The following is a 72,089-nucleotide window of genomic DNA, read 5'->3' as shown; positions in this document are numbered from 1 at the left end:
CCATATGCTTAGCATTCTCCATCCCAAATCTGTGAATCAATTCCTTGCAATACTTTAATTGATTGACAAAAAGTCCATTCTTGGTTTGCTTGATTTGCAACCCAAGAAAGAAATTTAGTTCTCTCATCATTGACATTTCAAACTCACTTTGCATGTCTTGAGAAAATTCTTTGCATAAAGAATCATTAGTAGATCCAAAGATAATATCATCAATGTAGATTTGAACTAATAAAATATCATTTAATTTCTTCTTAATGAAAAGAGTAGTATTCACTTTACCTCTAGAGAAATCCTTTTCTAAAAAGAACTTACTTAGATGCCCATACCAAGCCCTAGGAGCTTGCTTTAAGCCATATAAAGCTTTTTTTAATTTAAAAACGTGATTAGGCTTATCTGAATTTTCAAAACCAGGGGGTTGATCTACATATACTTCCTCTTGGATAAAGCCATTTAAAAAAGCACTCTTCACATCCATCTGATAAAGTTTAAAATCCATTATGGATGCATAGGCTAATAACATTCTTATGACTTCTAATCTAGCAACTGGAGCATATGTTTCCTCATAGTCTATCCCATCTTCCTAATTGTATCCTTTGGCTACTAACCTAGCCTTGTTTCTAATAACTATGCCATTTTCATCTAACTTATTTCTGAATACCCATTTTATTCATATAACAAGGTAATTTTTTGGTTTCTCAACTAGTTCCCAAACATTATTTCTTTTAAATTGGTTTAGTTCTTCCTGCATAGCTATTATCCAATGTTCATCAATTATGGATTCTTTCAAATTTTTAGGTTCAATCATAGAAACAAAAGCCATATTATTGCATATATCTTTGAGAGAATGTCTAGTGGTTACCTCTTTTGATATATCACTAATGATGTTATTAAGAGGATGATATCTAGAAGCTCTCCATTCACTTGGAAGATCAGCATTTGCTTTAATTTCACCAATGTGAAAATATTCATTATTTTCATCTTCTTTACCTTTGTGATCTTCTCCATGAATATGCATTTCTTCTAATGATTCTGAAATATCATCTAATACATCTTTTCTTGGAAAAATAGCATTAGATTCATCAAAAGAAACATGAATGGATTCTTCAATAATCATAGTTCTTTTGTTATATATTCTAAATTCTTTACTTTGTAATGAATAGCCAAGAAAAATTCCCTCATCAGATTTAACATCAAATTTTCCTAAATTGTCTTTACCATTGTTTAGCACAAAACATTTACATCCAAATACATGAAGATGTGAAATGTTAGGTTTTCTTCCATTAAATAACTCATGGAGTTTTCTTCAAGATTGGTCTTATTAAAGCTCTATTCATGATATAACATGCAATATTTACGGCTTCAGCCCATAAATATTTTGGAAGAAAAGTATCATTTAATAATGTTCTAGCAATTTCTTCTAAGGATCTATTTTTCCTCTCAACAACTCCATTTTGTTGAGGAGTTCTGGGTGCTGAAAAATTATGCTCAATGCCATGTTCATCACAAAATTATTCAAAATCTTTGTTTTCAAATTCTCCTCCATGATCACTCTTGATAGATGCAATTTTAAGATTTTTCTTATTTTGAATAACTTTAGCAAGTTTCTTGAATGCATGAAATGCATCACTTTTATGAGTAAGAAATAATGTCCATGTATATCTAGAGTAATCATCAACAATAACAAGAGCATAATAGTTTCCTCCAAAACTCATAGTTCTAGAAGGACCAAAAAGATTCATATGTAATAGTTGTAAGGGTTGAGTTGTTGACACAATATTCTTAGATTTAAAAGAAACTCTTACTTGTTTTCCTTTCTGACATGCATCACATAATCTATCTTTTTCAAATTTGAGTTTTGGTAAACCTATAACTAAATCTTTTGAAATTAGTTTATTTAGATGTTCCATATTTATATGGGCAATCCTTCTATGCCATAACCATGGATCATCATCTTTACTAAGAAAACATTGATCTTGGTTTTGTTTTTGATTTAAATCTATCATGTAAACATTATTTGTTCTATAACCTATATGCTTTATATTCCTATCATGCTCATTTTCAATAACACATTTATGAGAATCAAATTATACTAGATAGCCTTTATCACATAATTGACTGACACTTAGCAAACTGTGCTTAAGACCTTCAACAACTAGAACATTTTCAATGGAGGTAGATGAATTCGTACCTATTTTTCCAACTCCAAGAATTCTACCTTTATTGTTGTCGCCATAAGTCACATGTCCGCTTTTCTTGGGAAAATATGAGTGAATTTTGATGTATCTCTCGTCATGTGTTTATAGCATCCGTTATCTATGTACCAACTCTTCTTCAAGAAAACCTATATGAGCAAGTTTATGACTTAGGTACCCAAATTTCCTTGGGTCCTTGTGTGTTAGTTTCAATATAAGATCCTTTTGGGACCCATATCATTTTAATATTATTGCTATTTTTCTTAAAATAACATGTAGAAGTGCCATGTCCTTTCTCTATTCTTTTCTTGAACATTGGACAATCAACCCTCAGATGTCCAGGTTGATTGCATTCATAACATCTTGGAGTAGAGGATGAATCTTTTTCCCTTTTCTTTGATCTAAAATTTGATATTCTTTGATTTCCTCTTACTCTCAAAAATTTGTTGAATCTTTTTACAAATAGACTAAGATCATAATCTTCGTCTAGTTCAATTGAATCCTCCTTATCACTTCCTTCTTGTGTTTATGATAAAGCTTTAAGAGCATTTCCTTTCTTTTTCTTATCATTCTCCTCATGTTGATTTAATCTTATCAATTCCATTTCATGTTCCTGTAACTTTCCAAACAAAGTAGCAAAAGACATGTTAGATAGATCTCGTGATTCAGTAATGGCTATTACCTTGGGTTATCATTCCCTGCTTAAGCATCTCAAAACTTTATTGATAAGATCTTCATTTGGAAATATTTTTCCTAAAGATGCAAGATGATTAATTATGTGTGTGAACCTCTTTTGCATATCCTGTATGCTTTCATTTGGATTCATTCTAAATAATTCATATTCATGAGTCAATGTATTTATCCTAGATCTTTTTACATCTATTGTACCTTCATGTGTTACCTGTAGGGTATCCTACATATCTTTTGCACTTTTACAATTTGATACCCTAAAGTACTCATCCATTCCTAACGCAGATGTAATTATATGTTTGGCTTTTAAATTGTATTGAACTAATCTCTTTTCCTCCTCACTCCATTCTTCCCTAGGTTTCTCTATGGTTGTATTTCCTGCCACCATAGTGGGAATGTAAGGCTCGATCTCTATGGCTTCCCAGATATTCAGATCTATAACCTCTATAAATATTTGCATGTAGGTTTTCCAATAATGGTAACCCACGCCATTAAAAATGGGAGGCCTATTTATAGAATTCCCTTCGGGAAATAAATAGTTTGATGAGGCCATTATTCTTGAAGCTTCTAAACTTTATACAAGAATAAAGCTCTGATACCACTTGTTAGACAAGTGGCCTCAGTATCTTAAGAAAGGAGGGTTGAATTAAGATACCAAACTATCCCCAATTAAAATTTAACTCTCTTTTTAATTAATAATGAAACCCTAATTATGAATTATTTCAAGAACAATTCAAAATAAATTTCTTTAAAGTAAAATATAAACTGCAATAAATAAAAGAAGTTTAAGGAAAGAGAGAATGCAAACTCAGTTTTTATACTGGTTTGATCACGCTCTGTGCCTATGTCCAGTCCCCAAGCAATCCGTTTGAGATTTCCACTATCTTGTAAAAAGCCTTTTACAAAGTTTGAACCACACATGGACAACCCTTTCCTTGTGTTCAGATAACCTTACAACTTAAGAGTCTCTTAATTAGATTTCTTCGAATAATAATAAGAAGAATTTTCTCTCTTTAAGATAAGGATGTTACAGTGAAAGATCACTCAAGATTCCTTATTGAATGTGCAAGTGTTTTGGCCAAGGAATATTTTGAGAGTTATAAGACAATTTTGTTTTGAGAGGATAAAACAATGTTGTTCAGAAAAACTCTAAGGAATTTCATGTCCCAAGTCACCTATTTATAGGCCATTGATGACCATTCAAAAACTTCTTGAATAGTTGTGACTCTTGGGAGTTATTTTCGAAAATTCCTTACTGGTAATCGATTACATAATTGTTGTAATCGATTACACAATTAGTTTCTAAAGAGTTGTGACTCTTCAGACTTGAAATTTGAATTTTCATGTCTGGTAATTGATTTATAGGCCATTGATGACCATTCAAAAAAAATTTGAACAGTTGTGACTCTTGGGAGTTATTTTCGAAAATTCCTTATTGGTAATCGATTACATAACTGTTGTAATCGATTACACAGTTAATTTCTGAAGAGTTGTGACTCTTCAGACTTGAAATTTGAATTCTCATGTTGGTAATCAATTACACACAAGTTGTAATCAATTACAGGCTTTAAAATTTAAATTCAAATTTCTAAAGGTTGTTATAAAACGTTTAAAACTTCTAGTAATCGATTACAAGCTTTGTGTAATCAATTACAAGCTTTAAATTTTAAATTCAAAATTTGCAAATTTGTTTCAGAAATGAATTTGACCACTAGTAATAGATTACGTCCTCTGGTAATCGATTACCAGAGAGAAAATACCATATATTTGAAATCACAAAATGCTTTTGTAAGATATCCTTTGGCCAAACTTGTGCATCATCAATTGAGGAATGCATTCTAAGTTCTAGGGACTAAGTTCATCATTTTTCTTGAATTTCTGAGTTCTTGACTTGGATTAAACTTGAGAAGCGCTTATCTTTGGCATCATCAAAACTTCATAGCATATATGCTTCTACACTTAGGATGCTCCATGTATGGGCCAATGTGGTGAGGTCCTTCCGTAGAAGATTCCACGGAGCCCCATTGGTTATAGAATGAATTGTTCGCCCGATATGGAGAGCTTGGCAATCTATATTTGGATTTGTAGAAGATTCCATGTTATGGTTGGTAAGGAATTAATGGTGCTCGAATAATTATGATTTTAATAGATAATGGTATTCTGTATTTGGATCTCACTCTAGTGGTATAATTACTTGAGGTGATGGTACTACCTGCCTATTTCCTATGAGTAATTAATGTTTATTGCTTGGTACAAGTTCAATTCAAGAAGGGATTTGAGTTATCTATATGATTGATGAAGAAGTGTGATAAGCATATTGTCATAGTTAGTAGTATAATACTTGCATTTTGAATCATGTGGTATGTGAGGGAATTGCTATTTGAGGCGAATAACATATTGTCACCCCCCCTACTTTTTGTTTCTTGATTGTGGCCTTGTTTGATTGCAAGCAATGGATAGATAAGTAGCGTGCCAAGAAGACCACTCCTAGATGTAGAAGACAAAAGGCTCGAGGTGACTAGGAAGATGAGATATCACATGTGAAGACATTTCGTGTCAAGATACCCTTGGTTACGAGTACCTGGATAGAAGAAGAAGAAGAAGAAGAATCCTAGGATAGACACCTCAGTTATTATATTTGTGCTACTTTTGATAGGTGACTGGGATGGGTGAAGTTTATTATCAGTAATGGTTTGTTGGGTTGGAACTAGTTAGTTAATTGGAGGAATGTATTATATCTAATGATTATCAAAGAATTTGGTCACGTAATTAAACATGTCATATTTATACTCCCTAGAGTTTTAACATGCATGGAACTTTTCCTTCAATACATGTGACTCTTATTTATTCCCTATCCTAATGCCCTTAGAAAATGTGTAGCAAGTATTGATAGACAATGACATTTCAAGTTTTATCTCAAAATTAAATTGATTCTTTATGAAATTCGTACTCGTCTGCATGTCCATGTTGATTTATGACTTTAATATTTGTTTTGAGAGTTTAAAGGTTATTATATAAATTTTCGATTAATTACTTGCTTACGAGGTCATTTCATGTGGCCAACCTATATGTTTCTTCACTACTTGAACACATGTTTGCCAATCATTTTTGTTTTACAAGTTTCATACTTTATGAATTGAAATATAAGTTTGCGATTGTCAGAAAAAAATATATATTTGTAATTTTATCTAACTTTGAGTAAACAAATTTTTATTTTCTAAATTTCAAATTTAAACTAGCTAAGTTCCAATCCTGACAAGTTAAGTCATTTCAATACCCATTAAACTATATGTTTATAACTCATAATAAATTTTAGTACATATTTTTCTGTCATCTTGGTCGAATCATCATACTTATGATCCAAATTAAAAGATGCATCAAACAAAAGTTGAGGATTCACAAACAAAATAATATTTTTAATTAAAAACCATAATCAACATCATTCATAATCATAATCATTTGTTTTGTTCCATGCATTCTCACTATCGCATAATATCCATTGTCTTCAACATAACAACATAAGAGATCAATTTTAAAGAGGAGGATGCATAAAACATTTTTCTTTGAAGTAGCATGCGACAAATGAAAAGAGAAAGAAATTGCTACCAAAGGAGAACACCTTTCGCTACACCGGTGAAATTGAAAAAAAAAAACAGTTGAAAGGGGAAAGGAAGGACAAGAAAAGTTAAACAGTTGAAAGGGGAAAGGAAGCAAAGCATATAAAAGGAAGAATAAAGAATACATTTGAAATTTAAAATGAAAACTAAATTCAATTCAAATACTTCATAAATAATTAAACCAAAAAAATGGACAATCTTAATTACATATAATTGATTTAGAATAATTAGAATTGAATATTTAATTCTTGGATTACCTATAATTGACTCATAACATGTAAATTTGAAATACTAATCAATTTTATTAATTAATTATTAAATATTTATATATGAAAATATATTTAAATTTTTCTTATTGTAAATTTAATCTTAACAAAATTAATATCTAAATCATAAAATATTTTAAAATATAAGAAAATACTTTTATGAAAGCTTAAGTTACAAAAGATCTTAACTGTTTGATTTATTTTGAATATTTAAGAATAAATTAAATTTACAAGCATATTTTCAAATACATTCTAAATCATAAAAAGTTTAAAATATAAGAAAATGTTGTTATAAAAGCTTAAGATACTAAACATCTTAACGATTTGATTTGAATATTCACAGAATTATATTTTTTTAATGATCAATAAAGTTATTAATAGTTAAATTTAGTTTGCAACCGAACTAACTTACTACAAACCACTAAATGATGATAACACATGTCTTTCAAACCTTGAGAAGCTACCCGGTTTCGACACGTGTCATCTAAATCTATTTTTGAATTCTCAAATTTAATATTATAGATTCAAAACTAGGATAAACCTTTTTCTAGTGTGTTAAATAAAAATTTGTATTCAACAAACAAAAAATATATTTTTTAGTTCCTAAAATTCATAAAATGTTTTTTTGTCTTAGTATAGTGATGTTGGTTCATGTTGTGATAACTTTGAGTTTCATTTTTTTCACATTTTTACACTTACTCATGTAATAAGTTGTGCTTTAGATGGGTATTACATTTACAATTTACAAATTCTTATATTATTATAATTTTTAATATATTTGTAATGTATTTTTTATTTTAAATATATAATTATATATGTCTATATGTCCGTGCATGTGCGTGTATGTGTGCATATGCATGTGTGAGTATTTATGCAAGTATATTCATAGGTGAAGTTAAAAATTAAAACAAAAAATAAATTAAATTAAAAACAAACAAACAAATTTAAAGCATATTAATATACTAGAACAAATACTTTTAAAACATATATTTAAAATAAAAATAAATAATTTTAATTCTTTATATTTATACTAAAATTATATCAGAACAACTTAACTTATATATAACTAAAGTTATTTAAATAATTACAAATTACAAGTATTAGTAAGTTTGATTATTACCTACTCATGCCTTGTTAATAAGCAAATAGAATAAAAGTTGATTTATTTTACTCTTAGATGAAAATACCCATTAAATTATATATTTTTATCCATAATAAACTTTAGTACAAAATCAATGTCATTTATAACCCTAATCACTAGATTTGGTTCAAAATCAATTTTAACATTATGGTAAAGGATGACCCATAATTCCATAAAACATTTTGAAGTACCATGTGACAAATGGAAATAGAGAGAAATCATTAACTGAGGAAGAGATCATTTGTCAAACACGTGAAATTGGAAAAAAAAAAAAAAAAGAAAATAATGCAGAAAAAAAAAGTGCAAAATGAAAGAGACTCAACAAAAGGAATGCCAATAAAAGTTAGACAAAGAAAGAAGAAAAGAAACAAAACATATAAAGGATGGATAAAAAATACATTTGGAATTTGAAATGAAAACTAAATTCGATTCAAATAATTAAGAAACAATCAAATCGAGAAGATCACAATCTTAGTTACATATAATTGATTTATAATAATTAGAATTGAATATTTAATTGTTGGATTATTTATAATTAACTAATAACAGACAAATTCAGTAATTATTAAAAAATTATATATGAAAATATATTTAAGTTTTTCTTATTGCAAATTTAATTATAACAAAATTAATATCTAAAAAATATACTAAAAACATTTTATTTTAAATACTTTAGAATAAATTAAATTTACAAATATATTTTTAAATACATTCTAAATCATTAAAAATGTTTAAAATATAAGAAAATCCAATTATAAAAGCTTGGGTTATAAAAGATCCTAAAGGTCTGATTTAAATATTCACAATTTTTAATTGAATTATATTTTTTAATGAACAATAAATATGTTAATATTTAAATTTAATTTGTAACTGAATCAAATTAAAATTGATTTTGTTTCAACACGTGTCATCCAAACCTATTAAGATAAAGCCTTTCTCTAATTTTTAAATTAAAATTTGTGTTAAGACAAATAAAAATTATATTTTTTAGTCCCAAATATTAGTGAAATGTTTTTTTGTCATAATATAGTGATTTTAGTTCATGTTTTTTTTATAACTTTGAAGATCATTTTTGTTTTTCACATTTTTACTCTTATTAGTGTAATAATTTGTGTCTTGCACCCATCTTAAGATTACAATTTACAAGTTTTAATATATTTATACTCTCTTTTTATTTTAAATATATATTTATAGATATGTGTCTATATTATTCATCCGTATGTTTATAAGTATATTTATAAATGTATGTTAAAAATGTTAAAAAAAAAAATTGAAACATGTTTCACATAATTCTATTTTGCCTTCTCACATAATAATGTTTTAATTAAATAAAAAAGAAAAAGAAAAAGAAAAACGGAAACAACATCACGACCATTGCAGTTGCACGTTCCGAGTTTTGCACCTTTTGACTAACGCGTAACGCCGCTACCTCCGTCATTCCGGTTAACGCCGCCTCCAGCACAGCGAAAGCAAAAATTGAAACTACGATGCCAAAGGGAGTTTTTTATAGCCATGGTTGCTGGTTCCATAAAGGTAATTATTGATTCGATATTCTATCATGGATAACGGTTTTCATGAACAACCAGAATAATCGCATGAAGTATGTTTTGTTCCTTATGATTGGATTCATCGAGGATTAGCCCTTATTCTTTATTCAAATTTTTGTTGGAATTATCTATATAGATATTCAAATTTCTGTTTTGTTCTCTCTACTTCAATCACGATCTAATTCCCCTGCTTTCTTATATTTTGAAATAGCAACTTTTTAGGTGTTTGTTAATTTCCTGCTTTCTTATTTCTTATTTGGTGAGTATTAATGGTAAAATTTACCCTTGTTTTTTATAACAAGCATAATCTATAAGGAAGGGGACAATTCTTCCTTTAAATGCGTTTTATTTTCCATTTATGATGAGTTTATATGTTAAACTTCTTTTAATATCAAAGATCAATCATGGAAATAAATTATAAGTAAAAGAGTGATCAATTTTGATAATATTGATTCTAATGATAATTCCAATATAATTTTGATAATAATTCTAATAGAAATTTTGATAGTTATTTTGATAATAATAAGTAGGAATTTGAATAGTAAAAGTTTGAAGAAATAAAAATTAAAAAAAGTAAAATGATTTAGAGAAAAATGAAAACTAGAAATAATAAGTTGGTTGAAAATATTATTCTAACCAGTTAACCCGTAAACATGGTGTGAACTTAAGAAGATATGAATGTGTTATATATTTCAACCTTCATTACAATGGTACAAATTAGTAATTATAAATAATAATTTCTAACTAGCCATGGATGGGACTGATAATCAAGTCTCACCCTTAGACCTTTTGGTTGGAGCGGAACATATCTCATCTTATGATTTAAAATCTGCCATAGATGGGTGGCCGATTAATCTACAAGGAGACATTTTGGCCTTCTTATTTGGATCAGAAGTGGAAGGTTTCGTAACCTCCATGCTTTCTTTATCCTGATTTGAAGTGCCATTCCGTAGGGCCCCTCACCGTAAAGGTGGTCGGGGTGGTCATCACCCTTGTTGAATTATATCTTCAATCTCTTCCATTGATATCTTTTATTGTCTTGACTTGATGTTTTATAAATTTTCTCATTTATTCTTTGGCTGTAGAATTAGTTAGATGATTATATTTTGAGACTTAGTCAAATTAATTTATTAAAAAACTATTTCTCAATATTTCGTCTAAGATTATTTTTAGATAATTGAAAAAATGTCAATGTTTACCTAAACCCAGGTATTTATCTTTTGATTGAAATGAAAAATATAAATACTAAAATCTCTTTTGAGTAGAATTAATTCAAAATTTAATGAATTTTGGATTTAAACCAAGCTTTGAGGTTCATTTTAATTTTTTCAAGCTTCAACCAAAATAACACATTGAATCTGCATGCTTGGTATTTTTTACAAGGCTTTGACATCGACTACATATGTAATTCCATTTTTTTAAGGAAATAGCCATGCTTTATCATCCTCTAGTAATCTAGTGGTAAATTCGATAACATTCGAATTGAAGGCTTCTTATTTGTTTAGTTTGAATATCAATAAAATGTTTTACTTTCTATCTTATTCATGTCACATTATCAATTTTGGCAATCATTTTTAACGGTTTCAAGATCAAACGGTTATATATATACCCTTTTGCCATAATCACTAACAAGTGCAAAATAACATGTTGCATGGGCATCATGTTGCATGGGCATCGGATTTTGATCTTCAATCAACCATAATGATCAACATATTGAGAAATGAATTTCAAAATCATTCAACGTCAATTGTGATTTCCCGCGGATTCAAAAATGATATTTCATTTTTTTCTTTTTCTTTTAATGTCGCTTTAATTTTAAACGACAATTGAAATTTCCACATTTGAAAACTGACATTTTTTTAACTGTCCCTTATTGAAAAGAGCAAGAAAAGGATAACTAATTTTAAAGTATAACAAGAATAATTACTCATAACCAATTAACCGGTACACTTTCATTTTTTATTTTTATTTTGAAACATACTTTTCCATACTTCTTTGTAAGTCTTAATTTTAAAATATTTTTATTAAACCATTCAAACTCAAGTCATGTCTAATTATATTTCAATGACATGCAATCCGCCGATCATTGGCGTTTTCAATTTTTTTTTTATCATGAATGGTTATTAATAAAAAAAAAATCATTGGCCATTAAAAGAAAAGAAAATATGGTCTTTGGTAATATCAAAAGCATGAAAAAATCTATCCTTCCAATGCCTTCTATTTAATCATATTGACAACTAAGAATATAGATAAAAGAAATTTGGAATGTAACAATGTTGGGCAATAACTAATGGTCATAACTAAAAATTTAACACATGTTACCTATTTTTTGGGGCCCTTACCTAGTGCGTCATTTTGTTAACAGTGAAGTTTGCTTTTATTTTCATTAACAAACATAATCTGAAAGATATATTCGAGAAAACAGATAATTCTTCCTTTAGAGGTCTCTTATCCTCTTGATAGGCCCTTCGTCATGGGTATGTGTATTTAACTATCAATTTCAAAGATCAATTATTGAAACAAATTATAAACAAAAGAGTGATGAATTTCGACAATATTGACTCCAATGATAATTCTAATAATATTTTTAATAATTGTTCTAATAGAAATTTTGATAGCAATTTCGATAATAATAATTAAGGATTGAAATAGTAAAAGTTTGGAGAAAAAATGGAGATTGAAAAAAGTAAAAAGATTTAGAGGAAAATAAAGTTTGGAATTGAAATGTTGGTTGAAAATATTGTCCTAATTTGTCAATCAGTAAACGTCGTGTGGACTTAAGATGATATGAGGATATACATGTTTCAACCTCCATTACAATGGTACAAACTAGTATTTATAGACAATAATTTCTAATTACTTGTAACTTCTCAAATAACTTCATGTCGTCATCTTCACCGGCGATGACTGTCTTTGATCTTCATCCTTGATGACTTGTATTTTCAATCTCTTCCGTTGACATCTTCTAGTATCTTGATGTTTTTCATGTCTTGTTGCTTTCTAAATCTTCATTTCTTATGTCACCGTACATCATGTCAAAAGACTATATTTTAACACTTAGTCAAAATAGTCTATTAAAAGACTTTTTTAATACTTCGTCAAATATCATTTTTCAATAATCGAAAAATGTCAATGTTAACAAAGAGTATGGTTGAGTTATGTCTTTAAGTGTAAGAGAGTGTTATTATGGGGATTGGGGATTAAAGAGTGAGGAAGATAAGAAGAATAAGAAAGATGAAACAGGAAAAGGATAGCATAAAATGTGCAAGAGACATAATGTTGTTTACGTCTTTATTTTTCATTTAATTAAAATACTATTTATGTGATGTACCTAATGAATCTATTTTTGGTGAACTCATGATATTATTGAAATCTATTTAAGAGGATAATTTTTTTCTAGATATATTTTTCTATACTACGGACTAAAATTGAATCATTAATCATATACTTAAAGAATAATATTATTTATTATCCATATCCCAACATGTTGTTAATATTTATATATCAATAAAAGGTAAAAATAGACTCTCTTATTAAAAAAATAATAAGATTTTATGATTATTAGTAAAAAAATAGTCTCTAGTTACATTTCGATTAGAAACCAAAAAATTAGTCTTTAATAAATAATTTTTCAATGACCATTAGATATCTAGGCTAACTTTTTCAGTCTCTAAATCAATCTTTATAGTAATTGAATATTTTCGATCTAGATTGGTCTATAATTAATGCATTTCTACTTTCTAGTAGTGTATATTCATATTTAAAAAATAAAATTTATTATTGTATTAATACTTTAAATCTTATATAAAAAATATAAAATATATATTATAACTCCCTAAAAGATATATATGACTATAACTATATTACCACTTCTGGACAGAGACAGAGTATACATGTAATATTATATTTCCGTTGCTTGATAGCAATACAAAACTTTCTAATGTCTCCTAATATGAAGTATATGAGAGGCTATACAAGTTTTTCAAACAAACTAATAACAGGGTTTACATCTATGGGACCAAGCCAAAAACATGAGAGGTTCCTGTATATAAATCCTAAACAATCATCAAATTGATGTTTCTTCAAAGATGGAGCAGAATGTAAATATTATAGCAAAAAGTTTTCATGGTTGCAGCCAAGAGGCACCTTAACCTTTTCAATTTGAAACATAAAACTTAAACTAATGAGACAAAGTCTGAGTGTGTGTCTTACTACTCAACAACATAAATATATATACACCATAAATGCATAAATAAAGTAAAATCTCCTTCTTATGGGGCGTAACTTAGTACTTGGATGAAAAACTTGCTTCAAGACAAGTATACAGATATCAATGTACCGTCATATGGCTGAATTCATGAGCTCAAATTCTTCAAGAGGCACCCCTCTTTTCTTTTGTTTTTTTGAACAGGAAACTCAAATTTTATTAATATTAAGGGAGGGCACTCCCTTTGGATGACACAAGTAGTTTCATCCTCCTTGGGCCCTATAACAGAGTAGTGAACACAGCAAAAGCACAAATGCATGAACTAATAATGACTATAAAGCAGAAATCATCGTTGGCTCCTAATGACTCCGCACCAGTTGCCCCCTCTGGCCATATCAGACGTACCCACACCCTATACCAACAAGACTTTATATTAGTTCTAGCCAACGGGGTTACCATACGAGGATGCCTCTTCGCGTAAACAACACAGAAGAATGTGATTGATTGTCTATGTACACTGCTAGTGTAGGAGCATTATTCTCATAATCTTATGACACATCGGGTCCTATATATAAGAATTACCTAATTCATCATACCAGTGATTAGATTCATTATTTTATCATAAATTTTAATTTATTCCAAGACTACCCATACATAAAATGGTGTAAAAGGTAATTACTTTTAAAACTCAACCAATGTGTATATCTTATTTTGTTGATAGCTCAAAAAATGCACTAATTTTCATAAAAAATGAACACAATTAACTAGGGGTAAAAAGAAAATTTAACAATAAAGTAGACATACATTTTTTATAATTAGGACAAAAAATTCTTTTATTCTTTATATATAGGATCAGAGGTAATATTTTAAAATCTAATCTCAAATAATTTTATCATAATTTTATATTAATTTATTACTTAATATGTCATATAATATTATATATATGTATGTATATACTAGCGAAAACACAAGTATTGTCGCGCTTACGTGTCCATATTTCTATTGTGGTAAAGTTTATACAATTTATCTTATTATTGGACTATAGTATAAAGAAATGTGATTATTATATACATAGATATATAAAAAAAGTTATAAATATAGCTTAAACACATGTGTTGCCACTTTTATATGTACACATTTTTATTTCACATTTTTCACTGAAATTAAAATATTTTTATCTTACTATTGGGTTAGAGTATAAAAAAATGTGACTATTATATAATAAATATAAAAAAAGTTATAAATATTAAATAAATTACTCTTCTTATTCCTTAATTTATTTATTATATTTAATTTGGTCCCTTTTTTTTAATAGGTTTAATTAGGTCTCTTATTTTTTAAGATAAATTAAATTTGGTTTCTTTATTTTTAAAAGTTTCAATTTGGTCTTCTATCATGTAAAATGAATTTAATTTGATCTTATTTCATTCTCTTATCTTTAAACATTTTTAAAAAGTATAGTTAAATTTGGTTTAAAATATGAATAAATTGAATTAATTTTTTAAAAAATTAATTGAAACTTTTGAAGACAAGAGAACCAAATTAAATATGTTATAAAAAAAATAAGGACCTCATTAAAACTTTTAAAAATAAAGGAACCAAGTTGAACCTATTAAATAGATTTCTTAATTTCTTTCTTGAAAGTTTATTCACAACAATATTTTTTAATATCTTTTATGTTAAATTACTTGATACTTTTTAATTGCTCGATGGAATATATAAAGAAGTAGTTTTGTTTTTCAAATTTTTAATCTTTCGAAGCTCATCAGGAGTAGCAAAGTGAGACCTGTAAGTTACCCGCGCTAAATGAGTACACCACAAGTCAGGTAGTCACTACTGGTTAATTCCCATAGGTTCTTCGAACCTCTCCGCTGACTACACCCAGTGTATCTACGTACATCATCCACTTACTCAACGCAACCTCACATTCTCAAAAGAAAATAAAACCAATGGTTTTTTTACTCCCTATCTTGAATAATGTCACCACATCGTGTGTGCAGTCCTCCTACCATGTACATCCTTGAACGTGTACAAACAAGAAACAAGGAAGACAGACGAGGCTCTACGTACTACTCTCAGGGAACCAATTGTGATCCCTTAAGTTGTATAAACCACTTGCCACATAAACAAACAAACAACATAAAGATTGTAATTATAGCTATCTTCCAAACATAACAAACAATTTGTTGAGGGCTAAACACCCCCGAACCCAAACCACAATGCATATAGATAAAATGACATGCATACATACATATGTTCTAGAAAATAAATCTGCATGTCTTAGATATAATTGTCAGAGTTCACACTCTGTCAGTCTTATCATTCAATAATCATAATAAAATATAAACACACATTTCAGTAATTTTATCAACAAAAAATCATCATAATTTCAGAATATACATTAGTCCTCAGATCTTGCATTTATCTTAGACATATAATAGTAAATAACTTAGTGATTCCAAAAAATAAATAGTTCTAAGATAATTATACAGAGACATGGATTCCAAAGTTAAGTTATGTACTATTTAAAATCACTCTGTCACTTAGGTTTTCACAATTTTGTTCCTAACTTATTTTTAGCGCTCTCGGTGCCCTAGGAGTTGGATTTTCGCAAATCTTATATGCTACCCTACATTTTCAAACCTAACAAACTCAATTTTGAGGCAAAAATTTAATAAAAAAAAGTCAATACTATTGTAACAGTCCAAATTTGTGAAAAAAATTCATTTTACTAAAGGTCCTAAAACTTGTTTTACTTGCAACTTTTGTGAAAATTCTTCAATTTGTTGAGAGTGAAGAATTTTCAGTTTTTCAAAGTTTCCTTTCATGAGTAAATGTTAAGACTTTTGGCAAGCATACCAATTTTCATTGTAGGCTTCACATTTATAAAAAGAGTTTGTCTCCACAAGGACTTGAATTTACTTAATTCATTAGGATAAAGGCTATCAATTTAATAGTTATGTACAAAATTAATCGAATGTTGTTGGTTTTGGTTTGATTAACTAAAGACAACTTAAAGTAAAAAAAAGAGTAAAAATAACAGATTTACGAAAATAACGAAAATACGGAAAATATGAAATTTAATGCGTCGGAAATACGTAAATTACGAAAATAATAATAATGACTTGAATTAACTTAAGAAAACATAGGATTGGATTTCATCGTTCATACCCTTAGTATCTTAATAAGATTACCATGTATAAACCATTTTCTAACATTACTGCTGCACACATAATTATCCCAAGTTGATTCCTCGCACTTGAAACCTAAGAACATTTACTAAATACCGATCTCTCGCATATACAGTAAATATCTTAGCATTACAATTATATTCTTGTGTTTTTTGCAATTAAAACATTATGCTCTGTGCCTAGCAACGTAACGTAGAAAGTAAAGATCATTTGGTTGAAATTCTAATATTACTTTCAAGTCTCACTTAAAACCCAATTTCATGACACTAGTGATCAAATAGAATCAAGCATAACTATTTATAGAGAAAGCCATGTAGTGCAAAAAAATTGGCCCAGGCAAGTTGTAGCTCGCCCAGACAAGTTTGTGACTTAGTGCTAAAGGCACCAATTTGTCCAGGCGAGTTGGTTGTTTAGGGCTGAAGTTATCTTAGCCCAGGCGAACTAGATGCTAGCCTGGGTGAATTTAGGGTTAGAAACCTTCATAAAAAGACCATTTTGCCCTTCCTTTTAGCTTTATTTCTGAATCTAACAAACAACCATCAAAACCTACGAAATCATGGATGAATCTTTCATATTTAAACAAAAATATTAGTAAATGTACAATATATATATATATATATATATATATATATATATATATATATATATATATATATATATATATATACAACTAGATTTAAGGGTAGTTTATAAAAAAACTATTACAATCAAAGGATTAGAGCTAACAATTTAATCCCAAAACAACTGAAATTTGACACTTATCAGTAAAACAAAATGACAATTTCCAGTTATTAAAGAAGCTAGAACAAGAGAATGAAGAGGAATCAAGTCCAGGATGAAGAATGAAGCTCATTTACCTAAGCTTGATGAATCAAAGGCTCAAGAGCACTAGGAACAAGCTTGGAAGAAGAAGAAGAAGCACAACTGAACTCCACTCCCTCAAGTTTGAATTTGTGCAAAATGAAGGGATAAAGGCTCCAAAAGATTTTTTGTCACAAAGACCAATAAGCTATGTTGTAGGCTTTAATTGACAAGGCTTTGTGACACTTTGAATGACCCCCTTGACTCTCAATTTGAATGTGCCAAGCTATACCACAAATGGGTAGTTTTGCTTTTTGCAAAACTACCAAAAATGGAAGGGATAGGATTTTTCAAAAATGGGTAAATTTGCTTTTTAGCAAAACTAATAAATCTTATCTTAATCGCTTAGATTGTTGCGCTAATTTTCCTAAGAATATGTGTACCCAGAGTGATCATCACAAAGAGAAACTCTCACACAGATTTCAATTACACCATTACTTAGTGCGTGATACAATTTTGCTCAAATGGAATTTTTATTCAAACAATTTCTAAATTTCTACCAACTAACTAAATAAAATTATTTACACTAAAAAATATAACTATCACTGAACTTATACAATTAATATCATACAAAGAATAAATTAAATCATAAAGTCATATAATTAAATTATACAATGCAAAATTTCCACTATCTAACCTTTAATAATGAAATTTTACATGTGTAGAAAAATAAATGGATAAGAAAATTTGAGGATGTTACATCTTTACAACTATATTATTATAAGAAATTATTTAATAATGGAGTTTGGACATTGTTATATGCACATATATTGTATAATTGTTGCATAATCAATTGCATATTTTATGCAAACACGCTACTTTCTTGCCTAGAATTGACAATCTAATTTTATTTTAATCTTTTTTAGGTGGATTTATTTTCATCCTTTTTATGTATGTTTACAATTTTACAATCAACAGTTACCGTAAGCTATAGAGGCATGCAAAGTTAAAAAAATGTATATGTATAAACATATATTTAGAAAAAAAATACATTAAACCAAAACATCAATGCATAATAAATAAATATTATAATATATCAAATATCACAAAATAAAAAAAAATTAACACAATAAAAATGTGGTACATGGACGCCAAAGCGCATGTGTTTTCACTAGTATATAATAATGTCCAAACCTTCACCATTAAAGACAAATTATACTCAATTACGTGACACCTATAATTAAAAGATATCATTTGACGTTGTTTTTTTTTATCTTTGCGCCTTTGAGTCATGAAACTGCAGAAAGAAAAGAAAATTAAGCATGTGGTATAAAAGGAGATTTTTGTCTCATATCTTAGAACAATTAATATAGGAGTCTGATATCTTAGAATGCAAATTAAATAGAAAGTTTAATTGAAAAAATAGATTTTTACATAACACTTAATTCACGTTCAAATTTAAGATAGAATTATAAAAGGTTTTTTTTAAAAAAACTCGAGAAAAAAATCAGTAAATAGAAACCAATAATATAAAAGAAGTGAAAAGAAGAATTGCACTGAAGTACGCTTTCATAATTTAAATTAGTTATTTTTGTTGCTCTCCATTATTTATTTATTTTTTGTAAAGGGAGACACTAATAATTAAATAAATTTCTTTAAAAACTGAAAATTTTCAGTGAGTGTTTAAATAAAAAGCAAACTAAAATTAAAAAGAAATAGCAATTGAAAATTGTTGAAACATAATAAGAATTATTTTTGAAGAGATAAAAAGAAATAGCATGGAGCTCTCGGACGTATGTAGAAGCTCGTTGGAGACGAGGGCAAACATGCTTGCTGAAAAAGGCCAGCGGGTGAGCATGTTGCTTGAGAATGGCACCCATGGCAGTCCCTGAAGCTTCTGTTTCTAGTGTAAACGGTGCAGAGAAATCCGGTAAAGCCAATACCGGTGCTTGAGTCATGGCTCGCTTGAGACTGTCGAAAGTTGTTTGTGCATCCACTCCCTAGTGGAAATTATCCTTTTGAAGCAAGTTTGTCAATGGTGTGGCAATGGAGGCGTACCCCTTGATAAACTTCTGATAGAACCTAGTTAGGCCGAGAAACCCACCTAAAGAATTGGTGGTGGTGGGAACTGGCCATTCCACCATTTCCTTTATATTGGCAAGGTTTGGTGCTACTCCTTTGGCTGAGATGATATGGCCCAAGTACTCAAGTTGTTGCTGTGCAAACGAGCACTTAGATTCTTTAAGGAAAAATTGTCCCTCAGTAAGACTGTCAAACACACAGGCGAGGTGCTTGAGATGATCATCAAATGTCGGACTGAAGACCAGAATGTCGTCGAAAAAGACAGTCACAAATTTGCGTAGGAATGACTTCAATAACTCATTCATGGTGGCTTGGAAAGTATGAGCATGACAAAGGACAAAGGGCATGACCTATACCCATAGTGAATGTGATGGTGCGAAAGGCCGTCTTCGCAGTGTCATGTTTCTCCATGAGGATTTGATGAAATCCTTGCCGTAAATCTAGCTTCAAGAATCACGAAGCGGAACTAAGTTCATCCAATAACTCGTCAATCCTTGGCATCAAAAAATGGTCCTTAACTGTTAGTGCGTTTGAAGCTCGGTAGTCCACACAGAATCGCTAGCTACCATCCTTCTTCTTAACCAAGAGTACCAGAGAAGAAAACGGGTTGTGGCTAAGTTGGATGAGTTTGGCAGATGACACTTCAGTGAACTATTTCTTGATTTCAACTTTCTGAAAGTAAGGGTACCGATACAGTCTAACATTGACGGGTTCAGTGTTTGGGAGGAGGTGAATTTGGTGGTTGTTGTTTCTCGATAGGGGTAGGTAGTAGGTGTTTGGAAAAGGTGGGTTTGTGTAGGAGGGAGGTGATTGCATGTATTGGATGATGGAGGGAAGGTGTTGAGAAGGATGAAGGATGTGAGGAAATGGAAATGTAGAAGAAAGCTGAAGCTGAATAGGTTTGAACCAGGCGTTGCAACTGGAGGGACGGATTCATCATAGTACCAGAATTGCAAGTGTATCATAGTTGGTCATGATGGGCCCGAATTGCTTGAGCCACTGGATGCCAAGTACGATGCCAGCACCACTAATGGGTAAAATATGGAGATTAATAGGAAATGCATGTGCCTGTAAGAGTAACGGGGTGTGAGGACGCAGTTGGTTGCATGGCAGTATGGTGCCATTGCCCGCTATTTCCTGCAATGGGGTGGTGGACAAGGTGGGAATTGTAAGTATTTGGCCACCCTAGACTGGATAAAATTATGGGTGTTGCCTTCATCAATAAGCATTGTGACTCGCTATTGACGGACATAATCATAAAGACGAAGCGCCTTTGGTGTCGAGGTGCCAGAAAGAGCGTTATAACTAATTTGTGCGTGAACTAAGTCAGGTGGAGGTGGAATAGAAGATGAAGGACTCAATATATCAGGTGGAACAGGGGGTGATTTTGGTGTGGCTTCGTTGTCGTCAGCTATCAACAAAAAGAAACGAGCCTTACATCGAAGATTGGCCCCTCATTTCTCATCACAGTTGTAATAGAGGCCTCTTTCGTGCTTGTAAGCCATTTCCTCTGAAGTTAAGCACTTGACCTGGGTCTTGGGTGGGTTGTTGGTGGTGGCAGGAATTGTAGTTGAAGGTAAGAGTGGGGCGATAACCAGAGGTGAGGACAGGGAAATGGATCCTGGCCGAGCACGATAACTACGACGACAATCCTCCAATTTATCCTCCTAAATTTTGGCTAGAGAAATAGCCTGGGGTAAGGAGATGGGCTGAAAAGCCTGGACCTCATGACGCAATTCCAACGTCAACCGTAAAACAAAGCAACTGAGGAGGAACGAATGGGGGTAAACCCATTATTCAATTGGCAAGCTTTTCAAAACTCATGAAGGTAGTCGTTGACTCTACCCTTCTGAGTGAGTTTGAATAACATTCCCTTTGGATCATCATAGAAGGTAGGAGCAAAGTGTGACTCCAAAGCTTGCAACAGGGAGGAACACAAGGTGATTAAGCCATTGTGAAACATCCATTGAAACCAACTAAGAGCAGGTCCATCCATGTAAAATGAGGCCATGGTGATGCGCTCCTCGTCGAGGGTGTTATGGTAGTAAAAAAATTGGGAGATCTTGAAGATCCATCCCATGGTGTCGTGGCTGCTAAAACAAGGGAACCTTGAGCTTGATATGTGGGCGTGGATGGTTATGAGATGGTGATGGTGTAGGAGAAGGGGTGGGCTGAGTTGGAGCTGGTGTAGTTGTTCCTGAATGGAATCAAGACGAATGTGAGGTCATGGTGGGCGTCAATGAGGGTGGATTGATTCTGTGTGAGGAGGAGGATAGCTTCTTCTAATCGATCTGTGGTTTTAGAGCGGGTGTGGTTTTAGTGCTTCTCCCTTGGTTTCAAGATTAAGGGTAATCTCTAGCAACAAGAAGGAAAAGGAAAGGTTGAAGTTAACTTTTATGCTTTATTCATTGCCTTCCGTGATATTTATAACAACCAAAGGCTGCTCTAAACTATTCTACTATAGCACATGCTTATCCAAAATCACTAACTTTTCTAACAACTGCGCACTAGTGTTAACTTTCTTATCAACACACACTAACTTTCTAACTACACATGCACTACTAACGACTTTTGGCCTATCCTTGCATGTAATCCTGTAGGTATGCAGGTTTGTGAGTTGCTCTCTTAGGTTGGGTTTTTCGTGCTCTATCAACAAGCGTATTGTATTTAAAAAATAACTGCAATTAAAATTTTCTAATAATAATAACAAATGTAGAAGTGAAAATTAAGAATGAAGATTCAGAGTTTGAATTTTATATGCAGAGCAGAGCAAATTACTTTGAATGTAGTATGAAACACAACATTACAATATCTCCAATTTTGGTGGATCAATGAAGAGAAAGAAATGGTAAATCCATACAAATGCTAAAATTAAGAATTCCCTTCTTCATGTGCAATCATAAGAGGAGTGACGACAAAAGGCTGAATGAATGGAAGAGTTGTGTTCACTAATAATTTAAGGGACGAAAGAAACTGAATCATGATTTGGAAGTGTGGGTAGTGTTAGTGCTTAGCACTACTGAGTTTAAAAAGGTTGGCTAAGATTTTGTTAAAACATAAGCACTTAGACAATGAAGGAAAGCTGGAGTTGCTGCACATGATGTCCAACGTTATGTCAAGGAATAAGATCGGGCTGCATAATGCACAAGGCAAGATAAAGTGTCAAGTGATGAATTGAAGTTGAAGGATCCACGATGTCGGATACAATGTCCTGACATCCTGCTCGAGAATACTGGAAGTGCTGTACAATGCAAGATAAAAGTCAAGTGAAGCATTGAAGCTGCAGGATCCAAGATGTCGGATACGATGTCCTGACATCTGGCCCGATAATACTGGACATATAAATCTGTTATATCTTTAACAGATTATTGTGCAGTTAGCAAGAGATTAGAAGATCTATCTTTAGGAACGAATTAAAAGATCATTTAAGTTCGAATTTCAAAGTAGAAGAGTTCGTTCAGGGATTAAAGATTAAAGATTAAAGATTCAAACTAAAAGATCAAAAGTTATCTTTTAGTTCTTTAACTGCAGATTTTTCAGAAGAAGATAGATCTCCTCCAGCATCAAGCCGTTGCAGCCCAGAAACGCAAATTGCTATATAATCATGGAGGCTGCACGAGTTCTGTACCAAGTCCGGGATTGAAGAGTTATTTTGTGAGTTTTTGGGACTTGAGTCTTTTGTGAGCCACCTTGATGGTACCCTAACATCAAGTGTTGGACCTATGTGTGTAGAGTTGATCTCTTGTGTCTAGAGTTGATCTCTAGTGTGTAGAGTTGATCTCTTTTGTTCAGAGTTGATCTCTGGTGTGTCTTTGACTTAATTGTAAACACAGGAGTGTGAGTGAGAGGGAGTGAGCGGAGGTTCTCATATCTAAGAGTGGCTCTTAGGTAGAGATCGCACGGGTAGTGGTTAGGTGAGAAGGTTGTAAACAGGGGCTGTTAGACCTTGAACTAACACTATTGAGAGTGGATTTCCTCCCTGGCTTGGTAGCCCCCAGATGTAGGTGAGGTAGCACCGAACTGGGTAAACAATTCTCTTGTGTTATTTACTTGTTTAATCTGTTCATACGGACACATATAATCTGCATGTTCTGAAGCGTGATGTCGTGACATCCTGTACGACATCTGTCCCCTGGTATCAGAATTTCAATTGGTATCAGAGCCAACACTCGAAATCACAGAGTGAGATCTAGGGAGATAAATTCTGATGAACATGGAGAAAGAAGGCGGACCAGTGAACAGACCACCAATTCTCGATGGAAGCAACTATGAATATTGGAAAGCAAGAATGGTGGCCTTCCTCAAATCACTGGATAGCAGAACCTGGAAAGCTGTCATCAAAGGCTGGGAACATCCCAAGATGCTGGACACAGAAGGAAAGCCCACTGAAGAATTGAAGCCAGAAGAAGACTGGACTAAAGAAGAAGACGAATTGGCACTTGGAAACTCCAAAGCTTTGAATGCTCTATTCAATGGAGTTGACAAGAATATCTTCAGACTGATCAACACTTGCACAGTGGCCAAAGATGCATGGGAGATCCTGAAAATCACTCATGAAGGAACCTCCAAAGTGAAGATGTCCAGATTGCAACTGTTGGCCACAAAATTCGAAAATCTGAAGATGAAGGAGGAAGAATGCATTCATGACTTCCACATGAACATTCTTGAAATTGCCAATGCTTGCACTGCCTTGGGAGAGAAGATGACAGATGAAAAGCTGGTGAGAAAGATCCTCAGATCCTTGCCTAAGAGATTTGACATGAAAGTCACTGCAATAGAGGAGGCCCAAGACATTTGCAACATGAGAGTAGATGAACTCATTGGTTCCCTTCAAACCTTTGAGCTAGGACTCTCGGATAGGGCTGAAAAGAAGAGTAAAAATCTGGCTTTCATGTCCAATGATGAAGGAGAAGAAGGTGAATATGACCTGGATACTGATGAAGGTCTGACTAATGCAGTTGTGCTCCTTGGAAAGCAGTTCAACAAAGTGCAGAACAGAATGGACAGAAGGCAGAAGCCACATGTCCAGAACATCCCTTTCGACATCAGGAAAGGCAGTAAAAACCAGAAAAGATCAGATGTAAAGCCCAGTCACAGCAAAGGAATTCAATGTCATGGGTGTGAAGGCTATGGACACATCATAGCTGAATGTCCCACTCATCTCAAGAAGCAGAGGAAAGGACTTTCTGTAGGTCATTCTGATACAGAGAGTGAACAAGAAAGTGACTCTGACAGAGATGTGAATGCACTCACTGGGAGATTTGAATCTGCTGAAGATTCAAGTGATACAGACAGTGAAATCACTTTTGATGAGCTTGCTACATCCTATAGAGAACTATGCATCAAAAGTGAGAAGATTCTTCAGCAAGAAGCACAACTGAAGAAGGTCATTGCAGATCTGGAGGCTGATAAGGAGGCACATAAAGAGGAGATCTCTGAGCTTAAAGGAGAAGTCGGTTTTCTGAACTCTAAATTGGAAAACATGACCAAATCAATAAAGATGCTGAATAAAGGCTCAGATACGCTTGATGAGGTGCTGCTGCTTGGAAAGAATGCTGGAAACCAGAGAGGACTTGGATTTAATCCTAAGTCTGCTGGCAGAACGACCATGACAGAATTTGTTCCTGCCAAAAACAGGACTGGAGCCACGATGTCACAACATCGGTCTCGACATCATGGAACGCAGCAGAAAAAGAGCAAAAGAAAGAAGTGGAGGTGTCACTACTGTGGCAAGTATGGTCACATAAAGCCCTTTTGCTATCATCTACATGGCCATCCACATCATGGAACTCAAAGCAGCAACAGCAGAAAGAAGATGATGTGGGTTCCAAAACACAAGGCTGTCAGTCTTGTTGTTCATACTTCACTTAGAGCATCAGCTAAGGAAGATTGGTACCTAGATAGCGGCTGTTCCAGACACATGACAGGAGTCAAAGAATTCCTGCTGAACATTGAGCCCTGCTCCACTAGTTATGTGACATTTGGAGATGGCTCTAAAGGAAAGATCATTGGAATGGGAAAGCTAGTTCATGATGGACTTCCTAGTCTGAACAAAGTACTGCTGGTGAAGGGACTGACTGCAAACTTGATCAGCATCAGTCAGCTGTGTGATGAAGGATTCAATGTAAACTTCACAAAGTCAGAATGCTTGGTGACAAATGAGAAGAGTGAAGTTCTAATGAAGGGCAGCAGATCAAAGGACAATTGTTACCTATGGACACCCCAAGAAACCAGCTACTCCTCCACATGTCTATCCTCCAAAGAAGATGAAGTCAGAATATGGCATCAAAGGTTTGGACATCTGCACTTAAGAGGCATGAAGAAAATCCTTGACAAAAGTGCTGTTAGAGGCATTCCCAATCTGAAAATAGAAGAAGGCAGAATTTGTGATGAATGTCAGATTGGAAAGCAAGTCAAGATGTCCCACCAGAAGCTTCAACATCAGACCACCTCCAGGGTGCTGGAACTACTTCACATGGACTTGATGGGGCCTATGCAAGTTGAAAGCCTTGGAGGAAAGAGGTATGCCTATGTCATCCACAACAGAGTCACACTTAGAAGAGGGACTCCAACCACTCTGTATGAAATCTGGAAAGGGAGGAAGCCAACTGTCAAGCACTTCCACATCTTTGGAAGTCCATGTTACACTTTGGCAGATAGAGAGCAAAGGAGAAAGATGGATCCCAAGAGTGATGCAGGAATATTCCTGGGATACTCTACAAACAGCAGAGCATATAGAGTATTCAATTCCAGAACCAGAACAGTGATGGAATCCATCAATGTGGTTGTTGATGATCTGTCTCCAGCAAGAAAGAAGGATGTCGAAGAAGATGTCAGAACATCGGGAGACAATGTAGCAGATGCAGCTAAAAGTGGAGAAAATGCAGAAAACTCTGATCCTGCTACAGATGATTCAAACATCAACCAACCTGACAAGAGACCCTCCATTAGAATCCAGAAGATGCACCCCAAGGAGCTGATTATAGGGGATCCAAACAGAGGAGTCACTACAAGATCAAGGGAGATTGAAATTGTCTCCAACTCATGCTTTGTCTCCAGAATTGAGCCCAAGAATGTGAAAGAGGCACTGACTGATGAGTTCTGGATCAATGCTATGCATGAAGAAGTCTATGTGGAGCAGCCAAAGGAATTTGCAGATCCAACTCATCCAGATCATGTATACAGGCTCAAGAAGGCTCTCTATGGATTGAAGCAAGCTCCAAGAGCTTGGTATAAAAGGCTAACAGAATTCCTTACTCAGCAAGGGTATAGGAAGGGAGGAATTGACAAGACTCTCTTTGTCAAGCAAGATGCTGAAAACTTGATGATTGCACAGATATATGTTGATGACATTGTGTTTGGAGAGATGTCGAATGAGATGCTTCGACATTTTGTTCAACAGATGCAATCTGAATTTGAGATGAGTCTTGTTGGAGAGCTGACTTATTTTCTGGGACTTCAAGTGAAGCAGATGGAAGACTCCATATTCCTCTCACAGAGCAAGTATACAAAGAACATTGTCAAGAAGTTTGGGATGGAGAATGCCGGTCATAAAAGGACACCTGCACCTACTCACTTGAAGCTGTCAAAGGATGAAGCAGGCACCAGTGTTGATCAAAGTTTGTACAGAAGCATGATTGGGAGCTTATTATATTTAACGGCTAGCAGACCCGACATCACCTATGCAGTAGGTGTTTGTGCAAGATATCAAGCCAATCCTAAGATAAGTCACTTGACTCAAGTAAAGAGAATTCTGAAATATGGCACCAGTGACTATGGGATTATGTATTGTCAGTGTTCAGATTCAATGCTGGTTGGGTATTGTGATGCTGATTGGGCTGGAAGTGCAGATGACAGAAAAAGCACTTCTGGTGGATGCTTCTATCTGGGCAACAACCTTATTTCATGGTTCAGCAAGAAGCAGAACTGTGTGTCCCTATCTACAGCAGAAGCCGAGTATATTGCAGCAGGAAGCAGCTGTTCACAGCTAGTTTGGATGAAGCAGATGCTGAAGGAGTACAATGTCGAACAAGATGTCATGACATTGTACTGTGACAACATGAGTGCTATTAATATTTCTAAAAATCCTGTTCAACACAGCAGAACCAAGCACATTGACATTAGACATCACTATATCAGAGATCTTGTTGATGATAAAGTGATCACACTGAAGCATGTTGACACTGAGGAACAAATAGCAGATATTTTCACAAAGGCTTTGGATGCAAATCAGTTTGAAAAACTGAGGGGCAAGCTGGGCATTTGTGTGCTAGAGGAATTATAGCAACTACAGCAATCTGAACGTGCCCAAACGAATCACTTAACATTAATAGCACGTTCACTACTGAACCAAGGAAAATTCGACCGTTGCTTCACACGACCCTCTACATTCCTCATTCAAATTTATATCTGCTTGGCATTCGTGTTTTTACCAGCATTTCCCAATAGCCTTCTGAAATTTACGAAATCATTCCAAACGCTCTGCTTTTCCATGGCTACCTCACCAAAAGAAACTTCCGCTTCTGGTTCACCCGCTGTACCATCATCTCCGCACCAGGAACAACCAGAATTCAACATCCAACCCATACAAGTAATTCCTGGTCAAGCTTCTGTCCCTGAGAAACTGGTTCCCAGAAGACAACAGGGAGTGAAGATTGCTGAAAACCCTAGCCTTGCAACAAGTCCTAGGGAAGTAGACACGGAGATGGACAAGAAAATCCGCAGTATGGTGAGTAGCATTTTGAAAGAAGCCTCTGTGCCTGAAGCTGATGAAGATGTTCCAACATCTTCCACCCCGAATGTTTCTATGCCTGATGTTGAGAAAGATGTTCCAACATCTTCCGGCCCAAATGATGAAGTACTCTCTTCCCTCAGCAAAGAGAGATCAACAGAGGAAGATGATCAAGCCGCAGAGGAGACCCCTGCACCAAGGGCACCAGAACCTGCTCCAGGTGACCTCATTGACTTAGAAGAAGTCGAATCTGATGAAGAACCCATTGCCAACAGGTTGGCACCTGGCATTGCAGAAAGGTTACAAAGCCGAAAGGGAAAAACTCCCATCAAGAGGTCTGGACGAATCAAGACTATGGCCCAGAAGAAGAGCACTCCAGTCACTCCTGCCACATCCAGAAGAAGCAAGGTTGCTATCCCCTCCAAGAAAAGGAAAGAAATTTCCTCATCCGAGTCTGATGATGATGTCGAACTAGATGTCTCGACATCTAAGAGGGCCAAGAAATCTGGAAGAAAGGTGCCTGGAAATGTTCCTGATGCACCATTGGACAACATCTCTTTCCACTCCATTGGCAATGTTGAAAAGTGGAAATATGTATATCAACGTAGACTTGCCTTGGAAAGAGAACTGGGAAGAGCTGCCATGGATTGCAAGGAGATCGTGGATCTCATCAAGGCTGCTGGACTGCTGAAGACTGTCAGCAAGTTGGGAGAGTGCTATGAAGGCTTAGTCAGGGAATTCATTGTCAACATTCCCTCTGACATATCAAACAGAAAAAGTGATGATTATCAAAGAGTGTTTGTCAGAGGAAGGTGTATTAGATTCTCCCCTGCTGTGATCAACAAATATCTGGGCAGACCCACTGATGGAGTAATAGATATTGATGTTTCTGAGCATCAAATTGCCAAGGAAATCACTGCAAAACGAGTCCAGCACTGGCCGAAGAAAGGGAAGCTTTCAGCAGGGAAGCTAAGTGTGAAGTATGCAATTCTACACAGGATTGGTGCTGCAAACTGGGTACCCACCAATCATACTTCCACTGTTGCCACAGGTTTGGGTAAATTTCTGTATGCTGTTGGAACCAAATCCAAATTTAATTTTGGAAACTATATCTTTGATCAAACTGTTAAGCATTCAGAATCTTTTGCTGTCAAATTACCCATTGCCTTCCCTACTGTATTGTGTGGCATTATGTTGAGTCAGCATCCCAATATGTTAAACTACACTGACTCTGTGATGAAAAGAGAATCTCCTCTATCCCTGCACTATAAACTGTTTGAGGGGACACATGTCCCAGACATTGTCTCGACATCAGGGAAAGCTGCTGCTTCAGGTGCTGTGTCCAAGGATGCCTTGATTACTGAACTCAAGGACACATGCAAGGTGCTGGAAGCAACCATCAAAGCCAACACAGAGAAGAAGATGGAGCTGGAACGGCTGATCAAAAGGCTCTCAGAAAGTGGCATTGATGGTGAAGCAGCTGAGGAAGATGGTGAAGCAGCTGAAGTAGAAGAAGAAGCTGCTGAGGAAGAGGAAGATGCAGCAGAAGAGACAGAATCAGATGATGATTCTGAAGCCACCCCATGATCATCAGACCCTTATGTTTGCTTTTCACTTTTATTAGCTAAAGGGGCATGTCCCTTGAACAATTACTAGTTATTGGTCTGTAATATTTGCACATTCATTTCATGCATCCTACTTTTGCCAAATTTATGTCTAAAAAGGGGGAGTAATAGTATTATGCTTGCTATTATGCATGATTATGTTGAATGTATAATGTATGGCAGTAGGATAGTAGGATATGATGTATGCATGATTCATGATCTTGAGGGGGAGTTGTATGAATATGAGTTTGAGGGGGAGACTGCTGCTGATGATGAATGTTGTAAGCTACTAGAAGATGCTGCAGTAAGAGCATGAAGACAGGGGGAGCAGATAGCGGATGTCACATGAGATGTCTCGACATCCTAGAAAAGACTAGTAGCTGATAGAAGATGCTGCAGTAAGCATGAAGACAGGGGGAGCAGAAGCAGAAAGCTGATGTCACGCGAGATGTCTTGACATCCTGGAGAAGACTTGTAGATTAGCAACTTGAAGAATTTCCGCTGTGCTTGATTACTCTGAAAATGGAAGTTGCTGATTCCACATGCATAACTGCTCGTACCTGCTCAGGAAGTGTCTAAGTATGTTTTAGACAAAATTTGCCAAAGGGGGAGATTGTTAGTGCTTAGCACTACTGAGTTTAAAAAGGTTGGCTAAGATTTTGTTAAAACATAAGCACTTAGACAATGAAGGAAAGCTGGAGTTGCTGCACATGATGTCCAACGTTATGTCAAGGAATAAGATCGGGCTGCATAAGGCACAAGGCAAGATAAAGTGTCAAGTGATGAATTGAAGTTGAAGGATCCACGATGTCGGATACAATGTCCTGACATCCTGCTCGAGAATACTGGAAGTGCTGTACAATGCAAGATAAAAGTCAAGTGAAGCATTGAAGCTGCAGGATCCAAGATGTCGGATACGATGTCCTGACATCTGGCCCGATAATACTGGACATATAAATCTGTTATATCTTTAACAGATTATTGTGCAGTTAGCAAGAGATTAGAAGATCTATCTTTAGGAACGAATTAAAAGATCATCAAAGTTCGAATTTCAAAGTAGAAGAGTTCGTTCAGGGATTAAAGATTAAAGATTAAAGATTCAAACTAAAAGATCAAAAGTTATCTTTTAGTTCTTTAACTGCAGATTTTTCAGAAGAAGATAGATCTCCTCCAGCATCAAGCCGTTGCAGCCCAGAAACGCAAATTGCTATATAATCATGGAGGCTGCACGAGTTCTGTACCAAGTCCGGGATTGAAGAGTTATTTTGTGAGTTTTGGGACTTGAGTCTTTTGTGAGCCACCTTGATGGTACCCTAACATCAAGTGTTGGACCTATGTGTGTAGAGTTGATCTCTTGTGTCTAGAGTTGATCTCTAGTGTGTAGAGTTGATCTCTTTGTTCAGAGTTGATCTCTGGTGTGTCTTTGACTTAATTGTAAACACAGGAGTGTGAGTGAGAGGGAGTGAGCGGAGGTTCTCATATCTAAGAGTGGCTCTTAGGTAGAGATCGCACGGGTAGTGGTTAGGTGAGAAGGTTGTAAACAGGGGCTGTTAGACCTTGAACTAACACTATTGAGAGTGGATTTCCTCCCTGGCTTGGTAGCCCCCAGATGTAGGTGAGGTAGCACCGAACTGGGTAAACAATTCTCTTGTGTTATTTACTTGTTTAATCTGTTCATACGGACACATATAATCTGCATGTTCTGAAGCGTGATGTCGTGACATCCTGTACGACATCTGTCCCCTGGTATCAGAATTTCAGGTAGTTTAGGTCAATTTAATTAATATGTATGTAATATTTAATATTATCAAGGGTAAAATAGTCTTAAAAAAGTGAATACCAAAAAATAATTAAAGCAAGTGACACACACATCCTTTTTTCAGGATACGTGCATTACCATTCAACAAAAAAAGTTTTAGAACAAAAAACCACTTAGTCCTTCTTGTTTTACTAATTTAATATAGGGATATTATAGTAATATCATATTATTTGATTTTTTTTTATAAAAAAGCAATCTCTCTTCTTTCCCTTCATTTCTCTCTCATGTCTCCGTTCACCACCACTAAACAAGGTATATGTGTTTTGGTGTTCTATAATGCTTATTTGTTCATCACCGATATCATGGTCGTTGTACTTGTCCAATCTAACTATTTCTCCACTTGCCTCTCTAATGTAATCCTACCCCCCAAGGGCATTGGATAGAAGATTCCAAGAAGATTGATCCAGAGATACAGGAGAAGGCCCTAGGGTTCTCATGAACCTTAGGATAGATTTCGGCCCCATGGGCTAAGTATTAACCCACTTATATTTGTACATATTAAATTAAGATTTCATTATTTTTGGGTCTTGTATTTAGGGTTTCATAATGTAGGTAGGGTACCCTAAAAATGTAGAATTTTTCAGCCCTTGTATTTTAGGGCACCTGGACTAGTTTTTGTATTAGGGGTAATTTTATAATTCCACATGCATTAAGTGAATATTTGATGTGTGTGTTGGAAAATAAATTTAATTGATTTGGGAGAAGCCCAATCTAATTAAATTTTAGAGGGGGAGGTGAGCATTTGCTTGGTACATCTCGTTGCCACATCATATAGTCACATTTTGTGCATGTCCTTCATGCTTTACATGCTTTATGACACCTAAGCACACTTAGTGAAGAATCTTAGACTTGATCTTGGAATAGTTGGCTGAACTATAGCTAAAATTCACTAATCATAATTAGTAAAATTTTGACTTCAAAATTTGATTCCACAAATTCAATTTCAAATTCAAGTGAAATTTGAATATAAATTCAAATTTTCCTCCAATTTTGTGACACTTAGGTTATAAATAGAGGTCATGTGTGTGCATTTTTTCAATTTTGATCATTTGAGAATTACACTTCAAAGTTTAGACCTCATTTGAAGCACCAAATTTCATGCTCCTTCTCTCCTTCCCCTTCCTTTCATCTTCTCCTCCTTCAAACTCTTATCCATGGCTTCCTATGATGGTGAGCTTCTTCTTGACTCATCTTCTCCTTGAAGTGACGTCTCCAATCATCTTTCTTCCTTCTTCATTCCACTGCCATTAAACTTTAAGAAGCAAATGACTCCATTGATGAAGAAGATCCAAAGCCAACAAGCTTAAATGAAGCTACATCACTCTCCATCAAAGAACTCTACCACAAGTTCCTATACAGAGCTGCAACAACATCACCAGTCACCAATCACGTTGTGCTCCATCAGAACGCCCCAGCACATCTCTGTCATGGGACAACAGAGTTTCACAAAAAGCACATTATCATTGAGAAAGTTTAAGATCATCCGTGCATAGACACCAGAGAGGCACAAAATCTCACCGAAGTTTGCCAAAAAAGTAGAAGGAAGAGGCTAAAAAGCAGCCACACCGGAGACAATTCTTGCAATCTGAGAAGAAAATAGGGGAATGCATTTTGTTCTACGTTTGATGTGTATTGCATAACATTGTTCAATTTCAATGGCAGTGAGACGTCAGAGGAAAGATTAATCATACATAGAGAGGAGAAAGGTTGTTTTTTTTTTTTTCATTTTAAAATAAAATAATATGATATTATTATAATATCCTTATATTAAATTAGTAAAACAAGGACCGAGTGATTTTTTGGTCTAAAACTTTTGATGTAGGATATTAATGCACTCATACGAAAACCCAATAGTAAATTTATGCCAACAATCTATTCAATAAATAATCCATATATCTAAGTATATAAAAACATTTGATTATAACTATTTTGTTTAAGTTTAAGCCGTTTTACTCAATAAAATAAAAGACGCCTGTTAACACAAATTCTATACGTAAAAAAGGACTAATGGCAGAATACAAATCACCAGGTACTAGTATATTGACGGGGATTAACCTGTACACCTATAAAATTAACATGAATTCATCAAACACCTACAGCAGCTTCAAAATTGTGAGAAATCTCTAGAAACTAGATACTGATACAAGATTTATGGACACGTCAACTCATGATTGCTTCAGCTTTCTTTGGAAAGTGTGTTCCACTTCAACACGAAGATTTTCCACATCCATCACATAGTCTCTCTGATACTCATCCGCCATCAAATCATGCAACAATTGTCTCATTCTGTTCAGTGCATCACCTAAAGCACAAAAGTCCTTGAAAACCCGAGCTTCAGTGGTTCTTAATTGCAAGAGACTCTTAATCGCAACAAGGGCCTGCTTAATACCATCCCAGAAGTCAGTAGGCAAAAAAAAAAAAAACTATGTAAATTAAATTTCTCACAAAAGTTTAAAATCAAGACTTTTTTAGAAATTCTCTAGTCTAACTTCTCGAAAAGTTAAGATGCATGACTTTTTTAGAAGTTCTGTAGTCTAAATAAGATTAGAATATATATACACAAGTATAATCTGCATAAACATATAGAAAATTGAAATAAAGAACAACTGTAAATGACCAGTTTTAAACAATCCCCCACTCTTGCTCTACTGAACATATAATACTACCTTGTTTCTGTAGTCTAACTTCTCGAAAGTTAAGATGCATGACTTGATTTTAACTTATGAATGAATTTTATTTTTATTTTCTTCTATAAGTATTTATGGAGAAATTTATCTAAATAAGATTAGAATATATACACAAGTATAATCTGCATAAACATACAAAATTGAAATAAAGAACAACTATAAATGACCAGTTTTAAACAATCCCTCACTCTTACTCTACTGAACATATATACTACCTTGTTTCAAAAATAAATCTAAAACAATTTTTTCTACTGATTTCCAGAAGGATGCTTAACATCACCAGAAACACAACATTGTGGGCAAATTGAGAGATCATAGATTGGAAAGCAGATAACATTGAACAACCTCATTGGATCAATTTCAGATGTAGACATACCATAATGGAACATGGCTTGGAGTCTTGCATATGAAAGAGGCATAGTTCAAAATGTGTTTTTATGACATTGGCATTGCACAGATAAGGTTAGTCACAAACAAAACAGATCATTTGACAATGCTTTAACGATAGTATCAGGTGCTGTATCAACAATCACCTTTTCCTGGAGATCAAGGTCGGTTGATGTAGTTAAATCAACCACAGCCTTCAACAGATCTTGGTCATTGAAAAATGGTTGTTCTTCCCTATCTACATTTTCTAATTGATACGCTGCTAGATCAGCCAATAGACGTACAGCTTTCCTCCGTAGTCTGACATCAAGACTTGTATTACTCAAAATATCCTAAAAATTCAATAGCATTATTTGCCAATTCTGAAAAGTTGTTTCAAAATAAATTAATATAATACTAAACCATAGAGAGGTAGGTCACCTGAAGCATCCAACCTCCAGCTTCAGCATAGAACAACCCCTGACTAGCCAAATCATTCCTAATCAAAGCTGAAACAGCATATAATGCTTTATTGGCTTCTTCCATCGAATTAGAGTTTACCATTTTCATCAGCCTTGAGAGCACTCCAAGTTCCAAGATCTGGGACAGTCGAAATTTGGCAGCATTAATATATTGTTTAGGTCCAGTCAATGCCCAAGAGCTTCATAAAATTCCATTAACCATAAGAAGCAAAAAAAAAACAAACCTGCTGCTGAACAATTGCATTATTTTGACTAGCTTTTCCAAGAACCCATGCAGCAATTGTCCTTATACCAGGATCAGAGCAATAAAGTTCTTCTCTAACCGCGAGAAGTCCTCCAAGTTTGCTTAAATCTGACAGGCATGGGAATATCTATGAGAAATACACCATAGAACAGGAAAGAAGAATTCTAACACATGAAAACAAGAACAAGAAAACTCTCAACTAATGCTCTTTTGTACCATATATAAAGAACTTCACCATTATAGAAAGTGGTAGAGCAAGTGATAAAGGTTTTCAGAATCAATAAAGGAGAGAAAAGCTAAACTTCAAAAATGGAGTTTTGATATTAACTAACCCAACTGAAAAGAGGTTACAACTCTAGTATATATACTAGAGTGAGTACAACTGCAAATAGCTGGCATAACTAACAGAACAACTGTCAACTAACCTAGTAATTCTACTCTTCTACTCTAATACCCCCGGCAAGCTTATGAGGTGGCTGACAAAAAATTTGTCTACCACTCTGAACTTGTCCCTAAAAACTGTGAAGTTAGAAGGGGAGATAGATTTGGTTAGGATATCTGCATATTGATCAATAGCAGGAACATGAATCACTTGAAGTCTTTTCTCCAGAACTTTTTCGCTGAAAAAATAAATCCAGCTCCATATGCTTTGTTCTTGAATGCAGAACTGGGTTGTGAGCTAGAGCCACTGTACTCATATTGTCACAAAAAACCACTGGTGTAGTATGTCTGACTTGCAATTAAGATAGAAAACTCGGAATTCAAGTCACTTCAGCAGTAGCAAGAGCCAAGCTTCTATACTCTGCTTTCTGTACTAGATCTAGCCACAACTTTCTGCTTCTTAGACCACCAGGACACAAGATTAGGTCCTAGAAAAATCACTGCTCCTGATTGTTGATCTCCTATCATCTGGGTCTGAAGCCCAATCAGCATCACAGTATGCTTGAACAGAGAAGTTTGAAGAGGTAGAAGGCTGTAATCTTAATCCAAGATTGATAGCAGTAGCACCATTAAAATATCTGAGAATTCTCTTCACAGCTGTTCAATGCTCTTCTGAAGGATTTGACATAAACTGGAACACTTTATTTACAGAAAACTGATTTCTGATCTTGTTATGGTGGCATACTGAAGTGCCCCAACAACTAATCTGTAAAGGGTAGGGTCAGAGAATCTTTCTGAGCTTGATTTAGAGAGTTTACAGCCTCCAACCATAGGAGAAGCAATAGGATTTGCTTCATCCATTTTTGTCTTTGCTAGAAGATCCCTAATACACATATACTTAGATGGAGTAAGTGTTAGAGAGCAATCAGCTTGATTAGCTGCTTCAATTTCCAGAAAAGAATCAAGATCTCCACGATCTTTTAAGGAAAATAGGTTGTTAAGCTGAGAAACTAGTTTCTAAATCAGTTTAGAGTCATTTCCAGTGACTATGATATCCTCTACATATATTAGAGTGTACATTACAGATTCTGACTTGGAGTACACAAAAAGAGAGGGATCACATCTACTAGGAATGAATTGAAACTACAAAATAGGAGAGAGAAATAGAGAGTAAGAGAAAGAGAGAGAAAATAAAATTTGTGGAACTGTGAGATTTAGTTTCATTCCCAAACAGTTTCAGTTACACTGTAGTTTTTATAGAGACCTATGAGACTTGCAGAGCAAGCTTCTAACAGTTAGCTGCCAGCTGTCACTTGACAGCTGGACTACTAACTTCCACACTCTAATCTCACATAACCGAGTACAATACTCACATACCCCCGACAAACTTAAGATGGGTGAGCTTGAGGGAGCTCAAACACCTTGAGTTTGTTCCTAATAAACTGAAATCTGGTAGAAGAGTTTGTTGCTTAGAACCTTTTCCCTTACAAAGAAGAGATTGATCTCCATATGTTTGATTCTTGCATGAAGAATAGGTTTATGTGCTCGTGCCACAGTGGTTTGATTATCACAGAGAATGAGAGGCTTGGAAGTAGGAACACCAAGTTCTTGAAGTAAGGTTTGAAGCCACAGGATGCCAGCTGAAGTTTGAGCCAAGCTCCTGTACCCTGCTTCTGTGCTAGTGCGGGCTACCACTTGCTGTTTTCTGGACCACCAGGAGATCAGATTTGGGCCCAAGAAAATAGCTGCACCTGATGTGGATCTTCGGTCATTGGGGTCAGCAGCCCAGTCGGCATCACAATAAGCATGCAGGCTTAAGGGCTGATGAAGAGAGGCTTGTAAAAATCTGAGACCAAAGTGCAGAGTACCCTTCAGATATTGGAGGATTTTTTTTACTGCAATCCAGTGTGACACCAAGGGTCTTGACATGAACTGACAGACTTCGTTCACAGCAAAGCTAATTTCGGGTCTGGTGATAGTGGCATATTGAAGAGCCCCCACTACTGACTTGTACATAGTAGGATCTTGGAGGAGATCATTGCCAGCTTTGGAGAGCTTCAAGTTAGTCAACATAGGAAAAGAGATTGGTTTGGCTTCAGCCGTGTCAGTCTTGTGCAGAAGATCTCAGATGTATTTGCTCTGAGTGAGTATAAGAGAACCAGTAGAAGTGTGATGAACTTCTATGCCAAGGAAGTAATCTAGTTGACGAAGTTGTTTCAGAGCAAAGGTGGAATTTAAATGACTAACCAGAGTCTGTATAAGAGAATTTGAGCTCCCAGTGATGATGATATCATCAACATACACTAAAAGATAAACAACATTTCTGTCCTTTTAGTAGATGAAGAGAGAGGAGTTACATTTGCTGGTGTGAAACCCAAAATGCAGCAAAGTACTTTGGAGTCTTTCAAACCACTGTCTAGGAGCTTGCTTGAGTCCATAGAGAGCCTTGTCTAGTTTGCAGACAAGTGATTTATCTTGTGAAGAGAACCCGGGAGGCTGTTGCATGTATATTGTTTCATGAAGAAGCCCATTGAGGAAGCCATTGTTGACATCCAATTGATGTAAGCCCCAGTGATGATTGAGTGCCAATGTAAGAATGAGTCTAATAGTGGTAGGTTTGACCACTGGAGAAAAAGTTTCATTGAAATCATACCCCTGTACTTGATGAAAGCCTTTTGCCACCAATATGACCTTCTACCTATTAACGGAGCCATCAGGATTCTCCTCAACTCAAAATATCCATTTGCAGCCTGTGGCATGGCAACCAAGAGGGAGAGGAACAAGAGTCCAAGTCTTGTTATTAAGTAAAGCATTATACTCAGCTTATAGCAGTCTGCCAATTAGGATCTTGTAGGGCCTATTTGACAGACTTGGGCGGGCTCAGTGCGTGTGAGGAATAATGAGGGATGTAGTCTGGTTTCCACAAGACCAGACTTAGCCCTGGTCTGCATAGGGTGAGAATTTTGAGGAATAGGATGTTGAGGAGCTGACTCGGGAATTTAAATTAGATGCAGTGGCAGTGGAAGAGGGAGCTTCTGGAATAGAGGTTAGGAACTGACTGAGTGTCAGGTTCAGAAACTCCGTATAGTGGTAAAGGTTTGAGGAGGGGAAGGGGAATTAAACACATTGTTTTGTGAGGAAGTGGAGGAACTCCGTATAGTGGTTGGAATGGGAATAAAGGGTGCTGGATCAGCAAGGGGAATGTTTGCAGAAAAGGAGGATGAGGATGGTGGGGATGAAGGAGAACTGGGTTTAGAAAACACATCACTATAGGGAAATCTGGTCTCATTAAACACCACATCTTTGGAAACAAACACCTTTCCACTAGGAGATAAGCACTTATAGCCTTTATGATTTGTGGAGTACCCTAGAAAAAGACACTCATGAGATCTAAAGTCCAATTTATGAGAGTTGTAGGGTCTAAGAAAGGGAAAACAGGCACACCCAAAAGCTTTAAGATGTTTATATGTACGAGTTTGACAAGTTAGAACAGTACAAGGGACAAAAAACTTCAAAGAGCCAGTGGCATGACTAAGAGTGAGACCTAACACCACAACGTGACGATGCTTCCTCTCTACCACACCATTTTGGTGATGGGTGTGAGGACAAGCAAGTCTGTGAATGATCCCCAACTCTGAGAAATTTGTTGATAGCTCTAAACTCTTCCCCCCAATCTGTTTGTAAGGCCTTAAGAGGGTTATCATATTGCAACTCAACCATGGTTTCAAACTGTTTAAAGACAGTGAAAGTATCAGCTTTAGTTTTTAGAGGATATATCCAAGTGAACCTTGAATAAGCATCAACAAAAGACAAGTAATAGCGAAAACCACCAAATGAAGGCATAGGGGAAGGTCCCCATAAGTCACTGTAAACAAGTTCTAAGCGTTTAGTAAGTAGTAGTGGACAAAGGAGCATGCAAACTTTGAGATTTACCAACTGCACAAGCAGAACAAAAGAAAGTAGTCTCTTTATTTGATATGGGGTATATTACAATGATTCAATACAAGTTTGAGAGTATAATCATTGGGGTGTCCCCAGTGGACATGCCACAGAAACCTAGAACTAGGAGAAACAACAGTGGATACAAATGGTGTTTGTGAATCAGAAATAGAGACTAAACAATTTGCTGGAAAAGACAACTTGGACTGAGGCTGCAAGTGCAGGCTTGGAAACTGGTATAAGAACCCACTGTGCCTCGAAGCAGAATTTCTTTAGTTGCATGAAACTCAGAAAACTAAATTATCCTTAGCAAAACAACTGACACTGATCAGATTTTTGGTGATTAAGGGAACATGAAGTAAACTATGCAAAGACAAAGAGACATTAGGTTTAACAGGTGATGAAAGTAATTGGATCCAAAGGAAGAAATGTGCAGACCTTGTCCATTACCAATGTAGATTCGGTCTGGACCTTCAAAGGATCTGAGTCGGTGAATGTTATTCTGATCTGCAGTGACATGATAGGATGCTCCCAAGTCTGGGAACCAAGTGTTGTTAGTTGTAGGACATGAACCAAGTATTCCTGAATTGGTGATCATAGCACTAGGAAGACGTGCTTGTTGTTGAGGCTGAGATTGCTGAAATTGCTGAGGGAATTACACTTGCTTTGGCATCATTCCCAACAAGTTGGCAGAATTGGAGAAACTGTTAGATTGATAAGCTCCATAGTTCTGCAGTGCTGGCATGAATGAATTCTAAAGATTTGAAGTCTGAAATCCTTGAAGATTAGCAGGCATTTGAGGTTGATAATTCTGATCATAACAATGATAGCAATCCAAGGCTGGATGTCCAAACTTGTAGCAGACTTGACACTGCACATTGGAAAACCGACCGCGACAACCGCGGCCTCCACCACGATTGTTCCAACTGCTGCGACCACGTCCAAAGCTGCGAAACCCAAAGTACGAGTTGTAGTTCAAGTTTGCATTTTCAGAAGCAACATTTGCTTGAGCAGAGGAGGACGATTGTTGTTGCGACTTTGAGGAAGGGATTTCGATCAGATTTAGTGAAGCGGTTTCAGATGTGAGCTTCTTCTGCAACTTTTCCAAACTCATCTCATGTGCAAGAAAGAGAGATTCAACTTCCTCGATTTGCATCGGCTGAAATTTGCTTTCGGTGACTGAAATCACTGAGTTGTAGTCATGTAAACCTTCAAGGATAAAATCAACATGTTGCTCCAGAATGATCGGATCTCCGACCGACAGAAGTTAGCACATCAACCAAAGCTTTGATGCGCAACAGAAATTCCAAGACGGTCTTGTTATAAAGTGTAGTAGACCGCAACTTTGTGTGAAGTTGACGAGCTTTTGCTCGAGTTAGCTTCTAAAAGTGATTGTGAATTTTCTCGCATACTTGAAAGGAGTGAACTGATCCTAGAAGGTGCAACAGAATCGAGCTAGAAAGAGTTGATTGAAGCTATGTGAGGAGCATTTGATCTAGTATCTCCCACACAATGTATGTAGGATTGACAGTGCCTGAATCCTGATCAGCTTCACTTGCATATTGAAGAGGAATATTCGGACACACCAGATATCGGTGTAGTTGATGTGTTTTGATCGCTGGTTCTACTTGTTGCCTCCACAGCAAGAAGTTCAAATCAGTGAGCTCCTCAAAGATTGAGTGTGGGAAAGCAGAAGATGAAGAGAAGGAAGGAGTAGCAGAAGAAGGAGGAGGAGATTTGGCCATTGTAGGACCATCAAGCTCTAGATACCAAAATAGAATGAAAGAGAAATAGAAAGAGAGAAAATAAAATTTGTGGAACTGTGAGATCTAATTTCTTTCCCAGGCAGTTTCAGTTACACTAAATTTTATAGACATAGGAGACTTGCAAAGCAAGTATCTAAGACTTGCAGAGCAAGTTTATGAGACTCCTAGAACAAGCTTCTAACAGTTAGCTGCGGACTACTAACTTCCACACTCTAATCTCACTTAGCTGAGTAGAATACTCACATACTGCAGCAGTATGTTTATAAGTTTGTCATACCATGCTCTTGGTGCTTGCTTAAGCTCATAGATTGCCTTATTCAGTCTACAAACTAGGTGCTTATTAGAATTTTCAAAATCAGATGGTTGTTGCATGTAAACTTCTTCTAGCACACCATTTAGGAAAGCATTGTTGACATCCAACTACTGTAAAGGCCACTTATTAGTGATCGCAAGAGTGAAAATAATCTTCAGTTACAGGTTTTATAACTGGTGAGAAAGTATCATTATTGTAAAATGAGAGAAAACAAAGAGGGATACTTGAGTGTAAACCGTGTGTCAGAGTGCACAAAGGATGCGTATTTATATAGGATAATTACATTAATTATACATAAACAGAGGATATTATATTCTCTCTAAATCAAAGATAATATCCTTACAAACTGTAATTAATACTAGAATCAAAATATTAATTCTGATTTTCAACACTCATCGTCAAGCTGAAGCTTACTAAGCAATCAGCTTGTTACAAGAAAATTTATTCCCAACAATAAACATAAAAAGTGAGCTCCACTAAAAAGGCAATAGTTTGAATGAAAACTCAAGGATGCTAGTGAAGTCGGGAAATATTGCTAGAAAGAGAGAGCTGGAATATTGCACCAGCCTTAGAAAAGCAAGTTCTGACTTTCTTAAAATCATCATTTGGAAGTTTCAAACCAATATTTTGAAGACGACTCAGGGATGTTGGTGAAATCGGCGAATATTGCTAGGAAGAGAGTTGGAATATCCATCAGCCAAAGAAAATTCAAAGCAAGTTCCGATCTTCTTAAAACCAAGATTTGGAAGCTTCAAACAAACAATGGGGACACAAAATTATTCAAACTTGAAAAGGAGGAAATAGTGGTTGAAACGCGCAACTAGCATAGCACAAAAATCACCGAGAAACACGCCAAAAGATACAGCGACAAAGAGGCAAGCATAAAGTTTTTCACTGGAAAATGAGCAGTGAGATGAAGGCGGTTGCCGAAAAACACACTGAAAAAGAGACAGCGGCAAGGATAGGCGACTGGAAACTTCTTCCCAACAATGCAAAACACGTGAAAAAAAATTGCAAACCAAACAGTACTTAAAGAAGGTAAATAGAACCGAGCCCCAATGGTGTGTTCGCAAGGATGCTCCATTTGAGGCAAAACTCTCAAGTTATGCTCGCACAAAAGGGGAGGGGCGACTCCTGCAGTAGAAGCGCAGCCCAAGACAGTGCGCCATGCGCCAAAGAAATGCGCTGTTTGGCTAAGTTTGGCGCACAAGAGAGTGGGCGCATGAAGGAGCATCACAAGCCCAATTGAGATGTCGTAACCATGATCGTGTAGATCGATGGACAACAATGCTGGTGGTGGGGTCACCTGCTAGAAAGCTTGCCGGAGCTTCGGCAAAGGACAGGGGCAGCTGCTAGAAAAGGGGGGAAATCGCAGGAAAAGGGGAAGAAGGGCAACAAGTGGAGAGCTGTTGGACCTTGTGGCCTCAATAATCTTAAGAGGGATAGGCTTAGAATGCAGAAGAAGCAACAACAATCAATTTAACAATGTTCTTTAAACATGCAAGACACAATTGATTGCAACAAAATAAATAAGATAAGGGAAGAGAGAATGCAAACACAATTTTATACTGGTTCGGCCACTTCCCGTGCCTACGTCCAATACTTAAGCAACCCACTTGATATTTCCACTATCTTTGTAAATTCCTTTACAAAGTCTGAACCACACGGGGACAACCCATCCCTTGTGTTCAGATGTTTTACAACAAGAGACTTACAGTCTCTTAACCAATCTCATTGTGGAAGAAGAATTCTCTCTTCAAGAGAAGAATATTACAATGAAGATCATGTAAGAATTCTTATAGATTTTGCAAGTGTTTGGTCAAGGATTTCTTTTGAGAGAGCATTTGACAACGAAGTTCTTTTGGAATCTCTCTCATTGTCTTTTGAGAGGATAAGACATTTTTGCCAAGCAAAACTCTCTCTTCAATTTCGTCCCAAGTCACACATATATATAGGCCTTTGATGGCCATTCAAAATCCAAATGATAAGATGTGACTGTTGGCGATATTCCTTGAAAATCCTCTCTGGTAATCGATTACAGAATTAGTGTAATCGATTACACAGTTGTTTTTCTTGAACAGTTGTGACCCTTCATATAAAATTTGAATTCCCAACATTCAGAGTCTCTGGTAATCGATTACATATGATGTGTAATCGATTACACACTTTCAAACCATTGGTAATCGATTACATGTATTGGTAATCGATTACATGTGCCTTGAATGACTTGAAACCTTTCATTGTGAGGCAAGGCTTGATCTTGAAGAAATCTTGAATCAAGGCTTTGTTTGTTGAAACAATCTTGAGGCAAAATGAGCCTTGTTTGATTCTTCTTTTGACATCATCAAAATCATGTATACATACATTCACATTCTCCCCCTTTTTGATGATGGGTATGGGGACAGATTAACCAGTGATTAATACTTTAGATCATTCAGGAATTTAGTGAAGGGTCTATACTCTCCACCTCAGTCAGATTGAACAGCTTTAATAGGGAGATTAAACTGTAGTAACCATTGCCTTGAATTGTTTAAAAACATCCAACGTTCCTGATTTATTTTTCAATATGTAGATCCATGTAAATATGGTATGAGCATCAACAACAACAACAACGCCTTATCCCACTAGGTGGGGTCGGCTACATGGATCAACTTCCGCCATAATGTTCTATCAAGTACCATACTTCTATCCAAACCATTAATTTCGAGATCCTTTTTGATAACCTCTCTTATAGTCTTTTTGGGTCTTCCTCTGCCTCGAATTGTTTGTCTTCTCTCCATCTGGTCTACTCTCCTCACTACAGAGTCTACCGGTCTTCTCTCTACATGCCCAAACCACCTAAGTCTATTTTCCACCATCTTCTCTACAATAGGCGCTACTCCAACCCTTTCTCTAATAGCTTCTTTCTAATTTTATCCTGTCGAGTCTTACCACACATCCACCGCAACATCCTCATCTCCGCTACACCTACTTTATTCTCATGTTGGCTCTTGACCGCCCAACATTCTGTTCCGTACAAAATCGCCGGTCTTACCGCAGTCCGGTATGAGCATCAACAAATGTAACAATATTTGAAACCTGAATTAAATAAGAAAGGTGCAGGGCCCCACAGGTCTGAAAAAACAAGCTCAAAAGGACTAGAATAGACAGTTAATGAGGGAGAAGAAAGCAATCTGTAATTTTTTTTTTATCAGCAAAGATATAATATATATATATTAATTGAGTACCAGTGGTACTAGAAGATACAAGTTACAAATCCGAACTGGTTCCAAGTCAGACTTTGTGTTTGAACTAAACCAGATACTGGATACAGAGATTTGTACTACAGATATTTATTATAGTTTCCTATCCTCAACTTCTTAAAACCCTTCACTAAGATTGGTGGACCATTGATTGTAGTGAATGTTGAAACCCTTCTCCAAGTGTTTGAGCCATGTCCATAATAAGAAAATTGCATCATCCAGCATTTTGTTTGCATTAAACGTATCATTGGAAAATATAATATTATTTCTTTGCTTCCAAATGGTCCATGTCAGTGCTAGTCACCACCACTTCCATCTATTAGCCTTCATTCCCTCCGACACTCCATAAATGTGTTGGAGAAAATGTTTTCTTGGATGATGCGGGAAAGCACCCACCAAATGCACCCAAGACAACGATTCCCACCATACTGGAAGTATTTTGCTGCAGTGAAAAAACAGGTGACCTGTGCTCTCCTTCGTGGTTCTACGGAAAGGACAAATAGAGTCATCTAACTCGATTTACCTCCTCCGCAGATTTACTCTGGTTGGTAGCCTATCTTTGAGTAGTCTCCATGCGAATGTAGCAATTTTAAATGGAACCTTGAGCTTCCATAGTTCCTCGAACGCTCCATCCTGGATCTCCTGTGATAAGTCCTCCGTAAGCACATTATAAGCACTCCTAACCGAGTATTGACCATTTGGATCAGCCGTCCACACCCACTGATCTCTAGTTTGAGGCTGAATTCTATGGCCCTCAACATCTTTTAGAAATGAGACCGCCATATCTACTTCACTATCAAACAATGATCTCCTCCACCTGAAATCTCATTCCCACCCAGTGTCTTTGAAAGCTCCCATGTGTTGTATGATTTGGTTTTGCTAAGAAGATATGAGATACAGCCTTGGGTATTTCACTAGTAACGTACCCTCTCCACCTCTCCAATTGTCCTCCCAAAATTTAAATTTGTCCCCACAGTCCACCATCCATAATGTTGAACTATTCATTATCTGACCATATTGCAGATGTTGACACACCAGCTTTAAATCCCTCCACCATATGGATTCAATATTGTCTCTAGGTGCTTCATTTAGACTCCTCCACCCACCGTACTTCGATTCAAGTACCTTGGCCCACAGCTCCCCCCGATTCTGGAATAAGTTCCATTGTCATTTAGCCAGCAGTGATAGATTGAAGGAATTGATATCTTTGACTCCCAAACCCCCAACTTCTTTTGGTAGGAACACCATTTCCCATTTGATCCAAGCTATTTTGTTTTGCTCATACGCACCACCCCATAGGAAAGTCCGCTGTAAACTCTCCAGCTTGTCCATCACACTTTTAGGAACCCTGAAAAAAGAGAAAATAAATAGGAATGGATGTTAGCACTGACTTTATGAGAGTCACTCTCCCCCCAAAAGCCAGGTGTCTTTGTTTCCATTATGCTAGTTTTCTCTCACACTTGCTAATGATAGGGTCCCATGTCTGACATCTTCTTGGTTTTGCTCCAATCGGAACGCCGAGGTATGTAAAAGGGAAAGACATCCAGCTACAATTGAGGTAATTGGCTGCATCAACTTTCCATTGTTCTGACACCCCAAAAGCACCAAAACTACATTTAGCAAAATTAATTTTGAGGCCCGATACTAGTTCAAAGGCCCTCAAAATTGCTTTGATTGCTTTAACGTTCTCCATAGTTGCCTCCCCAAAAAAGATTGTGTCATCCACATACTGGAGGATACTCACTTCCACCTTGTTTATGCCAACTAAGAATCCCCGATATATCCTTTTCTCCATAGCCTATGAGAAGAGGCCATTAAGTGTCTCGGCAACAATGTTAAAGAGAAGAGGTGATAGTGAATTTCCTTGCCTAAGTCCTTTCTGAGGTAAGAACTCAGATGTTGATTTTAGGCACCCCTCTATCCATTGAATCCATTTGGTGCAAAAGCCCATCCTTCTCATCATATAAGTCAGGAACTCCCAAGATACAGAATCATATGCCTTCTCATAGTCAATCTTGAAGACAATGCATGGCTTTTGGCATCTTTTGGCTTCATCAACCGCCTCATTTGCAATCATGACACTATGTAGCATATGCCTTCCTTCTATAAATGCTGCTTGCCTTTTATGTATAATAAGAGGCATGATCTTCTTCAATCTGTTAGCCAGGATCTTAGCCACTATCTTGTACGTACAGCCTATCAGTGAGATAGGTATGTAATCGTTCAACATTTGTGGATCCACTACCTTGGGGATTAGGGCTATGAAAGATGCATTAGAGCCCTTTGGAAAAATTCCATTGAAATAGAATTCATCCAAAAACCTTAGGAGGCCAGGTTTAATAATTTGCCAAAATTGCTTCATGAATTTGAAATTAAGTTCATTTAGGCCCGGACTTTTGTTACTCCCGTAGTCCCACACAGCCCTTTTCACCTTATCCTCTGGAAACGCTCCACAAGCATGTTGTTGTGCTGGTTGGCAATAGTCTGAAAACATATACCATCCAATCTAGGTCTATCAAAGTCATATTCTTGGAAACGCTGTGAAAAGAACCTCCTGACTGCCTCTTTGACTGTTGCCGGCTCTTCAATCCAAGATCCGTCCATCATCACTCCTTTCAAGCAATTATTTCTGCGGCTAGCATTAATCATCAGATGGAAATATCTAGAATTACAGTCACCTTCTTTAATTCACGTAGATCTCGCCTTCTGTCTCAAAAATGATTCATGTGATTGAGCTGCTTCCCATAAATCCTGCTGAAGTTGCTTCTTAGCTACCAACTCATGATGAGCTAGCTGTCTGTCATCTGTTTCCTCTTCAAGCTTGTTTAAATGTTCCTCAATCTTCTTATATTTCCTGAAGGTATACCCGAAATGTTCTTTGTTCCATGCCCTGATTCTTTCTTTCAGAGTTTTAATTTTTTCTTTTAGCACATACCCTCTCCAACCTCTTTGCTGGTTAGAGGTCCAGCTCTCAAGTACAATTTTCTTGAAAGATTTGTCTGATAGATAGCAATCAAGGGTTCTAAAAGGCTTTAGACCCCAATCAACACATTTGGACCTAAGCAATAGTGAGCAATGATCTGAGAAGTTCCTCTCCAATGTATATTAAGAGGTTCCAGGCCATTTGGTAAGCCATTCCGGGGATACCAGGAATCTATTCAGCTTACTCCTAATTGTTCCGTTTGGTCTAACCCATGTGAACTTTCTACCAACCCATGGTGCTTCCTCTACCTCCAATTTTGCAATCCACTCATTGAACTCCCTAGAACTATTATCCTCCAACCCCCTCTGAGAAGCTCCAAATCTCTTTGCAGCAGTCCTGATGTTAAAATCCCCCAATATGCACCATAGTCCCTTAGGGCTGTGATTTTTCAATTGCTTGATACTATCCCGTAGCACTCTTTTACTTTGAATATCACAAGGTGAGTAGATGTCGATAATCTTAATTGTTTGTGCCTCCTCACGCCACTTCCCTATCAGCATTATAAAACCAGTCCCAATAATCTTCGTTTCCAGCATAAATGTTTTTTCGCTCCACATATACAGAATGCCACCCACTGAATTGGATGAAGGTTGTGCTTCCCACCTAACTTCAGATTCCCCCCATAGAGCTTGACACATAGACCTCTTGATTGCCTCCTTTTTTGTTTCCTGGATACACAGCATGTCTATGTGATGATTATTGACCAACCTTCTAATTGCTGGCCATTTGACCCCCCTCCCTAACCCTCTTACATTATATGTAATAATGTTTATGGGGTCCTCCTCCTGCTTCCCAATCTCTCGGCCTCTTTAGTGTCTCTTTCTTCCATTTCTATTATTTGCTTCAGGTGGTTCCTTTGTGCAAACCCCACTGTAAACCCTAATTCTTTTGCCATCTCCCATAAATTTTCTGCCTTCTGAATGTGGTTATTGTCCAGATTTGCTTCCTCATTCACTAATTGTTGTGATGAATAGTATTGGCAGGTTTGTTCTCAGTCACTCCGCTGGGTGTGTGCTCTCTCCTGCATGTGTGGGTGCGTTGTTAATTGTTTGATCATGGCTGCGTCCGGAAGGGTGTCTTGCTTCTGCACCATCGTTTCCTATAATAGACTCTACATGAATTATCTGGGCCTGCCTGGCTTTTCGAAGAGTTTGTTTAACTAATGGAGTGCGGGGGGGGGGGGGGGGGGGGGGGGTGGTTAGCACAGCCCAACCCAACAATATCTGTTGCCCCTAGGTCACGTGACACTTTTGAAATAAAGCTAATCTTCCCCACCATACCAACGTTCCACTCTGCCTCCAGGTTTCATTTTTTGTGCATTTTCTCTCTCCTTCCGACAGGGCTACGAGTCCCTTTAGTCTGTGCTCCCCCATTTTTGTGCACAGTACCTTGTTGGGTATCTATGTTGCCGCAGCAAATGACGGACATTTCGTGTTTGGTAGGCATGTTTTTGTTAGCGCTGACTTTTCCTGGTTCTAACACTTGTACCCGATAGGCGTTGTTTGTCCTTTGGGTCAGGCTGGCTGTTTTGTCCATCGGATCGTCGACGCCAATATCCAGCGCGTCGAGCCATCATTCTCCTGCGTCATCGGCGCCGTTATCCACCGCGGCGAGCCATCAGCACTCTCCTCTAATTGTATCTCGTCCGATGAACTGTACTCCATATCGCGCCGGCACTTGCAGATATTTGAGAAAGTTCCACATTCCTACGTTGTATGCACATGAAATATCTCCGCTTGAATGTGCACAGTAACGATATGTTGGATAAGCGGTCTCCACGGTGTTTTAAGTAAAATCCTTGCCATATCCGTCTTCCGAAGTCCCTCTACGTCATCATCGACATCGACCATGTCACCGATACCAGCCACTATCTTCTTCATTTGCTGCATGTCTCAAGCTATTAGAGGTATTCCCCAGCAGTGTATCTATGTCAACCTATACCCAGGGCGCATCCGCGGATTCCACTTCTCCAAAGTGTGGAACATTGAACCCCCTCCTTCATTCTCTTCATCCATAATTTTCATGCTTTGTCGTCTGTGAGGCCGAGGAGCAGGATCATGTCGTCTCCAATGTACTTTGGTGATACGTTAACTTCGAAATCCCATAGAATGTCATCCTCGACTCTATCAAACAAGGACAAGTTTTTTAATCTCCCCACCCATGCTTCGTTGAGCCATTTATGCCCTGCCAACGGTATGTCGAGGTGCACCTCTGATTGCGACCTATTGCATGAGTACTCCCCTTTGACTGACCCTGGTCAGCTCTTGGGTTATTCTTCTTGACAGCATCCGCGTACGATCCTCGCTTCATTCCCATGGACCCTCCTTGCTTCATTCTCAAGTACGCATCTCTGTTCTCCTCCTCACTTGGCTTAGCGTATACTCGTCCATAGGCTACTGGTTGTGACTTTCCAGGAATAGCTCTTCCAAATTTTGGAATGTTGACAAACATTTTTAGCCCACCAAAGACAATATTGTCCAACTTCCTCCCTAACTAGTGCATATCCTCCACCCCTTTGAATCTTACGAATCCATACTTCCTTCCATTTTTGTTTCTTTTCTTGGCGATGAAAATCTCCCTTACGTCGCCCGCTTTTTTGAAATGTTGCCACAGCTCTTCCTTAGTTGCATCCTCAGGGAAACAGGTGAAGTAGAAGGATGATATATCCTTATGGTCTCTCCAATTTGTTCGCATGTAGCTTTGTTGACGTCCTTTCCAGTTGCCAGCGAAGTTCAGACATTGACCCTCTCTAGATCTCTCTCTAATACTCTCTTTCCTCTCCCTCCTAGTCCTAACTCTCTCCCACCCACTATTTCTCTCTCCTCTCATGTTTCTCTCTCCTAACTTCTTCTTGATTACAACATGTAGCAAATTGTGATTTGCTTGTGCATCAAAAATCGATTTCCACCATTAGCATCATTATAATTGTTAGCACTCTCGCCTGAGCAAGATTTGCTTGTGCATCAAAATTCTGATTATTTGAATTGTCAATTGAAGAATTAGGCAAGTTAGACAGAGAATTAGGAATTTGAAGCACCTTCAATCAAATTGAAGGAAACTAATAGTTTCTTTTTGTGAAACTAGTCAAGCCGAGCCTCATGACCTAGTAACAGAGTTTCAACCTCATCAATGGAGAGAGGTTCAAACTTGCTAAAAATCAATGACATAGTTGACTCATACTCCTCATGCAGACCTTCGAGAATAACATCAAGTTGCTCCTCGAGAGTAATCGACACACCAATCAAGTCTAGAGAATTTACAAGCATCTGAATATGTAGAAAATTTTCAGACTGACCTACTTTTGCACGAATCATGGATCGGAAATGAGAGTGATGTTTATCCCAAAGGTGCCATGCAGTTCTACAACCAAGTATGTAATACTTGGTTCATAAAAATAACCGTAAGGGGTTAAAAATAAAATGGGTTGTTAGAGTTTAAGCGGGTCCCATTGCTTTCACTTGTATAAATAGCAGTAGCCTATTGTAATAAGATTGATTCAGAAAAATTAATAACACTCAATCCCTTGGGACTGTTCTTCCTCGTGTGAGTTCCACGAGTGAGTTTCCCTTCTTCCTCTGTATTCTAAGTTCTTGTGTGAGGTCTTGGTTCTATGTTCTGAGAGTAGTAAGGAATCATAGATTGATAATCTTCAACCTAACAAAGTAACTGCGGAAGCACTTTGTCGGAAATGGTTGATTGAAGCTAGGACAACAAAAGCTGGTCATGTTGTTCCCAAGTGAGGTACTCCGATGAGGAAATTCAAAGATCACAATCCGCTAAAGTTCTGAACCGTGGTGGAATCGACAAATTCACGAGGAAGTGATGAAGATGATGGCCTTTCAACACTGGTTCTACTTGCTGACACCACAACAAGTAGTTCGAGTTCGTCAATTTTTCCAAAATCGCATGCAAGAAAAAGGTGGAAGACTGTGTTGACAATGTCACAGCCATCGAAATCGACATTAGAGTCGGTGTCAGAGTCACCGTTGAGTTTGGCGTCGGAATCAGCATCCTATCCGTTTGAGGCGGTGTCACATTCGTCGGAATTTCTGTTTGGATCGGTGTCGCATTCACCGGAATAGAAGTTTCAGCCTCCGGAAACGATGAAAACAATGGTGAAGAGGGTGAAGGAGGATTAGAAGATGCAAAAGCCATTGTTAATCCCTAAGATCGAACAAAGCTTTGTGATACCATAAAAGATTTTCAGAATCAATAAAGGAGAGAAAGGCTAAACTTCAGAAATGGAGTTTTGATATTAACTAACCCAACTAAAAAGAGGTTACAACTCTAGTATATATACTAGAGCGAGTACAACTGTAAACAACTGTCACAACTGACAGAACAACTCTCAACTAACCTAAGGTTAGTTGAGTTAACTAACAAAACTAACTCTACTTAATAGAGTAAAAAGAAAAAGGAGTAATTCTACTCTTCTACTCTAATATAAATAAAAAGAATAAAAACATGCAACTATTTGTTCTTGACACATCATTCAATAGATAGAAAAACACATGTAATGTTACAATCTTCCACTCTTGTTCCATTTGTTCATCCGAAATTATTTTATGACCTGATTTTCATTTAACTTGTTTCCAAAGTTCCACTAAAAAATATGAGAGGAGATCATATTGTCAAGCTTCCAGGGGAAGTGAATATTAAATAATATAAAGCACATCATATAAAAAAGAAGATTTTGAGGCTTTTAAATTACAAGGCATCTATTTGGAGAAGGCGAATATGAGCAGCACACTCTCTATTCTCTTACACTCCATCCAGCAGTCTCTTCTTGGTTGAAATTCATGTGAGCCTCACTAGTTTATTTAGTCCAAGAATGAGACTCACCAAATGGGAAATAAGACCCACATGAATTTCACCCAAATTGCCAAGTGTTTGAGAGTGTGATATTATGATTTTTTATTTGGAGATAGCTAAGAATGATTGTTCTAGTGAATGTATCAAATACTTTAAAAATATAAGAAACAAATATAGCATTTCTAAACTAGCAACTATTCAACCAAAATGACATAAACACTAGATTGGGAATCAACACTACAAGGTTTTAAATTGCAGTCTTCAACTGCAATTTGCAGTAGTTATACCCTAGGTTAGAGGTCCCTGCAACTGCATTACGACAGCTACCATTTGTATTGACGAGTAAACATTATGGTATTTGAAAACATTCATATACACCCTATGAAGCACAAACACCTCTCTTGTTCAAAGTGTTGCTGTGTCTAATTCCGACACCAACACACCTAAATACTAATTTGACACTTCTTATTAAGTGTCTAATTCAAAAATTACTTTTTGGTGGCTTAAACCCTTAAGTTGTCACCTTTAAACAACTAATACAATTGAAAAAACATAAAAAAAATTATTTAAAAAGATGTATATACCATCAACTTAGATATTTTGTTATGTTATTCATATTTCATTTAATTAGAATCTTTCAGTTTGTGTGTGTATGTGGTGTTCTTGTGTCCTATATTTTAGACATTAGTTGTGTCGAAATGTCCGTGTCCGGTGTCCATGTCAAAGTCCATGCTTCATAGTATACACCTACCATTTGCATTATCAATCGACTCAACAAGCTCAAGAAGCTCCTGTAAAGCACGGTGCCTATCTTCCAAGGATGTAGACACGTTATTCAAGTCACTTATTGCGATTCTCATCAATTCAGCATCAGAAGGCATCTTCATTTTCTCCATTATTTCCTATTTAATTAATACATAACATAAGTGAATATTAAACACACAAGAAAAATGAGTTGAATTAGTTTCAGTGCACCTTGATTTCAAATTGACGTTTATATAGCTCGCTTGGTGGAAGCCGTTGCTGAGCTTCTGCTGATTCCTTTAACTTTCCAGGATCAGAATGACCTATGCAATAAAAGAAAGAATTATTTATAGTGATGAATTTAGGTAAAATACACTGATAACTGTTATATTATAACATTGTTAATTTTTGCAATAATCAATCTAAAAGTCGCATTTAAAAAAATTGGTTAGCAAGTTTTAGACTGAAAATTAAACTCATATTCAACTTAACCAGAGAACTCTTATAAATAGAATTTTAATGATTTTTCACTTGAATGCAGAGTTCATGATATTGTTCATGAAGCATGAAAAATTAGGCTTAAGATTCCAGGCCGTGTATTTCATTCATCAAATAAATTCGATGAATGAAATATGTGATCAATCTTCAATGGCTAATTTTATTATCAAATGCCTATTTAATGTATTTGTAAAGGTTCAAAAAAGAATACATACTTATAGCCCACTGCAACATGCCATCGAGTGAAGAAAAGCCGCCGTCATCCGGCGGCGGGGCCAGATCGGATTCCTCCGCAGCAGTAGACCATAACAGCCCGCCGGAAGTGAGGTTGGGTTCTGCGCCGCCGGTCTCCGCCGCTACCGCCGCCGTGAAGAAAAGTAGAGAGAGGCAGAGTGTTCGATCCATTTAGCCACACTAAGCATTTGCACTTCGCGTTCCTTCTTCCCATTTTTATACCAAGGACACGTCACTCGGATGAATCGACACCGTTGGTTTCAGATCCAACGGTTTGGAATTTTTCTCGATGCGCCGACACACAAAAAATTTATGTTAAAGAAAAGATAAAAAAATACATTTTATGAAACTATAATTTATGTAAAAAAATATATATTAAAGATAAAATTTATATTATATATTTACTTTATAAAATAATTTTTTAATAATATGATAAAAATACATAAGATAATAAAAATATAATATATAAAATAAAAATAAAGTTTATATAAATATACATATTTTAATTTATGTGAAAATAAAATTTAATCTTATATATTATATTTTAAAAGATAATATATAAAATTATAAAAATATAATAAATTAAAAAAGAATAAAATTAGAATATTGAATTATTTTTATATAAAATTTATATTAATATTATATTTTGTACTAAATATTCATGTGGGACAAATTTTGTAATTAAATTTTTATTTATATCTTTTCTACAATATTACATATCAATTAAAAAGATATAAGGTAAGTAATAAATGTGATCAAATTAATTTATTCATGTCATATATTTTAAAATCTATATATTTTAAATTATTTAAACACACACTCTCAATGTCAATTTTTATTAATTTGATTATAACAAAAATGAAAAGAAATTGATCATGGATGCACAAATTTTAATTAATGAAAAAACAATTATTGTATTGTTGAGTTTGGTATGTCCAAGTCACATTAGACTGTATCAAATAATTAAATCCCTTAGGTTTTGATGTTAACAAAGAATAAATTTGATGTACTAATCTTTCATGCTTAAGTTATAGATTATTTTATCTCTATAAGATACAAGAGAAAAGCATAAACAAAAGGACACCAGACAATAGACAAAGTATTAGTCACTGGACGATAATGTTTTGGCATCCAATCCTGAGAAGACAAGTGTTTTTGTACTTGGCTCACAATACAAAGACAATGCTCAGGATTTAGCGCACAAAAGGAAAGATTTAAAATGTCTTATCTTGACATTCTTAATTCCTTTTGTCTTATGCTGTTAATGTTTTTTTATTTGTATGCTGAAATTCAGCTCTGAGCACTAACAACACGATCAAACTTCTCTAAAGATATGCTGCAGAAAGCGTCTGTGGTCCCCACTCTCTCTACATAGTAGCGACCTCATGTCAAGTGCCAAAGCTATTAGACAATGACTAGTTGGGATCTCTCAATGGATCAAAGCTCTGAAATCCATATAAAGCCTAAAGATGTTCGTGTTAAAGTTGTCGAAAAACAAGAGAATATTCTAAAACAAAACAAACATGTGTTGTAACGCTGTCAATCCACTAGGCGAAGGAAACTTGAGCGAATTGAGTGAATCTTAGTGTTGTTAAGTTAGCGAGTTTCATTGTATTCAAGCTTATTGTGTAAATACTCATTGAGTGATTATAATACATTTTCTATCAAACATATATTATTTGTGAAAGCCAGGAGTAGCTTAGTAATAAAGGATACTTGGTTTTAATCTCAGGGAAAGATTAAGTGTAGTGCTAGGAGTGACCTAGAGAGTATTTGTTGTAGCTAAAAGTGGCATATAAAATACTTAGTTGTAATCAAATATTTGATTAGTGGAATCCTTCAAAGTTTGAAGGAGAATTGGACAAGCCCAAGAGTTGGGGTGAATCAGTATAAAACCGTTGTGTTTTCATTACTGCTTCAATATATCTTGTTCTTTTCTTTAAGTTACTTCTACACTATCATATCCAAGTTTTCCAGACTAGTTTTCCAAGTCCAAAGTTATTTCGAACCCTTTGGACAAAACTCTTCGTCCATTGACATCTGCTTTTAGAAAAGCCTTTATAGTTTTCAAAAGACCAAGTTTTACCCATCACACTATTTAGCCCCCTTCTAGTGTGTTTTAGGTATTTCATGTATTACTAGAGATCGTGCATCGCTTGGGTAATAAGCCAGAAACTTATTTGTCAATACATTAAAAGATAAGAAAAATAATATGGTTACAAATTTTCCAAGGATTAATAATATCAAATTATTCCTTCATTAGGAGATCGAATGATTGTATTTTAGGACGATTTGTAGTTTCCCTGCAAAAAAATAAAAACAATAGAATTTGTAATTAAAGACAAACAAAATTATTCAAAAATATTCTTCATGCAATCTACACGAAAAAATTGTATACCTTAGTATGATACTTCTTGTTTCTTTATAAAATTCATCGTCTATATTTTGTCTCTAATAGAAGAACTCCTAAAAATGCACAAAATGATGAGTTAGATTATCTGCTCAAACCTATAATACAATGAAAAATAAATATAATAACTAATTACAACCTCATAAATGCATAATCTATTACAACGGTGATCACTTGAAATTGCATCATAGATTTTGCTACCAATTAAAAAAATAGTTAGAATTATGTTAGAGAAACATAAATAATTTGAAAATTATAGATGAATTATGTTACCTATGCCTTTTTTGAGCCAACAATTCTTTTTTGACCAAATTTTAGAGTTGAGTTCTATCTGTCACTATAGTTGAAATTGATTACGTGATACATGACAAAATACCAAGTTTTTAGTATACATGAGTAAATAACCTTGTGGTCAATTGGAGTCATTGTTGCGAGATCATACTCATCCTTCCAATCACCATAAGTTTTGAAACTAACCTTCCTAAAGAAGAAAAAGAAATTTCATAAGGTTAAATGTTTTAAAAAAAGCTATACAATTGAAAAAAAACATAGTTAAAATTTAGAGAAATACTGATGTCATCTATGATCTTTTGTTTTGATATAAATAAACCTGTACCATAATTGAATGTATGAAAATGAAGAAGAATTAGAGAATGAATGGATGATACAAAGAAATGTGAATATTTAGAAGTATGTTATTTTTTAAAAAAAAAAGTATAGAAGTATGTTAAAAATGATTAAAAAAATATTTTTATTTTATTTTATACTAATAGACAATTCCATCATAGATTGAGATTATAAAATAGTCATTTTTTATTAGCGGCAAATGTAACTAAATATCATATACTATTTCAAATACTAGCTTAATACTCATGCAATACACGAATAAATTTGGAGGGATTTTTTTAAAAAAAAAATATATTAAAAATTTTATCAATTTTTTAGATTATTAAAAAATATAAAATCAATTCAAATATTCACAAAACATAATTTATTACAATTTTAAGAAGAAATTTATTAAATCTTAATATAACTAATTTATTTCATTGTTTTCTTGTATCAACAAAACATTTGTAATATTTTTAAAATTTCAGATAAGGATTCATAACCATTTTCAAATACTTAAAACTAATAAATTTGAATTAATTCAATTAAAATAATTTTTTATAAAAAAAATTGAATTTAAATTGATTATAAATACTAATTATATTTTTAAAACTTAAAGTTTCATGAGTGTTAGGTTTGGATAACCACTCTTCACATCTATCTTTGATTTTTATGAATAACAATAAGTATAAATTATTGATGTTCTAATGAGTTATTTGGCAAGTGGACAAGATCATCATGTTAAAGGATTTCACAATAATCTACATGTATCATCTATACTCCAAAAGAAAATGTTGTGCTAATTATTTAACTAGCGTCCAACTTGTTAAAACCAAAGAGCGTCTATTGACTATGTTATTCAATGTTATACACTACATTTTGTTAACTCTTGCGCCTAGCTAGTAAGAGACTCACACATTCTTTTGAAGTGATTCAAAGTACATGTGTTCTATCTTCTACAAATTTATTGATGATCAATAAGTATAAATTATTGATGCGCTAATGAGTTATTTGACAAGTGGACAAGATCATCATGTTAAAGGATTTCACAATAATCAACATGTATCATCTACACTCCAAAAGAAAATGTTGTGCTAATTATTTAACTAGCGTCCAACGTGTTAAAACCAAAGAGCGTCTACTGACTATGTTAATCAGTGTTATACACTACATTTTGTTAACTCTTGCGCCCAGCTAGTAAGAGACTCACACATTCTTTTGAAGTGATTCAAAGTACATGTGTTCTATCTTATACAAATTTATTTTGCCTCTCTTTGTTTTGAAATGAATATAAGAAAAAGATAGAATAGAAGTGAATAGAAGGTATTCGCAAAATATTATTTTGAGGTCACTTTTGTCGAGGACAAGGAGCACATGACATTGTTTGTACTATTGCTCATTTCCTCACAAATCAGAACATGACATGTAGTCTTATCTCCCAGTGAGAGACAATGGTCTTCTCAAGGAATCAACACTGATCCCCTAATGGATCTTTCTCTTAAGTTTATAAAAGGCAATCTCTACTCAAAAGGAAAAGAACAAGAAGGAAAAAATCATTATGAGAATATCTCTAAAGCAAAAATCCGTTGAAATCACCGGACGACTGATTTAAAGTTTTCATTTATTTATCCTTTGTTAAGCAAAGCTATCTTGTATTTGAGCTTTACTGTTTATTCACTCAATACTTGGGTTTCTTAGATTTAGGGGGAGTTTAAGACAGTTCCATAAGTGGTATTAAGAATACTTGTATAGCCAGGAGTAACAAGTCAAAATACTTGGACACTTTCAAACCATTCTCAATGAACTAAGATCCTTAGGCTAAACTTATGATAATTATAATCATGAAATAGCACAAATCACACTAGAAGGGGGGTTGAATAGCGTGTTAGTTAAAATATAAAACCTTTTGAAAATGGAAGATGTTGAAATAATAGTTTGTAAAACCCTAATCCAATGACAGAGGTGGGTTGTCGTCCAGTGAGTTGAAATTTGTCTTTTAATGGAAAACCTTGTGTACAAGGTATGATAGTGATGGATAATGAAATATTGTTAATAATCTAATGAAGAACAATAAAAATACTTTGTTTTATACTAATTCGCTCAACCTGAACTACATCTAGTTCTCCTTTACCAATCGGTATAAGGTTCCACTAATCAACCTAGATTACAACTAGTATTCCTTCCTGCCACTTTTGGCTTACAAGTATTCTCAATGCCATTCTTGGCACACTCCTTAGACTCTCCCTGAATTTAAGAACACTCAAGTATTATTTTGTCACTAAACCACTCTTGGCTTTCACAAATAGATGTTTGAGGTAGAATCAAAGATTCTTTTACAACACTCAAAGAGTGGATTTACAATAATACTCTTTATCTCTCACTGATACTTTGTATACACAAAGGATAAACTCTCTTAGGATTAGTGTGTCTTTCAACTATTGTTCCTCTCTTGTTTCTTAAATCACAACTTTTTTTCTTTCTTTATGTGTTCATCAACGTTCTTCAATCCTTGATGTTGCATTTATATGTAGAGAGACACTTGTAGTTCTAGAGAAGATCTTGTGAATTGAATGTTATGACTATTGTGCTAATTGATCCTTGTTTCCTGAATTAAGTGGATGTTGTGCATTCTTGTCTAATACGATCAGAACTTTCCATTCCTGTCATTCATAACTCAATATGACCACTAATTAAATAAAAGGAAATAAAGGATGATTTTGCAGATATATTCCTTTTGAAAACAAGATCATATAAGGTGGAATAAATATATTATTCAACAAAATGCTTGTTTCACTCGTTGCTTTGATGCATTGGACAAGTGTTTCATGCTTCCAGTAGGCGAGTTATCCATTTGTGGATAGGTCTCTTCTAGTGTTGTTTCCAGTCATCAATCCTATTAGCTTTACACACAGCTAAGTAGTTAACATAAATTTATATAATTATTTTCATCAAAACCGTAAGAGATGTTTGGGTCATCCAGTGATGGATCGTTTACTATCTAACAACCTTCCCCCTTTTGATGATAACAAACTATATAAATTTTGAGCAATGAATATTGCAAGTATATATGATGTGTCATCATTTTCTCATATTTCTTAACCCTTTTTGTTACTATTTTAATTATTGATTAGCCTTAATTGTCAAATTAATTATGCAGTTTTATCATTTGAGCCTACTGGATTAATTATGTGTTTTTAATTTAATTTCAGGAGAATTATATGCAATTAGGCTTGAATCCAAAATTGGGCTTGGACTTGAAGAGATCAGACTATTTTATTCTACCAAATTTTATCTAGATTTTATCTCATCTAGATATTATTTAGATTTGATCTCATCTAGATATTATTTCATCTAGATCTTATCTTATCTAGATTTGATCTCATCTAAATATTAATTCATCTAAATCTTATCTTATCTTATCTAGATTTTATTTTATTTATTGGCTTGGATTTAAAACAAATTTGTAAGCTTTGAGGCTGAAAACTATATAACAACACCAAGGTTCTAGTTTAAGGGCTCTCTCTCTTCTCTCCCCTCTCTCTCTCTACTCTCTCTCTCTCTTTTGTTTTAGTTTTAGAGTGCTACTCTCAATTCGTTTTAGTCTCTTTTTTTGTTTTGGAAGAATAATTCTAGTTTTCTTCATTTTCTACTGATTAATGGAAGGCTAAGTCTCTAGTGTTTTTTTCTCTTGAGAATCAAACACAACTCTCTTTGAGGTTCTATTATTACTATTAAATTCCGATCAGTTTTTCCTCTTCACCAATTATTTTGTATTTGTTGCTATTGATCCATGCATGCTTAGTGCTTAATTAATTGTCTCTGTGCTTAATTTACGTTCATGCTTAATGATCGTTCATGATTAATTGATGTATGTGTTGCTTAATCACATAATGAATGCCTTATGTTAAATTTCACTTAGTAATTTAATTTAGGGTTGAATTAAGTGGTTGAACTGATAAAGGATAAATTCTAGTAACCTAGGATAAGAGACTTGCTTGTGAATCAAGGGGAAGCAACGTGTTTTAATTCTGATATTTTCTAATTCAATTTTACTCGCTGTTTAATTTACGAAAACAAACAACCCCCCCCCCCAATTCGTTACTGTTTTATTACTATCTGTTATGAATGTTTGGTTGACCATTGCTCGTTGGGAGACGACCTACGATCACTTCTTAGATACTGCATTTTTAATGTTTATTTGATTCGGGTACGACCTCGATCAAATTTGGCGCCGTTGCCGGGGAGCAGCGGTCCAAAGGTTCATAATAGCTAGTGATTCGTGTTTTATGTTTAGTTGTTTTATGTTTACTTCTTTTGTTTAGTGTGTTCGTGTCATGTTAGTGTGGTATTCTGTTTTATTTGATGTTCTGTTTTGCAATTTAGTAGTACCCCTTGTTCAGCGCTTTTTCTTTTTCAGTTTATTGTTTTGCTGTGAATAGTGCTTAGCAACGGAATTAGAGACTGATTCTGCGTTACTGTTCACACAACATTACATTAGTGACTGAATTAGCGACGACTGTTTACAATTTAATTGGCGATTTTTGTTTTGATAGTTAGGGTTGTTATTTTTGGCTGAATTTTTGTGTGGGAGGTTATTTTGACTCATATTTTGTGTGAAAAATACCAGGAACAATTGGTGTGGCTGGATTTGAGAGATTCAAAAAAATTTGAGAACTTATTTTTAGCAAAACTTAAAACAGCCATAACTTTTGCTCCGGGTATCAGAACGACTATTATTATATATGCATTTGGGGTAGAAAAAAATTTCCCATAGTTAGACTTTTGCAACCCAGCAGAGCATGGTTAAGGTCTCTAACTAGCCAAAATTGCATGTTTACTAGTTTTTTTTTCAAGTTTTATTGTTCTATTTTTCTAAACTTTCCTTAGGCAGTTTCCATAGTTAGACTTTGAATTTTTGTTTGAAATTTTTTGTGCTATCTTTTCATGATTTTAGGGTGTTCCTCACAAAATTTCAGCTCATTTTGATATCATTTGAGTATAGCTGTAGTTTTACCCCCTTGTTATGTGCTTGTTGAGAAACACATTATTTGCTGCATATAGAGCATGACCAGGGGAAATCCAGGTGATTTACAACCCTTTGATCCTAAAATAGATAGAACCTTTCATAGATTAGTTAGGCTTAGTGTGCATCCTGGTCATTTTGTGCATTATGTTGAGGGTGATTCTGAATATTCTGATTTTGAGCATTCCACTATTAATTTTTATATTGAGAACATGGCTCAACCTCCACCTCGTGAGAGGACTCTTAGGGAGATGGATGCACTTGATTTCACTTACGAAAGCTTGTGCATTCAATATCCTGATGAGGGTGTTCCATATGTTCTCAAGACTGGACTAATACATTTGCTGCCCAAGTTTCATGGTCTTGCAGGTGAAGATCCTCATAAGCATTTTAAGGAGTTCCATATTGTTTGTTCCACCATGAATCCCCCGGATGTCCAAGAAGATCATATCTTTCTAAAGGTTTTTCCTCATTCTCTGGAGGGAGTGGCAAAAGATTGGCTATACTACCTTGCCCCTAGGTCTATTTTCAGTTGGGACGACCTTAAGAGTGTGTTCTTGGAGAAATTCTTCCCTGCATCTAGGACCACTACCATTAGAAAAGACATTTTAGGCATCAGGCAACTTAGTGGAGAGAGCTTGTATGAGTATTGGGAAAGATTCAAGAAATTGTGTGCAAGCTGCCCTCACCACCAAATTTCTAAGCAACTTCTTCTTCAATATTTCTATATGGGACTTAGCAACATGGAGAGGAGTATGATTGATGCTGCCAGTGGTGGAGCTCTTGGTGATATGATCCCTACTTAGGCTAGGAATTTGATTGAGAAGATGGCTTCCAACTCCCAACAATTCAGTGCAAAAAATGATGCTATTGTTCTTAGAGGAGTCCATGAGGTGGCCACGGATTCATCTTCATCTACTGAAAATAAAAAGCTTGAAGGAAAACTTGATGCCTTGGTTAACCTAGTAACCCAACTTGCCATGAATCAGAAATCTACACCTGTTGCAAGAGTCTGTGGTCTATGTTCTTCTGCAGATCACCATTAAGATCTTTGTCCTTCTTTGCAGCAATCTGGAGTCAATGGGCAACCTGAAGCTTATGCTGCAAACATTTATAATAGACCTCCACAGCAACAAAACCAACAACAACAAAATAATTATGACCTTTTCAAGCAAAAGATACAATCCAGGTTGGAGGAATCATCCAAATCTGAGATGGACAAGTCCTCCACAACAACATCCTGTCCCTCCTTTTCAGAATGCTGCTGGTCCAAACAAGCCATATGTTCCTCTTCCAATGCAACAACAGCAGCAACAACAACAAAGACAACAAGCAACTGAGGCCCCTCCTCAACCCTCCTTGGAAGAGTTAGTGAGGCAAATGACCATCCAGAATATGCAATTTCAGCAAGAGACAAGAGCCTCAATTCAGAGTTTGACAAATCAGATGGGACAGATGGCTACTCAGTTGAACCAAGCTCAGTCCCATAATTCTGACAAATTGCCTTCACAAATTGTGCAAAATCTGAAAAATGTGAGTGCCATCACCATGAGATCTGACAACCAAATTCAAGTGCCTCCACTAGTAGCACCACCTGCACCAGAACCTATCAAGCTTCATTCTACACCTAAAAAAGAGGATGAGATAGTTGCACAAAAGAGAAAGCTTCCTAACAGAAATTTTCATGTAGGTGGACCTTCTTCTAGTAATTCTGACTTACCGCAGCCTCATATCCCTCTTCCATTCCCACCTAGAGCAATTCCAAACAAAAAAATGGAAGAAGTGAAAAAGGAGATCTTGGAGACCTTCAGAAAAGTAGAGGTGAACATACCTCTGCTAGATTCCATCAAACAGATTCCAAGATATGCCAAGTTTCTAAAGGAGTTGTGCACCCACAAAAGGAAGTTCAAGGGCAATGAAAGGATTAGCATGGGCAGAAATGTGTCAACATTGATAGGTAAATCTGTTCCACACATTCCTGAGAAATGTAAGGACCCAGGTACTTTCTGTATACCTTGCATTATTGGGAACAATAAATTTGAGAATGCCATGCTAGATTTAGGAGCATCAGTTAGTGTCATGCCTTTATCCATTTTCAATTCTTTATCTCTTGGACCTTTACAATCTACAGATGTGGTGATTCATTTGGCAAATAGAAGTGTTGCTTACCCCGCAAGTTTCATAGAGGATGTGCTGGTTCGGGTCGGTGAACTTATTTTTCCTGTTGATTTTTATGTTCTTAATATGGAAGAGGGATTTTCCCATGGTTCAGTTCCAATTATTTTAGGCAGGCCATTTATGAAAACAACCCGAATCAAGATAGATGTTTATGCGGGCACATTGTCTATGAAATTTGGTGATATTGCTGTTCATTTTAACATTCTTGATGCCATGAAACATCCATCTGAGGATCATTCTGTTTTTTGTGCTGAGATAATTGATCAGATTGTTGATAATTATATGTTTGATTTTGATTCTGTTCTTTATGGTAGGAAACATCCATTTTTATATGATTTGCATACTTGTCATTCCTTATGCATTGAATCTGAGTTTGAATTTGATCATATATCTGATTTTTATGCTGAGAGTGAATTTGAATTTGAGTCTAGTGTTGTACCTCTTGATGTTGATTTTTTAGAGTCAGAATGCACTAACCATGTTGCAGGAAGTACATATACTTCTGACTTGCTTTATGAGGTACAGGCTGAGGAACCTTCTTCTTCCCCTACCATGGTTCCTCCCACTGTTCAGCCACCACCCACACCAGAGTTGAAGACCTTACCAGCAAACCTCAAATATGCTTACTTGGAGGACAAGGAAAAATTTCCAGTGCTCATCTCTACCTCCCTTGATGTTATGCAAGAGGAGAAGTTGTTGCTAGTTCTCAAGAAGCACAAGAAAGCCATTGGATGGACTTCAGCAGACATTCCTAGTATTAGCCCATCTACATGCATGCATATGATACTTTTAGAGGATGGAGCTAAGCCAGTGAGGCAGCCACAACGACGACTCAACCCTGTCATTCTAGATGTGGTGAAAAAGGAAGTGACCAAGCTCTTACAAGATGGAATCATCTACCCCATTTCTGATAGCCAGTGGGTGAGTCCAGTCCAAGTGGTTCCTAAGAAGACAGGCCTCACAGTGGTCAAGAATGAAAAGGATGAGCTTATCCCCACAAGAGTGTAGAACAGTTGGCGAGTCTGCATTGATTATAGGAGGCAGAATCAGGTAACCAGAAAAAATCATTTTCCCCTGCCTTTCATTGATCAAATGCTTGAGCGCTTGGCAGGTAAGTCTCATTACTGTTTTCTTGATGGTTTTTCTGGTTATCTACAAATTCATATTGCTCCTGAGGATCAAGAAAAGACCACATTCACCTGTCCCTTTGGCACTTTTGCCTATAGGAGGATGCCCTTTGGCCTATGCAATGCCCCTGGTACCTTCCAACGATGTATGCTTAGCATTTTCAGTGATTTCTTAGAGAGTTGCACAGAGGTCTTTATGGATGATTTTACTATTTATGGATCCTCTTTTGATACATATTTTGATAGTCTGGATAGAGTTCTTAATAGATGCATTGAAACTAACCTTGTGCTGAATTTTGAAAAATGTCACTTCATGGTAGGACAAGGTATAGTTTTAGGGCATATCATTTCCAGTAGGGGCATAGAGGTAGATCCGACAAAAATAAATGTTATTTCACAATTGCCTTAGCCCTCTTGCGTGCGAGAGGTTCATTCTTTTCTTGGTCGTGCAGGGTTTTATAGGCGCTTTATCAAGGATTTTAGCAAAGTGGCCTTTCCATTATCCAATCTGCTGCAAAAGGAGGTGGAGTTTGATTTTGATGACCGGTGCAAAGAGGCTTTTGATTGCCTCAAGCGTGCGGTGACTACCACCCCTATCATTCAGGCACCTGATTGGACAACCCCATTTAAGCTAATGTGCGATGCATCCAATTACGCATTGGGGGTTGTCCTTGCTCAAAAGATTAATAAGATGCCTCGGGTGATCTACTACGCTTCCAGAACTTTGGATGCTGCTCAAACAAATTACATTACCACAGAGAAAGAGCTATTAACGGTAGTTTTTGCTCTTGAAAAATTTTGTTCATAGTTGCTTGATACTCGTGTTATTGTTTATACTGACCATGCAGCTCTAAAGTACCTATTGAAGAAGGCTAAATCAAAGCCTAGATTGATCAGGTGGATGCTTTGGCTCCAAGAGTTTGATTTAGAGATCCGTGATTGGAGTGGTGCGCAAAACCTCATGGTTGACCATCTGAGTAGGATTGAGCGTGCGTCTAAGGACTCACCCATTCGGGATGATTTTCCGGATGACCATTGGTATATTCTGTATAGTATTTCTGATTCCTTTCCCACTCCTTGGTTTGCTAATATTGTTAATTATTTGGTTGCTTCTGTTTTTCCTTCCTTAGCATCTAAAGCTCAAAATCATAAAATTAAGAGCGATGCTAAGCATTATATTTGGGATGAACCCTATTTGTGGAAGTTGTGCAGTGACCAGGTTATTAGGAGATGCATTCCAGACCATGAGATTGACTCAGTCTTGCAATTCTGTCATTCTTCCGCACCAGGTGGCCATCTTGGCATACAGAGGACAGCTCGCAAGGTGCTTGACTGTGGTTTCTATAGGCCCACCATTTTCAAGGATGTCTGGAGAATTTGTAGCACTTGTGAGCCTTGTCAGAGAGCAGGCGACTCACCTTCATGGAAACAACAAATGCCTCAACAACCCATGTTATTCTGTGAGGTGTTTGATGTCTGGGGTATAGATTTTATGGGGCCTTTCCTTGTCTCTTGTGGTTTTGTTTATATTCTCCTTGTTGTTGATTACGTTTCAAAATGGATGGAAACCAAACCCACCAGAACTACCGATGCTAAGGTTGTTGTAGATTTTGTTAGATCTAATCTATTTTGTAGGTTTGGAGTCCCGAGAGCCATCGTTAGTGATCAAGGCACCCATTTTTGTAATAGATCCATGTACGTGTTGCTAAAAAAGTATGGGGTCATGCATAGAATTTCCACACCATACCACCCCCAAACTAATGGGTAGACTGAGATTTCAAACAGGGAGATAAAAAGGATCTTGGAGAAGATTGTGCAGCCGAACAAAAAGGATTAGAGCACTAGGCTAGATGATGCTCTTTGGGCGTATAGGACTGCCTACAAAGCACCCATAGGAATGTCTCCTTATCGGGTTGTCTTTGGCAAGGCATGCCATCTTCCTGTAGAGATAGAGCACAAAGCCTACTGGGCTGTAAAGACCTACAACTTCTCGATGGACCAGGCTGGAGAGGAAAGGAAGTTGCAACTAAGTGAGCTAGATGAGATCCGTTTAGAAGCCTATGAGAATTCCAAATTCTACAAGGAGAAGACCAAGAAGTTCCATGACAGCTTGATCGCTAAGAAGGACTTTGTGGTTGGACAAAAAGTTTTATTGTATAACTCTAGGCTCGGACTCATGAGTGGTAAGTTGAGGTCAAAGTGGATTGGTCCTTTTGTGGTGACTAATGTTTTTCCTTATGGTACAGTTGAGATCAAAAGTGAATCCACAAATACAAGCTTCAAGGTCAATGGACACTAGCTGAAACCATTCCTCACAAATCCCTCCTTAGTGGATTTAGTGGTGGAGGAGACCTCCTTACTTCACCCTACTTCTCTTCCGCCATGACTTAGGGAGTTTTCTTTATCTTGTCTCCTTCTTTACTTTTATTGCACTTGTCCAAATTTATTGATTGCTTTGATTGTTCTTGATCTTATGATTGTGCTACATTGAGGACAATGTGTTGTTTAACTGTGAGGGGGGGGGGGGGGGAGAAGATTGTTCCTTAATTTTGTTGGGTATTCTAGTTTAATTTTATTAGGTTTTCTAGTTTAAGTTTGTTAGGTTCTAGGTTAATTTTGTTATTTTGGTTTTATGTTTGTGTACAACATTGCATGTTCCTCTTTGAATTTTGGGTTATGTACATGTAATGGGTAATTGTTTCTGAAATAGGAGTTTCTTGGCATTTTGTGAATTGAAACCCTTGTTTTTCTCTACATGTCAAGTTAGTTTTGAAGGTTCGAATTGAAATTGATAGATTTACCCTTAGTGAGAATTTGAGCCATCATCATCTATTTTATTCGGTGTGTTTTGCCCCATTGATTGCTTGCACAATAGCCTTGGCTTGACTCTTGTTGATACTTCTTGCTTCACATGCATGTTGGGAGATGATTTAGGCATTTTATTCTTATAAGCCTCTAGCCAAATGAGTCTACCCTGAATTAATTCCTTTGATAGCCCTTTTGAGCCTATGTTCCCCTTTCTTTGTTTTGAGTTCATTACAAGCCTTAAGTGAAAAACCATGATTTCACCCTACCATTAAGGAATTTTGGAGCTTTGGAATTGTTTTGGGAATAAGTGTGAGGGGGGGGGGGGGGGTATGTTTCATTGGATGATATGTTTTTGTTGGCCATGCTTGATGTATATACATATATTGCCTAATTGTTGCTTTATTTTTCAAATGCTTTCAATTGCTACTGTTCATGTTAAATAAAATAAAATAAAATATAAAAAAAATAAAAAAATAAAAAAATAAAAAATAAAAAATAGAAAAAGAATGAAGTTGAATAAATGAGGTCTTGGTTTGAAGACTTTGATTGGTTTAAGGACTTGGTTGATTTTGTTTTGGGTTTACTTCTTAATTTTGGTTTTGGGGTTTACTACTTTTTTTCTTAGTTCCCACTTATTCCCCATTGCTCCTCTATTCCTTTGGGTTTTAGCTACTATCCCATACTTTCATCTTCCTTGTCCTTGGCCTATTACAACCTTAAAAGACTTTTTGATACTCATGTGCATGTGTTTGTGATGTGGTTGTCAATTTTAGAGTCTTGCCAAGTCTATGTGGTGTTTGTTTTCATGGGTGCTCTGAAAGTAAACAGTAGCCTAGACACTTGAGAGATGAAGTGCATATCTTGTGAGGCTTTATCACTTTTCATTCTTGAGCTGATTTACTATCTTGCCATGTTTGAGATGCTTGGATGATTTTCATGGCGGCCTTGATTCTTTAACTCTTTACGTGTTGGATGTTACCCATTCTTTTCATTCCTTGAGATTCATTGAGAAATATGTAATTGTTGTTGTGTCTGTTTGTTTCTCTTTAATGTCTCTGGAATTGTCCCTTGCTTTGTTTTTTTTAATTTTTCCCAGGAGTGCAAAAGGATAAGTGTGAGGGGATTAGGAAGATTATTATGAACCTTTGGACCACTGCTCCCCGACAATAGCGCTAAATTTGATCGAGGCTGTACCCAAATCAAATAAACATTAAAAATGCAGTATCTAGGAAGTGATCCTAGGTCGTCTCCTAACGAGCAATGGTCAACCAAACGTTCATAATAGATGGTAATAAAACAATAACGAATTGGGGGGGGGGGGGGTTGTTTGTTTTCGTAAATTAAACAGCGAGTAAAATTGAATTAGAAAATATCATAATTAAAACACGTTGCTTCCCCTTGATTCACAAGCAAGTCTCTTATCCTAGGTTATGAGAATTTATCCTTTATCAATTCAACCACTTAATCCAACCCTAAATTAAATTACTAAGCGAAATTTAACATAAGGCATTCATTATGTGATTAAGCAACACATACACCAATTAATCATGAACGATCATTAAGCATGAACGTAAATTAAGCGCAGAGATAATTAATCAAGCACCAAGCATGCATGGATCAATAGGAACAAATATAGAATAATTGGTGAAGAGAAAAAACTGATCATAATTTAATAGTAATAATAGAACCTCAAAGAGAGCTATGCTTGATCCTCAAGAGAAAACAACACTGGAGACTTAGCCTTCCATTAATCAGTAGAAAACAAAGAAAACAAGAATTATTCTTCCAAAATGAAAAAGAGACTAAAACGAATTGAGAGTAGCACTCTAAAACTAAAACAAAAAAGAGAGAGAGAGTAAAGAGAGAGAGAGAGAGAGGAGAGAAGAGACAGATCCCTTAAACTAGAACCTTGGTGCTGTTAGATAGTTTTCAGCCTCAAAGCTTACAAATTTGTTTTAAATCCAAGCCCATAAATAAAATAAAATCTAGATAAGATAAGATAAGATCTAGATGAAATAATATCTAGATGAGATCAAATCTAGATAAGATAAGATAAGATCTAGATGAAATAATATTTAGATGAGATCAAATCTAGATAAGATAAGATCTAGATGAGATAAAATCTGGATAAGATAAGATTTGGTAGAATAAAATAGTATGCTCTCTTCAAGTCCAAGCCCAATTCTGGATTCAAGCCCAATTGCCTATAATTCTCCTGAAATTAAATTAAAAAGACAAAATTAATCCAATAGGCCCAAATGATATAATTGCATAATTAATTTGACAATTAAGGCTAATCAGTAATTAAAATGGTGACAAAAAGGGTTAAGAAATATGAGAAAATGATGACACATCAATATATAAGAATAATAGTTGGTATGAATGTCAATGTATATCAGCTCCCCCTACGTCTAATATGTATGTGCATGAGTGGATGCAGTTGTAGACACAAATATGGCTTTCAAAACACCTTATTTTATTGATTGACTGGTGTTTACATAAAAAATTTCTTTCATAAACTTCTCCCTCTTTTTTCATTAGCAAAACGACTATGGGTTCAATGGTGAAAGTGTAATGACCCACTTCGTTGCTATGATATCACTACTCTAAAATGTGTAGTTTTTCTTTTATTTTTAGAGATATACATTCACCAAAAAACACACCAAATACTTAAATAAGTACGTGTGTGTATATATATATATATATATATATATATATAATAACCATCCTTCATCACCACATGGCATAAAGTAATTTAATTTATACGTGTATCTAAGCCTATGATTTACATGTCTAATTCAAAATAGAATTAAGGAACCGACTACGAAGGAGTTGATAGCAAAACACAACTTTCTCCCAAAATAATTCCAACATCATCACGTCGGCCTGGCGGCTCCAACAAAAGAATATCTCTCCACATCATCTACTGCTGCTCATCTACTCCCACAAATAAAAGTTCACGATCATCAAAAGTACCAACCGCACGGTGCAAAATTGCAAGGATGGGTTTATTATTTAAAAGAAAATCAACTAGCATCATATGACAATAATTAACAAGAAAAGAATAATAATAACCATAATCATCCTCACTAACTCATCAATTCACATACACTTAACAAACCAGTCATCAACTTTTACACAATTCAAATCAATTATGCCAAGAATGATATATGCATCTGACTCAACTCTCAAATGTAATGTGGTACCATTCATCAGGAAATAGCCTAAGTGTGTCCATGTGACAGTCTTACTTAGGAAAACTAGGTAGCAAGTGTTGAGGTCACCCTATCATGCATATGCAACCCCCCCATGGTGATCAGCCAGAGTCACAAGGGAGTTCTAAATCGAGTGATATGCC

The 72,089-nt window shown here is 35.7% G+C and overlaps 2 protein-coding genes and 1 non-coding gene across 3 annotated transcripts; all 3 read right to left on the bottom strand.

Moving 5' to 3' along the window:
* Positions 1 to 19,652: 19,652 nt before the first annotated feature.
* Positions 19,653 to 20,039, bottom strand: LOC106797625 (uncharacterized mitochondrial protein AtMg00860-like). The gene has a single exon (XM_014772450.1). It carries the CDS (start codon positions 20,037 to 20,039, stop codon positions 19,653 to 19,655), a length of 387 nt encoding a protein of 128 aa, XP_014627936.1.
* A 13,824-nt stretch (positions 20,040 to 33,863) lies between these two features.
* On the bottom strand, positions 33,864 to 54,771 carry LOC100780990 (nucleotide exchange factor SIL1). Its single transcript, XM_003555542.5, has 7 exons — positions 54,561 to 54,771; positions 54,079 to 54,170; positions 53,855 to 54,005; positions 35,648 to 35,775; positions 35,383 to 35,541; positions 35,109 to 35,294; positions 33,864 to 34,266 (listed from the first exon to the last, which is right to left on the bottom strand). Exons 1-7 carry the CDS (start codon positions 54,748 to 54,750, stop codon positions 34,054 to 34,056), a joined length of 1,119 nt encoding a protein of 372 aa, XP_003555590.1. The 5' UTR covers positions 54,751 to 54,771; the 3' UTR covers positions 33,864 to 34,053.
* Positions 54,772 to 63,208: 8,437 nt separating this feature from the next.
* On the bottom strand, positions 63,209 to 63,315 carry LOC113000830 (small nucleolar RNA R71). Its single transcript, XR_003266151.1, has one exon. It is a non-coding gene; the product is annotated as a small nucleolar RNA R71 (small nucleolar RNA).
* Positions 63,316 to 72,089: the final 8,774 nt, after the last annotated feature.

This window comes from Glycine max, chromosome 20 (assembly GCF_000004515.6).
Source record: "Glycine max cultivar Williams 82 chromosome 20, Glycine_max_v4.0, whole genome shotgun sequence".
NCBI classification, from domain to species: domain Eukaryota; kingdom Viridiplantae; phylum Streptophyta; class Magnoliopsida; order Fabales; family Fabaceae; genus Glycine; species Glycine max.
The sequence above is the reverse complement of the archived record's forward strand: the minus strand, read 5'-3'. Positions and strand labels throughout refer to the sequence as shown.

Coding starts and splice junctions, on each gene's coding strand:
- LOC106797625 (XM_014772450.1), bottom strand. CDS start 20,039: ATGAATGAGTTATTGAAGTCATTCCTACGCAAATTTGTGACTGTCTTT.
- LOC100780990 (XM_003555542.5), bottom strand. CDS start 54,750: ATGGATCGAACACTCTGCCTCTCTCTACTTTTCTTCACGGCGGCGGTA. Junction 54,006..54,078: donor AACGTCAATTTGAAATCAAG/GTGCACTGAAAC, acceptor TTAATTAAATAG/GAAATAATGGAGAAAATGAA. Junction 34,267..35,108: donor ACCTTGATCTCCAGGAAAAG/GTGATTGTTGAT, acceptor GGTATTAAGCAG/GCCCTTGTTGCGATTAAGAG.